The 71,901-nt window shown below is 43.7% G+C and overlaps 1 protein-coding gene, 1 long non-coding RNA gene and 1 pseudogene across 4 annotated transcripts in view; 2 read left to right on the top strand and 1 right to left on the bottom strand.

The window, feature by feature from the left end:
• Positions 1-15,362: 15,362 nt before the first annotated feature.
• LOC106027635 (large ribosomal subunit protein eL21-like) lies at positions 15,363-15,956 on the top strand (annotated as a pseudogene).
• Positions 15,957-32,395: 16,439 nt separating this feature from the next.
• Lyrm9 (LYR motif containing 9) lies at positions 32,396-44,311 on the bottom strand. Of its 2 annotated transcripts, none has more exons than XM_003469743.5 (4): positions 44,192-44,311; positions 35,512-35,653; positions 34,401-34,493; positions 32,396-33,560 (listed from the first exon to the last, which is right to left on the bottom strand). In XM_003469743.5, the coding sequence occupies exons 2-4, from the start codon at positions 35,635-35,637 to the stop codon at positions 33,543-33,545; spliced, it is 237 nt and encodes a 78-aa protein (XP_003469791.1). In that variant the 5' UTR covers positions 35,638-35,653; positions 44,192-44,311; the 3' UTR covers positions 32,396-33,542. The 2 variants fall into 2 exon arrangements, with proteins under 2 accessions (XP_003469791.1, XP_063107257.1); XM_063251187.1 differs by lacking the exon at positions 44,192-44,311 and adding an exon at positions 37,903-38,116.
• Positions 44,312-67,849: 23,538 nt separating this feature from the next.
• Positions 67,850-71,901, top strand: part of LOC134476511 (uncharacterized) — a 14,077-nt gene continuing 10,025 nt past the window's right edge. The window contains exons 1-4 of one of the 2 annotated variants that reach the window (XR_010048227.1): positions 67,853-68,123; positions 68,232-68,400; positions 69,742-69,793; positions 70,248-71,901. The exon at positions 70,248-71,901 is cut by the window's right edge and continues 3,433 nt beyond it. This is a non-coding gene — a long non-coding RNA (uncharacterized LOC134476511). Of the gene's footprint in view, positions 68,124-68,231; positions 68,401-69,741; positions 69,794-70,247 lie in introns of both variants that reach the window. The other variant, XR_010048228.1, reaches the window with a different exon arrangement.

Below are 71,901 nucleotides of genomic sequence, written 5' to 3'. Positions count from 1 at the left end.
CAGGAAGGAATAATTTGCCATCAACTAATTGTAACCATCCAGATGGAAGGAATTGGCATCCATGGGAGAGAGCCTACTTGATTTCTATATTCTCAAGGCATCTCTTGAGTTCACTAGGCACCAGGGATGGTGAGTGACAAGAAGATAAAATTGGATTGAACTTATTCACCCCTTTACCAGCATGAGATCCTATCTTTCCTGGGAACTCAAATTTTACTCCAGTAGGTGTTTTCAAAAACTTAAATTACAATTGATATCAGGTGTAACAGCCATATTTAAGGAAGGAAGCATTGCTATCAAGCCATTAATCAAGAGATATAAACTTTTGCTTTCTAACTTTTTTAGAGAAATCAAGGCAAATAGAGCAAAAGCAACACTTTTCATCCTGCGAAAGACGTCACAGAAGAAACAGACTCAGAGGAATGTCAACTGAGAAGACGCCTCCAAGGTATTTATGTTATCTAATCATTTAGATAACCTTCTGTAGTTGCAATAAAAGGCTATACATTGTTCAAAGTCCATTATAAATCTTTTAAGTATCTGAAGCTCACAAGTTAATTTTATATTCATTGCCTAGCATAAAACACACTTACAACTCTCCATGTGTGCAGAAGAGCAAGGCTGGCTGAAACCCCTTATCTTGGTTATTTTTCTCTCATTGCTGGGGCAAAATATCCAACACCCAAAATGAAGGAGCAAAGGTTATTTAGCTCACTGTGGAGGTTTCAATCCATAATCAGCTGGGTCAAAGGCAGGCTGGCATGGCACAAGGGCAACATTTCAAGGCAGCAACCTGCAAAAGCAGCCAGAGGAAAATGGGGTGCACAGAATAAGCCTCTTTTCCTCCCTTATATTGTAAGCACCTACCCAAAGCAGGTGTAGCACTTACACCACCTCTGTGCCATCCTCTTGCACAGGCTGAAGATATTTACAAAGTAAGGATCCTGGCTCCCTGCTGAGACTCTTAGTTAAATTTCTAAACTTCTCAAGTTGACACTATGTATCAACCATAATGTTACAGGCTACTGAGTTAGACAGAAATATTGTAGGCAGTTAGACAGAGAGAGCTAGGCCCTTGAAGGAGCTAGTGCAGAAGACCAGATACCTTGTAACCTTGTAAGGCTAGAATCAAGACAAAAGATGGAACAAATACGCTCCCCATCCTAAGGATAAACACCAGGGATTGATATTGTAAATAGATCTCTATCACCCTGAGGAAGCCAGGAGTCACCATCCTAACTCTCTGCAGGAAGAATCACTGCTCTTTAAGTATGCCCACTTGCTACATGATTCCCTTTCTCATTTGTCCCTGTTTAATCAACTTTAGCTAAACAATTAATCTTATTGGTTGACCATAGTTTTGTCCTACCTCATGCCCACATTGCCACTTCCCATGTTTTCCACACCTTAGACCTGCCTCGCTTTGTAGTCATCTCATCTTTATCCTGAGACTTGGTCTGTGACCTGCCACAGTTGAGATGAAGGCCCAGCCCTTTCTGACTGTCCGTAATATTCTGCCTAGCTTATTGTATATAATACTGATGCTGAAGAATGGACAGTGGAGGTTAAGAGCAGGAAAATTTTAGTGAGAGAAAACTCCTGAGAGACAAGAGGGGCTCTCAAAGTGCATGACCACTGAAGAGCTTCGTCCAAGGCTATTTTATACAGCAAAAATACAACTTGCGTAACTATGAGCCAAACTAAAATCAACCAGAGGAATTGCTACCAACATTTTAGAGGTGCTGTATCTCATAGCACCCGAAGTTTTGCTTTGCAGTTTCTTCCTGAAGGAAGAACTGGGTGAGCCAAGCTCAAAAGGTAGTAAGGTTCTAGATTTATTAAAAGTGGGAAAAGAAGCACGCTCTTCAGAGTGCGGAGTGACCCATAGTAGAGAGAACACAGTGGCCATGATGGCTCTGTCTTTCAGCTGCTGTCTTCTGTATCCCCTACTCCTCAAACTGACATCAGATCTAGGCTGAACTATCAAAAACCTGCTTGATACCACATCAGAAGAACTGAAGTAAGCATTTTCTGGTTGGTATCATTTACAGGGTTTGGGAACTGTTTTTTGGCATATGAGTCCTGGATTTCTGTTACTGAGGTCATGCTCACTTGCCGGCCTTCTGCCACACCCTAATCTTCTGCTTCAGGATTACAAGTATAGTCACTTGGCTAATGTTAATCCAATAGAGAACCGAGGCACACAGCAAGGATATATTGACAAGCGTTATTTTTTTATTTTATTTTAAAGAGGATAAAACAATAAAATCAATCAAAACAAACCAGTTTAAGAGATTCAGGACTTCAAAACATTATGAAATCAACAATAGTTACCATAATGTCTCTTGATGTCCTCTGAACAGCTCCACATAACTTCAAACATAGTAAAAATCAAACAGAACACAACAGAATAGAAACAATAAAATCAAAACAATGAATGCAATAAAGGACTTCAAAACAAGCCAATAGTAAATCCAAAATTACTACCATAATATATATTGCTGTCTTTGAAATAGCTGCTCCTGCCATCAGATTTGACATCATCAAACAAAACAAAAGAAAACTCAACCCAACAAAACAAAGGAAGCAATAAAAGACTTCCAAAACAAGACCATAGGAAATCACCAATGGCTACAGCCCTCAGAGGGAGATTTCCGCACTAGGTACCACACTGCGTACTGCTATCCTCTGAACCTATGATCAGACCACTGGCCCTAGACCTGCAATGTTAGTGAAACACCAAAGCGCTACAGGCATCCAATTGCACTTCACTTCCATAGCTATGATTACAGCCTGTGTTTCTCCAGATAAGCCAGTGACTTATGGCACAGATTGTAGCAGGGGTGAATTGGTACTTCTTGTTTGCCAGCCCACATGCTGGAAGGCAATGAAGTCTAGCTGTTTTAGTCCTGCAGTGGCTCGTGCATGGTGCTGGTGCACAGACTGGGCTTGCTTCCTGGCATGGCCTTCTTCTCCCTACCCCCAGTCTACAAATGACACTGACTCATGGGGAAAGGCTAGGATCTAGCTGTTCCAGTCTGCTAATAGCCCACACATGGTGCTGGTTCCCAGCCTGACAAGTATTATTAACCTTTGCTTACCTATAACTTCTAACATTGAAAGAACAAAAGCATTCCTAGAAAGGAATGGGAGTATGGGTCAGGGTGTTTGGGTCACCCACCTATGTGTATGAAGCATTATGTAGGCTCACTGGTTCAGGGGGTGCTAATTACATTATAATCTCAAGCTGCCGTTTATCTTTAGGGAGTACTGTAGGCCTGGCCATCACATTTCTATCTTAAGGCATGGCTCTCTTCAGTTTGTCTCCAGCCACAATTTTGATGTGTCTCATCATCTGTAATAACCCCCTCCAGGGCCCAATCCCTTTCTGATCGCCTATTAATTTCTATCTAATTTAACTATGATACTTACATATGTTATGGGGATCTAGTCACATGTGTATCTGTCCACTGTCATCCACTCACAGAGTAGCAACTCAGTAACCCTTTAGGGACTGGAAGGACACTACTACTTTCTTAAGAATTAACTCCAATCCTCTTAGTCACATAGGGAGCAGAAAAATTCAATGCTTTTTTTCTTGGCAGAAAAACATTGTACCATATTGTTTATGGAAGAGACTGCTGATTTATTGCTCTTTCTGATTTAATACATTCACAAAGAGCCCACAATTCATATGTCTCACAGCTGGGTGACTTACTTGAACCACTGGTGGTACATGTCTGGCTGTCCCATACATGACTGTACCACTTGTATCACCAGATGTAAACGATGCCCAATGGGACAGCCATACATGGACCTCCAGTGGTTCAAGCCAGTGGAAACACGTCAACTGACCTTGGCACACTTGTCAGCCACTACACTCGCTGCCAATACCATAGCTTCACTCCCCACTCCTAATTCATCTACTTCCACCCAAGTGAACTTTTCCCAGCTAGCCATTGCCTGCATTTGGCCATAGAGACTCTCCCTGAACCTTCTGCTTCAGGGCTGTGCCTATCCTGGTCATACAGCATCATCTAACACCCACCTGAGATGACTGAGAGGAAAAACTGATGAATGAGTTTCCATGGCCTTTCCCAAAGGTTCCCTACCTAGAAATCTAAAATCAGCCAAGGACTTCGCAAATACAAATACATCAAAGATGGGGAGCAAAGAGCCCATCAATGTCTCAAAAGTTACTACTGTTACCCAGAAGCCTAATATAAGAACTACAGATGCTAAAAATAAATGCTCCTTCCATCTGTGAGACACCAAAATACCTGACTCTCCAGGTTCATCTTGACCTGAACCAATCCTCATTCTGTTGGGCCTGGATGGATAGGACAGACTGAACACTATCAGATTGGGCCCCCTAGAGTCCATGGTCATTGCACAAGTTGAGGGCAAACCAGTGATTTACCTGGTAGACAATGGAACAGAACTCTCTGTCTTCAGAAGTCCCCTCTGTCAAAAAGTTGCCATGATTAGGGCAACTGGGGCTCTTGATTCTCACTCCTTCTGGCATAAACATGCAGCCTTGGAGGACATTTCACCAAACATGAATTTTTGTATAAATCAGTCCCTTTATCACTTCTGGGAAGAGTTCTCCTCTTCAAGTTAGATCATCTCCTTTGCACCAAGCCAGTTTGACTGTCAGCCACTGGGAGTGCCCAGTGGCCTCCCTATGCAAATTCCTGCATTTGGTCACTGAGGGCTGCCTCTTCACCTTTGCCTCTGTGCTCTAACAGTCACTGTCCTAACCAAGAGAGCTGCCAAAATCACCTTAGTCTGAGACCTAACTGTTCAAGTGCCACATGTTGTACTAGGCCTCCTGAATAACTGTGGATGACTCACCTCAAACCTGCCCACCCAAATGGGCCCAACAGACCATGACTGAAAAAGAAACCTCCTGATAGATGCTGAGTACAACCTGTCTACAAATGAAAGCAGCTCTGTGAGGAATGCCATTTGACCAATGGAAACCTCCCATGCATACAAAATAATTCAACTGAGAAGCCTAAGCCCCCTCTAGGGATGCAATTGATGGAGACATCAACCTCAGCCAAGAAAACTTTACCCAGTGCTCCCAGAAGATTCATCTTAATCAGAGCCAGACCTGACCCCACCACATATTCTGCAAGCTCAAGTCACAGTGCTGGTTACTATCAGCCAGCTCAGGTTTCAGCATCTGAGTCACTAGACTTGAACTTCCTCACCCCCCATTTAAAGATACACAGATAGACTTAGTACTCTTCTACACCTACTTGGGCTGGCCTGAGGCATTCCCTCCCCAAGCTGAGAGGACAATAAAAGTTTGTTGGGTCCTGCTGTAAAAAAATCATCCCTAGATACGGTCTACCTTTGAACATTGACAGCAACAATGGACCTGCATTTGTAGTAGAGATAATTAAATAAAAACTATGTACAACACACAGGCCACAAGCTAAAAAGTTGAGAAAATAAAACATAACCCTACAAAAAACAGCTTGTAACTAGCTCCAGGTCATATTAACTATCTCTAAAATTTTCAGAAATCCAGCTTTAGATCCACCATTCCAGAGCTCTGGAGAACCTACCTAACTAGACAACTCCTCCAGGACTCCTCTGAAGAGACAGTGTACTCAAAGCCCTGCTCTGTCCACTCCAGATCTGACCAGCCCACGCACAGCTGAAGCCTAAGGACACCATTCATAGGATTGCTGCATACCTCAACACATTTCCCTTGATTTTTGTACCTTTTCAGGTTGATTACCCCGGTCTTTGCTTTGCCTTAGCTCTATTAATGATTGCCCCAAGAGAACAAAAAGTAACCAATAAGGCCCTTGCAAATAACAATGATTTAATGAGCATTCAGGGCACACTGGACACTCTCTGAGATCAGATTAACTTCTTCACTTCCTTGTCAGAGTCAATTTAAGAAACCCTATAATAATAAAAAAAAAAAAAAAAAAAAAAACACAAGTTCCTGGTGGGAATTTTCAGTCTTGGGGACTTTGCCTGGGGCCCATCCTAGAATCACTGACAACCCTAATGTTACTGCTTCTAGCTGGACTTTGTCTCAGGAGATCACATGTAATATGCTCAGCAAAGATTTGCTGGGAAAACTAAAAGAGGGAGGAAATGCAGCAGAAGGTGCTTCCCCAACCAATATACTTCAGTTTGTTAGTTGCCCAAATAGTTCTGGTTACAGTTCCTGTTACTTTTGCTTCTTAGAAACAGCTGGTCACTGTGATGCTCAGCTGGTCATTATGGTGAATATTGTAAGTACCAATCTCCACTCAACAAGTCATTCTTCCTCTGTCCTTCCTGTCTGCTTATCCTGTCTAAGCCCTACACCACCAGAGATCAGGGCCTGATAGTTTGAGAATAATCCTGATCAGTGCCCATTGATGTAAACAAGTCTGCCTCCAAATCCTGGGTGTGATTTTGGTGTTTCTGTTTACCATTGCATCACAGGCCAGACTGGGAAAATAAACATGTGCCATTCTAGTAGAACTCATGGTCTAAAAGAAAGGCAGACACACCTACAGCTGTTACAGTCACAGGAAAGCACTGCAGCTGAGACTATTTGAATGCCAGTCGTGGCCTGATGGTGGAGTCAGGAAGGCCTCCTAGAGGTGGAGGTTCTCCATAGGAGCCTAAAAGTATGGTAGCAAAATTGCAACTGTGGAGACAAACTAGGCAGGTTCAAGCCCACTTCTGTAACTTTTTGGTTCCACGACATTGGGTGAAGGTTTAGCCTAAATTTCCAGTCCTCAGTCTATAAACTAATAACAATGCTCGGCTCACAGCACTGCCAAAAATGGAATTACAGAATCTACTAAGGCCCTTAGCAAAGATCTCAGCACAGTAAAAACTTGCTAAATGTCAGGGAGTCATGCATTTGGCAAATATTTATTCTTCACTAGGTGCCAGGCACTGTATTAGTGTCACAGGAAAAAACTCTTAATGTGTTTGATATCAGATGTACCAAGTTCATGACTCCCAATACCAAAGAATGGACTCAAAGGCAAAAGAGGTTGAGAGTATGGAATGTTTGTTGGAAAAAAAAGCGTTGGATAGACAGGAAAGGTCCTGTCAAGGAGTTGCTACTAAGGCTCCTTGCCAAGGATATTTTGCACAATAAAATCACAACTTGAGTAGTTACATGTTAAACTACAATCAACCTATAGGATTAAAAGTCTAGTCACTGTACTAATTCAGATACAATAGGTAATCAAGGCATATAGTAAGGGTATAATAGAGAGCAGATAAGACCTTTGGGTATGGTTTTGTTTCCCTCTCTCTAAAATCTATGGCCAAAAAGTATTTTTTTTTCTTTTTCTGTCTCTCTATCCCTTATGCAGTTCCAATCTCCTTCTCATTCCTTCTCTTCAAGGATGGGTTTTCAGCTTTTGGAGGGCTAAAATCCATTTTGGTTATCAAAGAGAGGGAAATAGAATTGGGTAGAAAAATAAATGGAAGCTAGAGAAGTAAAGGTGTTTTTTCCATGGCTTCAGGAATAGTTTCCTAGTGTGTCCCACCATGTGGGATGGGGAAGGGGAAACAAACAGTCTCTGTGTTTTGTTTCCAGCCAGTATGAGGAGAACAGGTTGGCTGCTAGTTTCTCTCCCCTTGTGTTTCTTCTCTTTTTGTATTTTTGGCACTCACTGGGGATACAAGCCAGTAAAGAACTTCCAGAGGAACTGTTATTAACCTGGACCCAGAACAGATTGATCAGGTTCCACACATGTGCCCTGGAGCTTAGTATGTCTTTTACCTCATGTTCCTGTACACTACACTTTGCTCAGCTTTCTCACTCTTTGGGGAAGAAACAGCTATGGCTTACTTGGTCTTTTCCCATCCACACTTTACCCTCAGATGGTCTTTTATTGCTGAGTATTCTTAGTGAGTCAAATTTTTCAGTGCCTTGTTTCATCCCAGTCTACATTTCTGCCATACTTGGTGGCCATTTTGGCTTGTCTTGTGAGTTAGTCACCTGCATCAGCCATGTTTGTCATGTGGGTTGGTCACAGAGTTCCGTCATGTTTGTTTGCCATTTAATTTTTCTTTTCTTTTCCTCCAACTGGCCTCGTGGTCATTAGGCAATCTCGGCCTTGTAGATAAAAGCCAAGTCTCCAATTTTAGAGATCAAATGAGACCTCCCTTCTCTTCTGAATTAGATTATATCTCTTCCTGTTTATTTTCTCTAACAAAAATTAAGGTAATTTAGAAATAAATGCCTGTCAGCCTGAGCAAAACAGAGGAACATTACTAATTACTAATTAAATGTTAACTCAGTGGCTGTCAATATGCAAAAGTAGAGCCATCTTTATACTTCAAACTTTTTAAGATTTTTTAAAAGTTTTTTGAGGATTCTATTTCTACTGCCCTAGGTCATTTCTGGGTAAAACATAGAAGGTGGAGTGAAATCACTTATGTTCAGGATCTTGTGACCTTTTATTGCTGGAAAAACAGAAACAATGGTAATCAGAGTGGCCCCTACAGAAGTGCGTATCTTTGATAATTTTGTCTTTGAAGCCTCACTTGTCTCTCAGGGGCATATGGGTCTCTGCTATCTGTTTAATGGAGACAACCACACTGGGAGGTTTCCTTGACCTCCTCCTTATAATCTTCAAACCAGTAAATCAGTCCTCTCTGCTTCAACTGACTCACAAACTCCACAGAGCCTAGCACCCAGAGGATTTCAGTGTTCCTCAGCCCTCTCACCATGCTCCTCAGACAACCTTAACCTCTGAAAGATGTGTTCTTAGCAGCACTTTGCCCACCTTTAACTCAAAAACTCAACCTGTGCCTGAGAGAGGCTCTAGGGGCAAAGGGAACTATTTTAGTCTAGGTCCGTTTTTCAGTTGCAAATATCCAACAATATCTAGGCTGACTTTCAGAGGATCCTAATATATTTGCAGATGAGTTTAAATTTTGACCCTACATTTGACCCACCACTTTCAGTACCGCAGATGAAAAACAAAGAATCCCAGAAAAGTCTAAAGGCTATGCAGGTATAGTATACACTGTAAAAAGGGAAGGTTGATATCCTGCCAACAGAACCATACTGGGACTATAGTACTAGTGATGGGCTAAAACTGATGTCTGACATGATAGCTGCTCTCATCATGGGAGTTAAAAGGTGCATTTAGAAATCTATTAATTATGTTAAGATGAGAGAGGCTATATAGCATACAGAGAAAAGTTCATCTGCCTGCCATAGCCAATTAGTGGGAACCTTTCATAAATGTACAAACCTAGATCCATCTTCCAGGGAAGGACAGGCATTGATGAGACATCATTTCGTTTGTCAATCAGCCCCAGGTCTTTGGCACAAATTACGAAGCCTCAGCAGAATCCCCAGAGACCAATGGTCCAAATGTTGGACTTGGCCTTTTCTGTGTTTCACCCAGATGAAAGTGAAAGAGGAGCTACAATTACAGCCATTGAACTTGGCAATGCTTTAAACACACTCAAGTCATCTATCGGACACCCAAGGATAATTGGGGAAAGAGTTTCTGTTTTAAATGCGAGGCTGGACACTAGACATGTGGGTCTACAAAGCCACTGCCCAGACCCTGTTCTGGGAGGACAGTGGCTAATGTGCCTGGCTCATGGCATTGGAGGATGGACTGCTCCTACTCCCAGAGGTGGGTAGGCCAGCCAAAGCTCTCATCTCCCACTCTGAAGAAGTCTAAAGGAGTCCGGGACAACCTGATGCACTCTATCCATGGATATCACCATCTCTTGTGAGCCATGCCTAGATGTTATAGGCCAGGGACTGGTAGAGACAGAGAAGCTCATTCCATTTTAACTTCCTTCTCAGAAATCCTCCTCTAGATCTGTAGTCCTAATTGGGGTTGAGTCAGAGATTTTTTATTCTACTTGACATGTCATTCAAAGGTCAAATATTCAGCCATGAGTTTTTAATTTTCCCAGTGTCCTACTCCCTTACTAGGAAGGAATTTGCTAGAAAAATTAGGGGCAAATTCTGGGAAACACCAAAATAGATTTTACCTGTTAGAACATCAGCCCTCCCTGTCCTAATCTGCCAACATGTGAATCTTGCTGCATGGTATGATAGAATATCTATTAAGGCAAATTCAGCAATGCCAGTAGTTATAAAATTAAAAGACCTCAATTAATTTACTCTCTGAACCCAGTAACCAATCAAATAAGAGGCCCATAAGGGCTTCTATTCTTTCACAGAGAAGTCATCCAAGTATTGTAATCCTCTTTCTAGTTTTCCTCACAATCCAAAAGGTTATATTTGTAATCCCATTGATATGTCATTGGGGGGGCTGGGGATTTAGCTCAGCGGCATAAGTACCTGCCTTGCAAGCAGGCAGTCGTGAGTTCGATCCCCAGTACCGATAAAAAGGAAAAAGACAAAAAAAGACTCGATATGTCATCGGAATCCTAGCAAGATAATTCCAATCTACCACCACCAATGCAACCCATGGTGAGAGTAAAAACACCAAGACATATCCCATGTTAAGGGCAGCCAAAGGGCCCTAAATCCAATCCTTGTGAGGACATGCGGACAAAGGCCTTGATCTTAGGCCTATCCCAGCATTTATTATCTTGTGAAGAAGGGGGAATGGCTCAGGGAATTACATAAGTTTCTTGAGCTGGCTGGCCAGGTGCCAGATTGGTATCTCTGTAAATTGCAGAGATACAGATATACAAAAGGATCAATGTTTACATAATCCAATTAAGGTAACAGTGGAATTGTTTTGGGAGGTTATAGAGAGAAGAAAATACTCTAGCCAGCTTTTTACACATCAGTATAAGGAAATGAGTCTCCAAATAAACAAAGTCACAAAGTAATCAAAGTAATTGTTTTGGATTCAAAGGGAGTCACTGTAGTTGTCTCCCACAAATCTTGCTGCATAGTATAATAGAATATCTGGTAAGGCAAATTCAGCAATGCCAGTAGTTATAAAATTAAAAGACCCTAATTAATTTACTAACTGAAACCAGTAACCAGTCAAGTAAGAGGCCTACAAGGGCTTCTATTCTCTCACAGAGAAGTTTCTTGAACAAGGCCTTCTGTGGCCTTGCCAGCTCCCTTCCATGCTCACATCCTCCCCCACAGAAAAGCCTCGAGAGAGCAGAGGATGGTAGAAGGGCTCTGTCTCATTAACAAGGCTGTAATCCCAATCCACTCACTGTTGGAAGACTCATAAACAATTCTCTCCCAAATTCCAGGAAACATAAATTGGTTCTTAGTCTTGGACCTCAGAGATGCTTTCTTTTCTATTCCCTTCCATCCAGCATTCCAGTTACTGTTTGTCTTTGAATAGGAAAGTCTCATTTTAAGGGGAAAGCAGCATGATACTTGGACAGTTCTCCCACAAGGCTGTAGCAATAGCCCTCATCTTTTTGCTCAGGCACTAGAAGAGGATGTAAGAGACCTAGAATTTAAACAAGGAACCATCCTACAAAATGTAGGTGATATTCCAATCTGCAACCTTATTTGGAGGTAATGCAACCACAATACTACTCAAGTCCTCAACTTTCTGGCAAAGAAGGGAAATAAAGTCTCAAAGGAAAAGTCTCCACTAGCCTCCAGAAAGTATAGTGTTTGGGAAAGAGTGTTACATCCAGGAAATGACAGCTTCCAGGCTGTCATTAGAGACCACTTCCAGGCTACTTGAGATCTTAGGCCTCCTGCCACTAAGTAACAACTTCATTCTCCCCTGGGAATGGCTGGCTTCTGCAGGATGTGGATACCTAATTTTGGAATAATGGCAAAAAACCTCTATATGTAGTTGACAGAGGTCATGAGTCTGTGCCCCTAGAATGGACAAAAGTGACTGGCAATGGCTTTCAAGAAATAAAGCATAGCCATATTCACTCTCCAGCACTGAATAAAATCTTTTTTTCTACTAGGACAAGAACATGAACCAAAGGCTAGGACAAGAATTCAACTCGATGAGGGCCAGTGATTTGACTTAGTGACACAGGGCTTGCCTTGCAAGTGTGAGGCCCTAAATTCAACCCCAGGACCAAAAAAAAAAAAAGACTTCAACTCAGTGGCATATTTTTTGAAAAAGTTTAGGCAGAGTCGCTGCTGGGTAGCCACCCTGCCTGAAGGTAGTAGCAGCTATAGCTATGCTAATAAAATAAGCTGTGAAACTCTGAGGTAAAAACTAGAAGTCCTGACTCTCTATCAGATCAGAGCTATTCTTGAGATGAAAGATTATTTGTAATTAACAGAGGAGCAGCTTATTAAGTATTAGGCCATTCTGTTAGACACCCCTGAGGTTACTATAAAGATTTGCATTATTACAGGGGATTTAGCTCAGTGGTATAAGTGCCTGCTTGGCAAATGTGAAGACCTAAGTTCAATTCCAGGTACCACAAAAAAAATAAAATAAAATAAAAGATTTGCACTACACTTTTTTTTGTACCAGCTATCAAATTCATGGCTCTATTCTTAATCTTGCCTCGTTGATACCTACAGGCTCTTAAGGAACATGTGACTTCTCAGACCTATGTAGGCAATGACCTGCACCTCCAAGACCTGTGGTTCACTAATGGAAGTAGCCTTGTCCAAGAAAGACATCAAAAGATAGAATATGCAGTTATCATTTTGCAATAGGTCATTAAGACCAAACCCTCCCCCCTCCAAGGATATCTGCTTAAAAAAGCAGAGCTTATACCTCTTGTCAAGCATTGATTAAGAAAAGTCAAAAAGATAAATATCTACACAGAATCCAAAGATACTTTTCTGGTGCTACATGCTCATGCAGCAATTTGGAAAGAAAGGGACTTGCTAACTAACAAGCACTCATCTATAATGCAAAATTAAGAAGGTTTACAACTCCCAGAGGCAACCTCTCTTCCTGCACAACTCACTTTCTTTCATTGCACTATCATTCACACCAAAGAGGCATGTCTAAGGTCTCCAGGAAATCAAAAGGCTTGTAGGGAAACAAAAAGGGCAGCCTTATAGCCCCTAAAGATCCTAGCTTTATTCCCAGTTTCTGAGGAACTTTTAAAACCAGTTTTTATTCCCACCCCAGGAGACAAATTGGCCTTAGGACAAAAGAGAATTAAAATAAGACTCTGGCGTTATTTAGAAAACAAACTGGTCCTTCTTGAAGGTACACAGGGGAAGGTTATAAAACCCTTTCATGATTCTTTCCTTATGGAAAGAGATGCTACACTAGAAATGGTCACTCAGATTCCCACAGGACTAGGACTAGCAGCAAGTACCTGATACATCTACAAAGCTAGCTCACTCTGTGTCTCGAACAACACTGGCAAGCTCAAATCACCTCCTTCCTTGGAAATTATGTGGAGAAGCACACACCCTGGGGAAGACTGGCAATTAGACTTTACCCACGTGCCACCATTGCGGGATTTAAACAAATACTGATCCTCATTGACACCACTACAGGCTGGAATGAGGTCTTCCCTATCCACTCAGTAAAGGCTACTCAGGTAGTTAAGGTGCTCTAAGAGGTTATTCTCCAGTGTGTACTACTCCAGTGCCTTTAGAGTGTTAATGGATGTTCAAGTAACTCAGAAAGTGAAAAAGACTTCAAAGTACCATCTCCATTTTATATGAAGACTTCAGTCTTCCAGAAAGTCTAAGAGAGCCAACCAGACCCTGAAGCAAACTCATGAAATTTTTCCAAAAAACTTCTTTTTGGGATTGAACTCATGACCTTGTGCTTGCCAGGCTTGTGCCACTGGGCTAAATCCCCAGCCCTACAAGAGACTTCTGAGATTTGGATCTAATTATTGCCCGTAGTCCTATGAGGGTTCAAAGCATCCTACTCTTATTACAAGAACCAAGTATACAGTGAAAGCGTGGGGAACACCAACATGCCTCTGAGGGTGTCACCTTCATATCCTATACTGGGAGAAAATCTCCTAAACCACTCCCACAGTCTCAGAAACATAATATTCATGGCCCAGCAGAAAATTACTAACCCCTAGCCTACCCCAGCTAAGTCACACAAGCTGTTCCCATCCTGCTATTGATAGACCAGTCCGATCTTCTCCATCAGAGCTGAGTCACTTGGCTTTTTTTCTTCAAGTTGAAGCATTTTCTTTTCCTTTTTAGTTAAAGTTTTACCTGTAAATTCTTGCTGTTTTCTCAGCTTAATTTCCATTGTCACTTAAGTCCCCACTCACATCCTGTATCACTGACAGTAGTATGCTGGTAACCTAATTTGTTAAAAGAGGATGTGCCCAGAATTGTAGTGTTTGCTGGTTTCCATGGTGAAATACCTTTACTATGGCTTACAACCTAATTGCAAAACAAAAGAAGAAGTAGTATAGATTATCTTGGGGCTGAGGATTTAGCTCAGTGGCATAAGCACTTGCCTTGCAAGGGCTTAGTCATGAGTTCAATCCCAGGTACCCAAAACAAAACAAAACAAAGTAATAACAGCTGATTGCAAAATTCCTGAGTATTTAACAATGGGTCCTGGAAGAACTACGTGTTCCCTAAACACCACTGTGAATCTTCTCTGGTAGGTGTGATTTTTGACTGGCAAGTAGCATAGTATTTTATGTTTAGTGCGTGTAAGTATCTTCCCAATGTTCTATGGTAAATCTTGGGAAGAGTAATCACACTGAAGATGACTTTATGACTCTTGCCCAACTCATGGGAGACCAATCTGCACCTTGAATTCTTTGTTGTTGTGGAGTTTGTTACAGTACTTAAGAACTGTATCCAGGGCCTCACATACGGTAGGCAAACACTCTACCACTGAGCTGAAAGTCCAATCCTGCACATTTTCAAAACAGTTGTTTTAACTCAAATCTCCTCTCACTGCCCCTTTTTTGACTGACATGCATAAAAATAGAATCACCAAATTACACTGAGTTTTATAGTGAATTGAATAGGATGTTTTGACAATAAAGTTCTCATTATTAATAATCTCTTCAGAAACAGTTCTGTGATAACTACAAATGTACATATTGACCTTAAGTAAATCTAAAGTAAATAAACAATATTTTTCATCATCATTTTAAACGATTAAATATTCAGGAGATTTTAATTATACTGATATGTCTATTTATTCTATTTATTGCTGAAAAGAAGTGGTTGTTTCCTCGTTCATTTTGTTTTGTTAGTCTACAATAACTTAGGTGAGATGAATCATAGTATTTTGAAGTGAAATGGTTACCTCCATTTACAAATACAGTGCAATTGGCACTGCAAAATAGAACTTAAAATATTAGATTTTTTCATTGTAAAGATATGCAATTTCTCTGAACTCCCTTCTCACCCCTGCCAAGCACATACCCAACAGTTCTTCCCCTCAGCCTAAAAGAAGCCGTAGGATATGCAGATGGGGCCCTGGGGGTTGGAGCCCAGGTTACTTTCCACAAAGGAAGAAAATGAACCGAAGATGCCTGGAAATGGCAGAGCAAGTGTGGAATTCAGTACTGTCTCTCTGTGCTCCTCCTCCCATTTGTTCCTTATAAAATCCTTCCAGCTGGAACTGCCACCTTCCAGTAATTTGTCAAAAAACGGACACAAAGGGAAAGAGGAGGGGAACCCGGTATATGTTCTCTAGTTCTCTTAGAAAACATGAGGTTGTTCCTTTGGCCACGTACATATGAAACCTACAAGATGGGTGATGCTGTAGACTACAAGGGGATGGGTACTGTACAAAGAGGAATGCCACACAAATGCCACCATGGCAATTCAGGAAGCATCTCCAGTGTCACCCAGCAGGCTGCTGGTATTGTTGTAAACAAACAAGTTTAGGGCAAGAGACTTGCCAAGAGGATTAATGTACGTATTGAGCATATTAAACACTTAAGGAGTTATGATAGCCTCCTGAAATGTGTCAAGGAAAATGATCAGAAAAAGAAGGAAGCCGAAGAGACAGGTGTCTGGGTTCAACTAGTCTGTTCTTTCCAGAGAAGCATGCTTTGTGAAAACCAATGGGAAGGAGCCTTAGTTGTGGGAACCTGTTCCCTATGAATTCAAGGCATAAGCTGGGGATGGAGCTCTGTTATGCAGTATCCAATTGGTGGCTAAGTATTCTAAAAACAAAAAATCACCTTGTATTGTAAGGATTATTTTAATTGACTAGGTGTGTGGTGCCTTTGCATCAGCAACAAATTTTGGAGCAAATTTTCACTCTATCTAGTTAATTATGTCAAGTCTTTACTCTTCAGTGTTTTTCTTGCTGAAAGATACTACTGAGGTATTATGTAGGAATATACCCAAATGGCTAAATATTTAAGAAATATTTATATTGAAGACTCTGTAAATCACCATGGAGAAAAGATGTATCAAAATATAATGTAAGCCACTTCAGTTAAATAAATGGAATCCATTTCAATTAAATAAATTGTTTAAAGGAAAAAATAAACAAAAGATCTTTGCTGAGCAAGGTGGTGCACGCCTATAATCCCAGCACTCCAGAGGCAGAGGCAGGAGGTTCACTCTGAGTTTGAGGTCAGTTTGAGCTACAAAGTGAGTTCAAATTCATCCTGAGCTACATAGCAGGATTCTAACTTTAAAAAAACAAAACAAAATGAAACAAAAGGGGTCATGCTAAAGCTTAGCAGCATAAGGGCCTGCTTGGCAAATGTGAGGTTGTGAGCTCGATCTCCAATACCAAAAAGAAAAGAAAAGACCCTTGGCCATTTGTGCACAAAAAAATGGTGATTTGAGGCAAACATGTCACCCTCTCTGTCTCCTCAGGGATAACTTTTTATAAATTCTTTCTTTCTTTCTTTCTTAACCAAAATGTATGGCCTCCTCTGATTTGGTCAGTGGCAGACAAACAAACCTAAACATATGAACCTGAGGGGCTGGGAACATGAGACACTGAGGAAAAGGATCATATTTTCAATTTTTTGCCTATAGTCTCAGGATAAAATACTTTCACTGCTGCTGGGGACGTGGCACATGCCTGTAATATTGCTATATGAGAAATCTAACTCTAGACATGTTAGATGTCCCACCACCAACTTCATGGTCCCACCTCAAGGAGTGAAGTCTCAAACCAAAGGAAAAAGTTAGGAGAGTTTTGTTGGGCACAATGAGAGAAAAATAACTCCTGGATTTTCAGGAAGGGCCCCCAGTGGGTGGCCCCCAAGGCCCTTTGTCAGGGATATCTATACAGCAAAGTCATCACAAGAGTACAACATGGGTCAAACTACAGTCATCCTATAGTATTACAAGTGTAGCCCTTAGCAAATACTGCTCCACTAGGTAAATGAGTCACACAACAAGGATACACGGTAAGAGCAAAGGCCTTTTTGGAAGGGGCAAGTCCAGATGCCTTGTTAAGTCACCAGGGCGTCTGATGTCCTGGAGGTGCATCTGGAGACCAGGCCTCATAACAAAGATGCAGGGGTCAGGCCTACAAGCTTCCCTAAGGCCTGCGAGTTTTGTTTTGTTTTGCTTTGTTTTTTGTCTTTTTGAGACAGGGTCTTGCTGTGCAGTTCAGGCTGGTCGTGGGCTCACTTTGTAGCCCAGGCTGGTCTCAAACTCACAACAATCCTCCTGTCTCAGCCTCCCAAGTGCTGGGATTACAGGCGTGAGCCACCACGCCTGGCTGCCTACAAATTATTGTACAGGGCTCAAGATACAATGGAGAGAAAACCGGATGTGCAGCCTGTCTTCATGGGTCACACACTAGCAAGAAAGCCAAAGACAGCTAAGACACTCCAGAAAGAAGTAACTCTGAGCCTACAAGGAGACGTGCAAGGGGTGAGGGAGGTTACATCCTATGGGAATACACACAGAGGGGAGGGGAGGGCTTCGGAGGAAATGATTGGACAGAGAGGTAAAAGGTTAGAGATGTGAGGAGAGAGGAGCACGAAAGGCCTTCCAGACATGTGTACATTACATACAAACATCTGACGCAGGCAGAGAGCTCAGCACGTTTTAAGAACGGGAGGGGGGAGGGGGGGTGTTAGCTCAGCGGCATAAGCGCCTGCCTTGGAAGCAGGCAGTCATGAGTTCGATCCCCGGTACCGATAAAAAGACAAAAAAAAAAAAAAAAAGAACTGGGGTGGGGGTCTTAAGGGTAAACACTTAGGCAAGGGCAGTGACACTTGGTGAGGCTGGGGCACCAGCAGGGAGCCCAAGAGTCATGCAAGGTGCCACGAGCCAAGCAGGGGCTGTTGTTAGCCTGAAGAGCAAAGGGAAATCACCGACAGGTCTGCCTTTTTAACCAGCCAGTGAGGGGGACAATAAACACTCAATGAAACTCTTGCCCAATGAGACATCTTCTGAGGTGTCACTGGGGTAACCCACGCTTTAAAGTAGAATTTAAAAGTCAGATCTATTTTTTCCTCGTAAGGAGCAACAGTTCCTCCACGTTACCTCCCTCCCTCTGCCACAGCACATAACCAATACTTCTTCCCCCAGCCTACAAGCAGTGACGGGTATGCAGGTGTGAGGCTCGGGAGACTGGAGCCCAGGTGACCTCCCACAAAGAAAGAGGCATGAACCAAAGGTGACAGAGAGCTATATGCCCCCTCTACCCTCTGCTCCTTACTACGGAGACCCTGACCCACGTGTACATGAAGAGATGGGGATCGGAGGCCCCTCCATCTTCTCAGAGCTGGGTTTGAATAAATTATTTTCTCTTTTGAGAAAATACAGCCTCTTTTGATTTGGTCAGGGCAAACAAACAAAACTCAGTGCATGAACCTGACTGGCTGGTAACACTGGTCGATTAAACTAGTCCAACTTCTAACCAAAGTATCTTCAGTACATCTTTCAAAACGACAGACATGTATGCCTTTTCACCCAGTGATTCCTCTTATAGGAAATTATTCTATGGGTATTTGTACACATGTCACCTTACATTTGTACAGGGTTAGTTACTACTGTGTTGCTTATAATAGTGGAAGAATGTAAAGAAACCATCACTTCCTCAGTAGGACATTACTCAACAATTTGGGGTATCACCCTGCAGAGGACTCATGTGGACCATAGGGAAGGAATTATGAAGTCTTATATACACTGTTTGGAAAAGAACTCCGAGATACACTATTAAGCTAAAAAAAAAAAAAAAAAAAAAAAAAAAAAAAAAAAAAAAGGTTGTAGGACAGAGTTTATAATCACCTACTATTTGTATGAGTTTTTTAAAGCACCAAAAAAAATGTGCATTGTTTCTGTGTATAGCACATCTCTGAAAGGAGACGTAAGAGCCTGGGACCACTGCTTTCCTCTGAGGAGGTACACAGGTTAGGACTAGGTTGGAAGGAGATTATTTTTTTGTACCAGGGATCGAACTCAAGACGTAGCACTTGCCAGACAGGTGCTTATGCACTAAATCCCCAGCTCGAAATCGATTTATTTTTACCAAATTTTGAATCATGCGGCTATCTCATGCAATCTGTTACTTAGAATTTACATAAGAATTTAATGATGGGGGCTGGGGATTTAGCTCAGTGGCATAAGCGCCTGCCTTGCGAGCAGGCAGTCGTGAGTTCGATCCCCGGTACCAATAAAAAGGAAAAAGACCAAAAAAAAAAAAAAAAAAAAAAAAAAAGAATCTAATGATGAAATAGAAAATAAAATAATAGAAAGTAAAATCATTAAAAAGGTGGTTTCCAGCTGGGCATGACTATGCACAGCTATAATTCCATCCAGCACATGGGAGGCACATGATCACCACGAGTTCAAGGCCAGCCTGGTTTATGTAACAAGCTCAAGACCAGTCCAAACTACATAGGGAGAGTCTGTTGGTAGAGAGAGAGAGAAAGGGGAGGGGAGGGAGACAGAGACAGTGAGAGAGAGAGACAGAGACAGAGACAGAGACAGAGAAGCAAAGCAGAGCAAAGAGAAATGCTAGGGATGTAGCTCAGAGGTAGAATTTGCCTAGCCCTGGACTTATCCCCAACACAGAGAAAGAGGAAAGAAGAAAGGAAGGGAAGGGAAGGGAAGGGAAGGGAAGGGAAGGGAAGGGGAGGGGAGGGGAGGGGAGGGGAGGGGAGGGGAGGGGAGGGGAGGGGAGGGGAGGGGAGGGGAGGGGAGGAAGAAAAAAGCAAGAAAGCAAAGGAAAGAGAAGGAAAGGTTTCTTAGGAAAAGGACTTCTGAAGTCCAGACCTTTTCCCTCCTCTCAGGCTCCTGAGCAAGCCCTCAAAGGGGTTCCAACAACAGAGAAGCCTTGGGGTCTTTCAAAAGGGAGCCTGGATGGAAATATTTATTTTAGTCAATTAGCAGCATTTCCAGCTGGGGCTTGTTTAACTCAAACCAGTCTTGTCTCAGGACATCACAGAAATGGGGCTGGGAATTTAATGAGCTTGTTTAATTAGGGCTCTTGCTGAAAAGTCTTTGAAGACCTGCTAGATTGTACAGTATGATACTACCTGGGGCTCGGGGCCACTCCCCTTCTACTCACGGGAACATGGGTCATGGCCCAGGGTTAACCCCCTCACTCAGCACCCTGTCAATCTTGCTCTGAAAGACCCAGTAGGAGGCACCCTATGCCTGTGCACATTTCAACCCTTAAGCACCTTAAGTGCTCCCAATTCCTGCGTATGGGAATTGAACCTCAGCATGAACCCATTGGCTCTAAACCTACCTCCTCCTTTAAACTTTATTAAATTTAGTGGCTTTTTCCATAGCGTTGTGTTCAGCGTGCAATGCTTTGTTCAGTTCATCGCAAGAACCTAGAAACCAGTCCAGGACTCTGTCTCCCACAGTAACTGTGCCATTGGTCTCTAAGTGACCCCAAAAGGACCCTCTCCGTGGGGAACACTCTTTAAAACTAATAGCCAGTGTTTTGTGACACAAAAACAAGCATCCAAAAGTCTCTGTGACATCAGGAAAAAGCAGAAAGCAGGGAAAGCTGGAACAGCTTGAGCTCTTCAACTCTGGTCTGAATTGTAATTAAATTCCAGTGGTGGTTGACAGCAAAGGCCTCCTGTTTCATCACCCTGACTTGATAAGGAGGATGAAAAGGACAGAGAGGACTTTCTCTCTCCAGGAGTCCCCTGTTCCTTCAGGCAGGGAGACAGCTCCAGGTACTCCTGAAAGAAAACATCTGTGCCCTGGAGTCCCTTCTGGGACAGCTAAGACCTGGACTGGGCAGGAGTGTCCTGGAGAGTCCTGGATCAAAGGAAAAAGCAATGGAGAAGAAGGCAAACAAGGCAATGAATGGGAGCTTCAGGTTCTGTGTGAGCTATAATGTGACTGTCACAACTCTATAGGGAAAGCATTACCATCCCCTTCCATCCCATCCCATTGCTCTGATGAGGAAACCGAGGCTCAGAAAAGTATACCAAGCTGCCCAAGATCTCACAGCTCACAGGTGGCCAGATCAAAGTATAAGCCCAGTTCTCTTGAAAGCCAGAGCCCATTCTATTGCTTTCAGGACAACTGAATATAATCAGAAGCATCCATCCATGTTTCAGTCAGTAGTATACATTCTCTTAACTCTACACCTTCCCCCTGCTGTGTTCTGCAGTAAAATGCTTTTTATTTCCTCTCCCTGTCACCCCCTCATTCTCCTACCCACCAAAACACTCATCCTGCAAATCTCAGCTAGAATCTTACTTGCCCCAAGAGGTCTTCCTGGTGACCATTTCCTGCCCCATCTGTCAAGATTAGGTTGGGTCTTCCTGTCTCACTTTCCTTTGGCATCACTTGGTAATAGACATGTAACTACTTCTTTGATGTCTGCTATCCTATTAGAGTGAGGCCTGTAAGGCCTGTGAGAACAGGAATAACATTTGAATGTTCACTGCTGTATCCTCAATGCCTCCCACAGTGCTTGGATTGAGTAGGTGCTCAAAGACTTTTTAAATTACATTGGCAGCATCCAAATGGATTGAAAAATGGTGATGGCCTGAATGCCAATGAAATGCATGACCCTTCAGCTTAATGTGCTGTCATTTATTTATTATATTAGCCAAGGTCTACTCCAAAACCAGAACCTAGAATTCAATCAATAATAAAAGCATGGAGAAGCCAACCTCTTCTTGTGAGCCCGAGGCATCCACAAAGGCCAGAAGAACTAAGAAGCCAAACTCCTCCTGTGAGCCAGCAGCAGCCATGAGATTTGGGAGGAGAACCAAGAAGCCAGCTCCTTCCCATGTGCCAGGTGGTACACAGGCAGGGAGACAAAAAGAGCTGGCCCAGCTGGCCCCCACTGTAGCAACCAGCTGATTTGGAGGAACGCAGGCTGAGATGATAGCAACTGAAGTAAAAAGCAACTTAATGCTTGTATTGTTTGATTGATTTTGCAGGCCTAAAACCAGGAGTCTGAGCATTTATTTAGAGGACAACAATATGAAACATAGCAACTGTGGGAGATTTCCTTCTGTCTTGCTTTTGAAATGCAATATTATTCTATTTTGTTCAGTTCTGTTTTATTGTGTGTTTTATTCTGTTTAAAATACATAAGTAAATAATAATAAAAGGAGGAAATATATAATAAAGTCAATACATCTTTGTGGAGCAGCATCTGTACCTATAGTTAATGCTACCTTGAAATGAGGCATTAATTGAAAGCAAAAGGGAGGATAAGGTCACAGGTATCAGGGGTCAAATGTTAATAAGCAAGTTATACAACCCCCAATCAGCCAAGCCAGGGGGTATTGAACTCTGGCCCTGGGCAGAAGATATTACTGACATTGTCAGGGGTCTCATTCGAGGAGTGTGGAGAATGCACTGCCATCTTCAATAGCAGAGCCACCACCTGGCTGAGGAATTCATTTCAAACCAGCAATACTTGTCTGAGCAGCAGTCACACAGCCCCTGCATCCATCCTGACTCTGCCACTTACCATCTGTGAGATGGGCCCATCCTTCACTTCTCTGAACCCCAGTCCTCACCAGAAAATGGAAACAACAAAGCTGTTCCCATTATTGCTGCCAGAATTCACAACATGAGCTCCATATCAAGGTCAATGTCCGCTAGATATTTGTAGAATGGGTGAGTGTATTCAATGAATTAAGTTGCAAGAGACTTTCTAGAGATGTTAAGATTCTAGAGGTGAGATTAGTGGACCCAGTGGACAGAGGTCAAGAACAGTTTTCCAAGCAGAGTCTGGAAACTGAGCAGCACATCAGGTAGGTGAGCATGAGCAAAGGCTGGAACCTGAGCCTTAAGCAGCTGATGCTTTTGGACAGGGAACAGCATTTACCTGGCGCAGTGTGGGAGGAGGCAAGGGAAAGAAGACAGGAGGAGGCTGGATGGCTAGGGCCTTGCAGAGTCATTGATGAGTTGTAGGGGATGTAGTTTGCATCACAATGCAGCCAGATTCTTACAGCAAAGGCCATGTCAGGATGAATTAATTATAATAGCAATTGAAAATGCATGAAACATTCAATATTATATATACAAGTCCAACAGCTTAAAGGCTCCTTGAGCTTTGGAGACCTTTTCAACATCTCGGAAGAAGTTTCTTAATCTGGGAAAATGGTGGCCCTGAAAGGATACGGAGGCTCGTTTAAAGGAACTGAGTCATTTAGATGCATCCTCTCCTATTGATGGATAAAATTGCTGTGAGCCCAGTCCCATCTTGTGCTTAAGGCTTGCTGGCCAGGCCTCAAAATAAAGTTACAAGTGCTAAGAGAAAGCTTTGAGGATTTTCTCCACTCACCTTCTTTTGCGGTCTTACCGCACATAGGGCCTTGCTTCCAACCTGCGGGGCACAGAGATGAACATGCAGCCAGCCTCTGTCCCATAAGAGCTCACAGTGTTGCTGGGAGAGGGGCAGTGTCACGGGTGAGACCTGAGTGCCCAGATCAGGTTACTGCCCATGGCAAGTACTCAGAGATGCACAGAGACTGGAACAAGCTGGTCAGGGGAGGCTGCGCAGGGCTCTGGAAAACCAAAAGAGGGTACCCACACTCTTGGAGGAGGCTGTGCCCAGGGAGCCTCTTCCTCCTCTCCACCAGCAAGATGCATGAGGGATTTTCCTTGCTCCTGTGTAGACTCAGGCTTCACATTAAACCTTGCTGGGATGTCGTTCTTCGAAAGACATATTTTAAGCTTTTCTTCATTAAAGAAAATTTGGCAAATTCAGAAAATTGCATGAACAATAAGTTCTCCATAATTTCTGCACCATTGTTCACATTTTAGTGGATCTCTTTTAAGTTTCCTTTGCTCTGCGTAGGCTAAGTTTGTTTGGTAGTTTTTGTGAAATAATAGAGCTATGGTTTTCTGTACTACTTCTCCTAAGGAGCATATTCATGACATTTGGCCTCATGGTATATCCAAGGCAATGTGCCATGTTCCTTTGGTGCACTGTGGGTTGTGTAGTGTCCTGCAGTAGACACAGGCCTCTGAGTCAGGCAGAATCAAATGTTAGCCAAATCCCATTCTGACACCTAACTCTACAACTTCAGCCAAGATACTTAATCTGTCTTAGCCTCGGGCTTGTGATTTGAAAAATGTAGATAATTATAATTACCTTGTGTATTTTTTGAGTTTCAGAACTAAAATTGTAAAGCAACTAAATAAAGCAAGTTAGAGTCCTGGAAGTGAATAAGGTCAGTCTTCAATTGGAAGAGCCCAGAGAGTCACACTAGGGAGGTCAGAGAAAAGAAAATTGTGAATGGAATGGGATGCCCAGCTGGGAAGGCCCTCAGGATAATCTTCCCCAAGCCAAGCCCCAGTCAATATGCAATGGGTAAGAGAGGTCAGCCCACCAACACCAAGAAAGACACTCCAGAGACACTTGTCATGGTCCCAAGTCCATTTTCTCAGTTTTCAAGTACAGTCTTATACAAGAAATAAGCCCCTAAAGAGGTCTGTCTCTCACTGTTTTGCTCTCTGTCCCTCTCTGTTTCTGTCTCTCCCCCTACCTTAATTCTGTTCAGAAACTCCATTCCCTGTTTTCAAGAGTTTTGCCTATTTTATCTTGCAGCAGAGTGTTTCTGTCTCAAAGTTTAGATCTTTAATCCATTTTGATTTTAGCTTAATATATCATGAGAGAAATGCACTATTTCTTAAAGAGGCTGTCTTTCCTCCAGCAAATGTTTTTGCACCCTTTGTCAAAGATAGCTGAATGTGCCTGATTGGTTTTGTTTACCCTCTTCTGTTCCACTGATCCACGTGTCTGTTTTGGGCCAGCACCATGCTATTTTTGTCCCTGTAGCTTTGTAATTTATCTTGATTGTGGGATTGTGATCCTTCCTGATTTGCTGTTGTTGTTCAGAGGCCCTTTGCCATCTTTGATTTCTTCTGGTCTGTATGAATTTTAGGATTGTTTTCTCTAGTTCTGTGTGGAATGCTATTGTTATTTTGGTTGGGATTACACTACATCTGCACATGAATTTCTGAAGTATGGTCATTTTGACAGTATTGGTTCTGCCTATCCAGGAACAGGAGCTAGCTTTTGTTTTTCTGATGTCCTCTTCAGTGTCCTTTATCAGAGTACTGCAGTTTTTTGCAGAGGTCACTCACTTCGGCATTGTTTCTCTAATTTCTTCCTCAGTTAGTTCCTTATTGTCTACAGGAACACTACTGATGTGTGTGTGTGTGTGTGTGTGTGTGTGTGTGTGTGTGTGTGTGTGTGTGTGTGTTTATCCTGCTACAGTATTGAGGTTGATTATTAATTCTAAGGAGCTTTAGTGGCAATGTTTTATATCTTCCATGGAGAGGATCATGTTGTCTGCAAATGATAATATGACTTCATCCTTTTCTACATATGTTCCTTTTATTTGTTTTTCTTGCCTGATTGCACTGGCTTATATTTAAGAACTACATTGAACAAGAATGATAACAGTGAGCATTCTCGTCTTGCTCCTGATTTTAGAGGGAAAGCTTTTAGTTTTCCCCCCATGATGTTGGGGAAACCTATGTTCATCATAAATGGCGTTTATCAGGGTGAGATAATGTCTTTCTATATTTTCTTCAGGGTTTTTATCATGAATGAATTCTGGGAATTGGTCAAAGGTTTTTTTTGCATCCTTTGAGATGATCATGTGATTTTTGTCCTTGTCTCTGTTTGGGTGTTGATTTACATTTATTGATTTGTATATGTTGAACCATCTTTGTCATCCTGGATGACACTTACTTGATCGTAATGTATGACACTTTTGATGATTTATTGCACTCCGTTTGCCAGTATCTCATTGAGGATTTTTGCACCTATATCCATTTAAGAGACTGGCCTATAGTTCTAGCCTTGTCTAGTTCTTGATTGGCTCCTTGTCTGTTTTTGGAGTGAGGATAATGCTAGTTTTCAGGAATGACTTTGAGAGTACTCCTTCTCTCTCTATTTTATCAAGGAGTTTGAGGAGTATTGTATTACATCCACCCTGAAATTCTTACAGAATTCAGTGGAGAATCCATTAGATCCTGAGCTATTTGTAGGTGGTAGACTTTTTGTAACTGCTTCAATTTCATTGTCTGCTATTAGATTATTTAGTTTTTATATCTTCTTGGTTCAGTTTTCATAATTCATATAATCTAGGGATCTATTTCTTCTGAGCTTTCCAATTTATTAGAGTACAGGTTTTGATGTAGTTACTAATAATCTTCTAAATTTCAATGGTGTCACAATTTCAACTATTTCATTTCTAATTTGACTTGTGTCTTTTCTTGTGTAAGATTGGATAATGTTTTGTCTATTTTATTTATTCTTTTGAAGAAACAAATCTTCCTTGATTCTTTGTATGTTTTAGTCAATTTCATTAATTTCTTAAATCAGACAAATATGTATACATCATATTGTCTCACTAGTGTGAGAAGCTGAAACAAACAACATATGTATATGTATGTATACATATATATAAATAGTTAAGATAGTTATACTACTGATTTCTCTGAGTTCACTAAAGAGAAAGATTTGTGCTAGTATTGTTCAGACAATTGAATGCAGATGTCTCACACTCTTGATCAATGATTTGGGGATGACAATGCGCAATGTATGTACCATTGTTGCCCCCTGATTGACATGTTTTGAATTTTTCTTTTTTCTCTCTTTTTGAAATAAAATGAATTTGAAAAAGACTTCATTAATTTCTATCGTAATTTTTTCCCCAGTACCAGAGATTGAACGCACGACCTCACCTTTGCCAGGCAAATATTTGTGCCACTGAGCTAAATCCCTGGGGCTTCTGCTCTAATCCTTATAATTTCCTTCGTACTAGCTTTGGATTTGAATTGCTCTTGTTTTTCTATGACAGTGCGGTGCACTATTAAGGTTATTTATTTGGACTCACTGTTTCTGATATGGCATTCACAGCTATAAACCTCCCTTTTATGACTAATTTCATGGTACTCCATAGATTCTGGTATGTTAAGGGCTGGGGATATAACTTAGTGGCACAGTGTCTGCCTGGCAAGCACAAGTTCCTGAGTTCAATTACTGATGTCAAAAGAGAAAAAAAAAAAAAAAAGAGTGTCTTGGTTTCCAGGCGTGGTGGCACATGCCGGTAATCCTAGCACTCAGGAAGCTAAAGCAGAAGGATTACTGTAAATTCAAGGCCAGCCAGGCTATAAAGTGAGTTGAAGTCCAGCCTGAACTACATAGCAATAAATAAATATCGGCATGTTGAACTGGCATTTTCATTTGATTTTATGAGCAAAGTTCTTCTTTGATTGTTTCTGTGATCCACTGATTATTCAAGAAGGTATCATTTTAGGGGCCAGGGATCTATCACAGCAGCATAAGTGTCTGCTTGGCAACGGCAAGGTTGTGAATTCAATCCCAGGTACCAAAAAAAAAAAAAAAAAAACAAGAGTTTATCATTTAACTTCTATGTTTATGCATGATTTTTTGGTTTCTTTTGGCATTAATTTCTAGTTTCATTCATCTTTAATATGCATGAGCTGACTTTGATTCTTTTGCATTTACCATAGCATGCTTTATAGGCTAGTACTGTGGTCCATTTCGCAGAAAGCCCTGTGTGCAGCTGAGAAGAATGTGTATTCTTTCGTTGTTGGGTAGAATACTCTGTAGATATCTATCATGTCTATTGTTTGAAAGTCTTGTTCAAACTCCGTATTTCTTTGTTGATGTTTTCTTCAATTAATCTATTTGTGACAGTGAGATATTAAGGTCACCCACTATAATTATATTGATGATGAGCTGATCTTTTATGTTCAGTAGTATCAATTTTTCAACATTGGGTATGGCCAGGTTCAGTGCATATGAATAACTGTTATCTTTTCCCATTCAGTTATTCCCTAAAACAATATATACTGACCATCTTGCCTCTTTGCTAATGGACATTTTGGCTTGAGGTTTATTTTGTCTGAAAATAGCCTAGTTATTATTCCTTCTTGTTTTCAAGTTTCTGTTGCATGGAACATTTCTTTCTGTCCTTTGATTTGTCTATAATTTCTTTCTGGATGAAATGTGTTTCTTGTACACAACTCATCATTGGAATTTTGTTTCTTGATCCATTCTGTCAAGTCATGTTTTTGATTGGGTAATTGAAACCACTCACATTGAGACCATTCACATTGATCATTATTACTAAAAGGTATTGACTTATGCCTGTCACTGCATTATTTTCTTATTGCTGATTCCCTTTATTTCCCTTCGCTTAACTGCTCACCTTCACCCAGGAGCAGTCTGCAAGCCTGACCTGGCCCCAGATCACCAGTGCTGGGAGACCAGGTGCAACTAACAGATACAGCAGCTGTTATTGGGCTGTGTGCTGGTGCAAGCAACGTCTCATTGGATCCTCACAAAATACCCTGGGAGACACCTATTATTATTATTTCTATTACACAGCTGAGCTTACCTGAGTTAAATCATTTTTCCAAAATCCCATGGATATAGCCCATCATTTCTCTGCCTTTTGGCTAAAACCAAGATCAAGTGAGGTGTTGTAGCAATAGGTCCATCTCTTCGAAACGCCACAGCTCCTTTGCTAGGTTGTAGTGACCACCTCAGTTCCATGCCTTCAGCCACAGAAGACACCAGAGAGACATCACTCTTTCAACCCAGTACCTTCTAACCTGCTTCACACCTTGGTACACAAAAAGGCACACTTTGTGGATAATGGGTCAAGATTGTTTCAGGTAGAAATGACAAGCCTAGAATACTCCAGCTGGAAAATTCGGGTTAGCTATTTATAGTCCAGTCACATCATCATTCCAAATCCTTTTAGATCTCTAGGACTTCTAAGAGAAGATTAAAAAGAAAAATTTGAAAGTATAACTTAATGGAGATGAGTTATTTTCTCTGAGCACCCATGGAAGAGCAGCCTTCAGCTTCCACAAAGGGCCCACGTAGGGCCTGGGATATATCTCAGTGGCACAGTGCCTGCCTGAAAATGTGAGGTCACGAGTTTGATCCCCAGTACCAAAAAAAGGAGAAGAGGAAGAAGGGGGAAGGAGAGGGAGAGGGAGAAGGAAAGGAGAAGGAGAAGGTGTTACAGTGCTCAGTGTTACAGGTGACTGTGGATGGGTGTGTGCAAATGTAAGCTGATGTCTATAAATAGAAACAGCCTTCAGGGGAAGAAATTTTTTAATTTGAGGCAGAAAGAGACATCTAGTTTCCTGTGGATAATCAGAGCTGCCTGCAGCAGAATCTTTCCACAGATTTCCAGAAACTATACAGACTAACAACAAGAGCACACTAAGCCACAATCTGGATGGAGATACAGATAGAATTCTAGGTTCTGAAGAAGTCCTCAATGTTGAATGAATCAATCAATCAATCAACCAATGGCACAGCCACACAGGAGATAACGTTACTAAGGACAATGTACTTAACAGATGACAGTCCTGCATGCCGAACAATCCTTACATGCTGGCCTCATGCGCCAACATCAGGAGGACAACACATAATCAGGATCCAAATAAAGGCCCTAAATTTAGGGTCAGACAATTCAGCGTTTAAATTTTTAAACAAAAATTTAAAAATCAGACAAACCATGCTGTAGGACAACAATTTTCAGGGATTTTAGTCTTAGGTAACTTTACTTCTTTTTTCATTACTTTTGTTTTTATTTTATTTTGTTTGTTTTCTGAGACAGGTTCTCACTAAGTAGCCCAAGATGACATTGAATTTATATTCTTCCTGCTTCAGCCTCCCCAGTTACTAGGAAGAAAACTCAATTTTTGTCGTTGGTAGGGATGTTTTCCTTAAAACGACAGGTTTATCTCATTTTTGAACAGATCTCTGATACATAACTAAGTCTGAATAACCAGGCTGTTAGTCACTGTCTCAATAAAAAGTGCCCCATGAGCGAAGCAGCTAATTTAACTAAGGGTCAGATAATCGCACGAGCCAGTGCTTCTCCAGATGGCTCTCACACTTGTGCAACACCAGTGATTCCTGTTAACAAGGCTCCTCCCACATATCAAGCCAGCTAAATTTCTCCTTACACTGTGCTCTGAGTGTTCCTGCCAACCATCAACCCCTAGGGAGAGAAGTCAAAGACCAAACACCTAACAGACAGGTGGACAGGTTCGTATCAGGCCCTGAGAGGAAATTCCAGTTTCAGCTCTTTGCAACCTCTGCTTTGGAGCAAATCTTCTCCGCATCAGGCGGAACTTCCCTTCCTGGGAAGGTCTGTGAGCGGCACCAGGGCCTGCCTATTACCAGGTTCTGAGAGGAGGACCAGGAAGGGCATGTGCCCCTGCTCTAAAGCACACAACCAACAAATCGCTTCTCATCATTAGGAAGCAGTGCAAACCGAAACATAAACATATTCTTTTGTTCAAGAAATGCTTGAGTTCACCCCACAGGCAGCAGGCACACAGCAGGCCCAGAGGACACTGCAATGCCCGAGACAGGGTTCCTGAATCTGGGGAGACCCAGATTCTTCAGCAAGTCTTGCAAGAATCTACAGGCTCTGGTCCTTGCCTCTGTCTCTGTTTCTTCTCCACCGAGACAGCATGTAGATCCCTGAGCAAGTGCCCCTCCATCCCAGCCCCACGGGCAGCGGCAGGGTTCCCATCTCACCCAGGGCGGGACATTTCACTTCATGAATTGAGAATGTTTTATGATTTAAAAGTAACCATAGCTTTGGGTTTGACCTCAGGTTTGGGTTTGACCTCAGGTTGGCCAGAAAGTATGGCAGTGTTCTGCTTTCATGCAGGGATGGGGAGAACCAAAACCACCTAAAATATATAAAGAAAGGGTGGCAGAAAAAGTAAATCTGCATGGTAACATCCTATGAACCCTGTCTGCTCAACCTCTGTAGTATCCACAGTGTCCTCCCTTCGACTGCCATTCTTTCCTGCCCGGACGAGGACTGTGGAGGGCACGTACTCAGCCAAGATGGGGTGGCACAGGGGGAGGCGATGAAGCTCTTGGGCAGGGAGGCTTGGGTCTGCAAGCATATTCTGGGACAAGACCAAGGGCCCAGAGTTACCCCTGGAATCAGCCCCACATGTAGCAGGATCTCTCAAGGGGGCCTGAGAATCCTTCAAAGGAAATTGTCCGAATGCAGAAACTTCCTCATACAAATGCACCCCAGGAAGGCAAGGTGATTGCAAAAAAGAATCAGCCGAGGTGAAGACACCAGGTATCAGATCCTTTCCTGCCAGCACCGTGCTGGCACAGCTGGCATCAGGGACCCATTTAAAATGGAGAGTTGTAAACCAAAGACAAGAGAAAGAGGTCACATGGCTACCTGACCATCACGTGTACTACCTTAATCTCACTGCCCCCAGGGCCATGCAACCTGATGTAATATGAAACGTAAGGATGACAGGTTAGCAAACACACCCCAAATCACATCATTACTAAGTGACAGAGCTGGGACTTCAATTTGAATGTGGCTCCAGAGCCCTCTTAGCAGGCCACCCTGCCTAACTCTGAGACAGAAGACTCATCTTCTATTTGCTGGCAGGCAACTGTTAGGTCTTCCACTTTTTGCATTTAAAAGCTGTGGCTGAGGGCCATGTCGGACAGCATATGGGCTCCATGCAGGGCAGGTGGCAGGGAAGGCCATGTCTCTGCCCTGTACCCTGCCCTCCAGCTGGGGCCGCCACCTGCACTTCCCGGGGACATGACCCGTGAGCAGGCTCACTGTCCACTCCAGCTGGCAAACAGCAGACAGAACTGGTAACCAACAGCTCTTGTGGTGCCCTCACTGACCAGTCTTGTGCCAGAGCTGGGCACACCGTCTGACACCTCAGGAGTCAGCACACAGATCACACAGGCACCAGTGAAGAAGAAGCCATGGAGCCAGCGCAGGGCCGGTCAAGAGCAAAGGACATCAGCTCTCTCCACAGCCCTGGTCCCTCTCACTCTATCTCTTCTCCTGGTGAGAGGCCTGGGGTTGGATCATCCCACTCCTGTGAAATTAATGCATCTCTGCCAACTGCTGATACAGTTCCCCGGCTGGGGCGTTACCTCCCCCTCAGCTTGTCTCCTGAGGACCTCCCTGATCCCCCTCTGTGCTTCAGGGACAGCTCTGAAAAATGACCTCTCTGTGTCACTCACACCTGACTTGCCTGAGTTCTCAGCACTCATTATGACAGCACACAGTAGGGCAACAACCTGTGTCCAGGGAATATCAATTGAGAAGAGACGGGAACTTTCACAAATCACTACATTTACTTCACTGTTTGTTAACCAGCAGTATGTGTTAATCAGCACATTGGATAACACTGTAACTTACATGATTGTAAGGACACCAAAACACGGTAGCACATGCCTCTGTCTGAACGCCCCTGGGGAATACTCAGGCCCGCAGGTGGCTTCTCTGCATGTTCTGGCTGCTCCGCCAGCTCTCACCACCCTCCTGGGGCCCATCCTGTTCCTCCCTGCCATCTACCCTGCTGTGACAGTGGTAAAGCAGGGAAGGGCCAGCACAGGCTCATCACAGGCTCCCCGAAGCCTGGACACACCAGTGTCCGCCACAGCTGCTTGGATACTCTTCCTAGTTTCAGGTAATATTCACTTCATGCCTCAAAGACCCTGGCAACTCCTGGAAGGCAAGGATCAGGGCTTCTACTTCCGGAGCGAGGGACACAGCTCAGGAGGAGCAGTTCCCTAGCAGACTGCTGGGCACGGCACAGCGGCGAGCGATCTGGGATTCCAAGCTGGGACAGGACGAGCTCACAAGCAAATCACAGAGACTGACACCACATGCTGCAGCAGAGATGCACAGGGCACTGTGGGAGAGGGAGGCGGCCACGCAGGACGGCTTCCACAGAGGGATGCTGACTGGTGTGTACACATCCTGTGAGAGGCACTTCGTCTTCACCGTACTTCATCCCCAGTGAGGAGGACACTAAGCTCAAAGGCAATGCCCTGGAAAAACCGTAAAGCTGGGACTCAAATCCAGAGCTGCCGAGATTTAAAGCCCATTCTCTTCCCTCTGTACGGGTGACCACCTATGGGGACATGGTCTCTGGGGCTCAAAGACTGGTAAAGAGACCTCCAGAATAAGTGGATCAGTTTCAGCGCAATGTAGAAAAACAAAAACACGAAAATGAAAAACACAGAGAAGAAACAAAAAAACACCACGTTGTCCCCAACTTGTACATCATAACTGGCAGGCAAGGCAAACAGAAAGGCTGCTGGGAACATGGCTGCGGCAAGAGAAGCCGCGGAACACATGCAGCTTCTCCTGCTTCAGTTGTCCAGCTCTCAGCCGACAAGGCCAAAGAGTATTCCGAAATGCTGCCGCTGCTGCTTAGCTCCAGAAGAAGCCCCGACTTTCCTTTGGGCTCTGAGCTCTCAATGTTGTTTTCTATACTGCAAGACAGAAAGATGAGAAGTAGGTGAGGGAAGCCAGTGGAGAGAAAGAGCTCAGGAAATCTGGAACCCCAGTCCCTGGGCCTCCACCACCTCCTTCAGGGGCTCCTCAGAGGCGGTGACACAGTCAGGAGTCACTAGATGGTCAGATCTCTAGTTGCCATCTGGACTCTCTCTCTTCCTTAGAGGAAGGAGGAAGAAACTGAAGGAAGATGGAGGGAGGCTTCTCTGGCTTCTGGAGAATAAAAATCAGGCAGAGGAGGACCCTTAGAAACCAGAGAAGAACCCTCAGCTAACTGCTGCGTTAATTAAAAAGTAGATCTTTAAAAAAAAAAAAAAAAAAAAAAGTAGATCTTGAACCCCACATTTGGAGATTCGGATTTAGAAAAATGGGATCTGTTGCAGGTCTCTAGGTCACTCTGATACCAAACTCCCCCCCAACCCCCGTTCCATCCAAGCAGCCCCTTACCTGTTTCCCAGGTGGATCAGCCTCAGTGAAAATTCCCCAGAGACAGGGAGCTCTCCCCGCACCCCACCCCCAAGAAGTCCCCATCTTAAAAGCATCACAATGCTGCCACCAGCTCTGGCACTTGGCTTCTAAGAAGACTTCCTTTCCCTTCTTCCTGTGCCCATCTTACCTTACTCAGCACTGTTGGGCAGAAATCTGTTCTTAAGAGTGTCCCTTATACATCCCACAACCAGAAGGGACCACCCTCAGCTTGGGGACCTCAGTACCGTCTCTTCTCAAATGTGGGGCAGGGGCGACCCCTGGTGGCCACAGAGCGTACCGCCATCATTTTCATTTCTCTCCCCCCATCCCCTGACCGGTGACAGACTTACTTTGTTCATGACCCAGTCGGCATCTTCAATGGCTCTTTTAATAATCTGCTGGATTCTCTCAGGGTTGTCCTCATCTGCATGAACCCGGAAACTCTGTAAGTTTCAACATAAGGCTGACTAGATAAAATCCAGAGTTGGCAGTCCCAGGCCAGATACAGTACTAGGCACTTTCTACTCCGCTCCTCTGAATTCTCCAAGGCTATGATGATCCCATTTAGGGCTGAGGAAACAGGCTGAGAAATCCTAACTTGCTGCTAAGCAATAGCTTTGAATCCTAGTCTATCTGACCTCAAAGCTGGCAACCCTGCCAGCAGAGCAGATGAAAAGGAGGACTGGTCCCTGGGCCCAGAGGTTATCAGGCAAGTTATCAGGGCACAGGGGACACTTCCATGTCTCCGTTTCATTTGCTCCTTGGGGGTGGGGATATACCTCAGTCGCACAGTGCCTGCCTGGCACACATGAGATCACCAGTTCGATGCCTGGTACCAAAAATAATTTTTTTTTTTTTTTTGCTGCTTTCATAAGGAATTCTCTTATAGAACCATAATAACCAAACTCAGAAAATATAATATTGATACAGCACTGTTATCCACAGCCCATGCTCCAGCTCCATTCCCTGATGACCCCTAGAGCAAGTATTTTTTTTCTGGCCCAGGATCCAATCTGGGTAATGCATTACATTTACTTGTCACATGTCTCTAGTACCCTTCATCCAAAGTATCTCTGCCTTCTCGTGTGTCTCATGAAGCTGACATCTGTGATGGGTACAGGACAGGATGTTAACTGGAGGAGGGTCCCCCAGTTTGGGTTTACCTGATGTTTTAGAGCAATTAAATTCAGGCCGAGCACTCTTGGCACAAAGATGCGCATGTCCTATTGTCTGTCTTAATTATCCTCGAGCTGCCTTGTTCGGTGCTGGCATGCTCAATGATACTCCTGCACAGAAGCCAGAGGGAGGAGCTGGGCTCCCAGCACCAACTCCTGGTGCCTCGATCCAAACTGCTACCCTCTGCTCCATCCAAAAGACTACCCTTTACCTGGCCTCTGACATCCATCCCCTCTAGGACCCAAGAAAAGGTTAACCCCCCCGAACCCATGTACCCTCTCCCACCTGCCTGACAGCATGTTTGTAGTGCTCCTGGATACCCTGGGTCGGCAGCTGCCGGCAACAGCACAGTAAATATCTATAGAGCTGCAGCGGCCTTTGGACCAGCTCTGCCCCCGGCAGTGGGGCCATCGGCGAGACCTCTGTCCTGGAAAACACAGAGCATCACATCTCAGGCATCGATCCAAGTCCTACCCTCAGTCCTCCCTGCCAGTTCCCAGCCCTCTGTGGGATAGGGTAGATGACACACAGTGGTTAGGACCTCCTGCTGGCCACCCCCATGGGGTCCATGTCCTGGGTCAGGCTGTGTGCTCAGTGTGGTGATGCGCTCACCCCAGAGCAGCCCTGCAGAGACCAAAAGTGAGTAAGAGAGGAGGTACGCAATGTCAGCGCTGCCCAGGAGCATCCCAGAAATGCACAGTCTCAGGTCCCAACCTGACCTCCTAGACCAAATTAATCGAATGCCCAGCAGATACACATGCATGTTAAAGTCTGAGAAACAGGATTCTTGGGGCTCTGCATAAAGAAGCAGTTAACACATGGAGTCACCATGGTGAAGCCGTATCTTGTGCCCATGATTCCATTTTATTGTGCTATTAACAATAATTAGCACTTATTTGATGTACTCACTTTCCATGTAATTATTGCACACGTAAGAAAACTAAGCACAGAAAGCTCAGGTAACTTGCCCAAGATCATACAGCTGATAAACGTAGAGCTGAGATTTGAACCTCTAGCTCCAGTACCCACTTGAAAAAAAAATCAGTTTTACTACGTGTCAATATGCAACTGCACATATTTTGAAGCAAATTATGAAGTATGGATGTTTTCAAGTGATAGGTTCTGGGGAAGGAGGACTTGCTAAATTTTCATTATGTGCCCCCCCCCCAGCTCATAACAGTGCCTCCCTCTGTGCCCACCATCCCAAAGGCTCCTGCTCTGAGAGAGCATCCAGCCTGCTGCGCCCCCCTGCCCCCACCAATCATGCCACACTGACACTGAACTTGGGAACCAGTGTCATGGTACCTCCATCAGCTACAGATTCCAGGACTTCTCCCAGAACCCCCAAACCATCAAGAATGTCACCTCTCAGAACTCCTGCCCCATCTCCTCCATATGAGGAACCTCGTTCACCCTTCCAGGTCCAGCTCAGTCCAGGACTCAGCTGACTGTCCCTCCCCAGGGACAGAGGGGATCACTGTCCTCTGCAGGACTGAAGCCCCCTGTTCATGAGCCACATACTTCCTGCTGCCAGGGACTGGGCTGCTACCATGCTGCTGGCTCCCTCAAGGCCAAGAGCCCAGGCCCCAGCACAGAGCCTGGCCCACAGCAGTCTTCACACACTCTAGTTAAAGTGAATAGCAGGAGGTCAGGCGTGGTGGCACATGCCTGTATTCCCAGCACTTGAGAGGCTGAGGCAGGAGGACTGCTACGAGTTTGAGGCCAGCCTGGGCTACATGTCGAAACCCTGTCTCAAAAAAATAAAATAAAATAAAAACACCATGAATCTACCATCTCTATGCAAATTTCCCCTATATGAGAGAGAGGCTCCCTACCTTTAGATGAAGCTAAAAGAGATTAAACGACTAGCAAAGTTTTAATGCAATATTAAAAAAGGGAAAGGCAACCTTCATTTCACACACACACACACACACACACACACACACACACCCCAAGAGAAAACCAGATACCAAATCTATCAGAAGTGTTTGCACTAAGGAAGAAAACTTATTAAGAGGCTGGGTTCGGAGGCCTTAGCTCTATTTCTAAGTTTGCCTTCCCAGCAACATAATTGTCTTCACAGCTAAGCCTGCTTCTCTGGGCTTTGGCTCTGACAGTGGAGCACACAGGTGGTCCCAACCCCACCCACCCTCTCACTGTGTTAAGGGCCCCTCTGTTCCACTTGGGTTGCACTCCGCCCCTTGGCTCAGCTTGCCAGACCAATCAGAACCCTGGATTCATATGAACCCAGGGATTGGTCCACAGGTATGCACATGCCACAGGCTAGTCCAATCAGAGTAAATCTCAACACCTCTGCAGGAGGAACTGAAGAACTCCAGCTCTTTCCCACTAGACTATATGCCCAGGAAGACTTACTCCCTCAGGGAAGCCGACTTGCCTCCTCTGGAACCAGGGTCACAGCAAAAGGGAAAGCCGAGAACTGAGAGACCAAATCTCATTTGTGCTGAAAATATCCACCTAAAGGAAGCCCTAGCCTTAGCCCTCTCAATGATCTGAGCCATGACACCCCCATTAGTCAAAGCAGATTGGGTTTGCTATTTTAGCAGAGTCCTAATAATAGAAAAATCCAGGCCTCCCTCCTCTGGTGCTTCTCAGGAAGGGTCTAAGCATAGCAAGAGGCTTCAAGTTCCTTCTAACACGAATCCATTAACTCACCAGTCCGATTTGCCGTTAGCCCAGCAGAGGTGATAATAGACAAATCCAGGCCTCCTTGCTCTGGTGCTTCTCAGGAAGGGTCTAAGCATAGCAAGACGCTTCAAGTTCCTCCTAACACGAATCCATTAACTCACCAGTCCGATTTGCCTTTAGCCCAGCAGAGGTGAACCCCATACAGTGTTGCCAAGACCTGCGAGGGCAACCACAGAGGACACACCCCCACAGTCCCCAGTGTGCTGGACAGTCTCCCCTGGCAGGCTTCCCCAGACTATATAAAGTGCTAATCAAATATTGTAAAATGCTAGTCAGATAACAGATGGTTACCATCTGCAGCCTTCAAAATTAACATTTGGAAAGAATACAACTTTGTTTCATTACTTAAAAGCCCAAGCAAAACTTAGTAACCAACCCAGCAAGTATGGGTGGTAGATTATTTTCAGCTCAATTATAATACTTAGTCATTCCCAGTAATAACTAGTAGAAAATACATGTGTGGGTCCACTTAAAAAAGCTGAACTAAAAATGTTTTAATTTAATTTAATTTAATTTAAAGTGTGGGTTTGCGATTATTTAAGGGCCAATGAACTTCACAGTATCAATGCTAAAGCGACAGTCATGCCCTGTGGCCCTGGAAATGCTTGCTTTCCTTACCCTGCTGTGTGGACTTGACATTAGCCTCCTACTCCGCTCACTGCTTCCTGATGACACCTCTGTCTCCCAGGCAACCAAGCTAAAATCATCAGCATCAAACTCAAGAAGTCCTTCTCCCTCAAGCCCCAAGCTTCTGGTTTCCAAGTTCTATCAAATTTGACCTCTAGCTCTCCTCAAATTTGCTCCCACCTTGATTCAAACTCTTACCCTATCTCAATTCCAATGGTCTCTAAATTGGTTGTCTGGTCTTCCAATCCATTTCCTTCTGATCTAGTCCCCACCCAACAGCCAGACTGCCTTTGAAACTTAAATCCTTTTCCCTTCCTAAAACCCTAATACCCACCTCACTCCTGAGTATTCATGGCAACTTTTCCAAAAATATGGGACAAACACCTGAAAATACTTTAAGCAATTGTAAGAAAATGCTCTAATACTTCATAGATATTACAACTTAAAACAATTTTTGAAAAGGAGCATAAAATTGATTTTTTAAAATGTACTAAGCAAATAACCAAGCAGTTGAAATGTGGATATGACAGAAATTGTGACAGTGGCACTGAAGTTTAGAAAGCACTAGTCTACAGAATAAATCCAGCCTCTTCTCAGCCTCCAGGGCCCTTTTGTCCTGGCCTTCGCTCACCCTTCATCTGCACCTCTCATGGCTCAAGCCAAGTCCAGGCAGCCTAAACTGCAAGGGCACACGTGCTGACAGCCCAGGTTGTTTTTGTGCATGATCTCAGCACTGTGACAGACTATGCGTGCGTGCGTGTGTGCATGTGTGCGCGTGTGTGCGCATGTGTGATTTATTACAAGGAACTAGCTCACATAATCATGGAAGCTGGCAAGACCAAAATCTGCTGAGCCAATGTCTGGGTTCTAACACAATGCCTGGAAGCCACTGTGCCCCAGTTCAAAGGCAAGAGAATTGTCTGTCTGTCTGTCTGTCTGTCTCTTTCTCTCTCTCTTTCTCTCTCTCTCTCTCTCTCTCTCTCTCTCTCTCTCTCTCTCTCAGGAAAGGCTCCAGCTTCTTTCCAGCAAGGCCTTCAATGGCCTGAATGAAGCCCACTCATTTTAAGGAGGGCAGTCTGCTTGACTCAGTCTACTAGCTTAAATCCAAAAAGAGCCTCACAGAAATACCCTGAATCTTTGACCAAATACCTGGGTACCATACAGCCCAGTGAACTTGACACATAAAATTAAGCCTCCTGATAGAAACTCAGTGTCTATCTGTTGAAGGAATTCTCCCACATCTGTCTAGGATACCCCTCTCTGCTTCCAGCAAATCATCTGACGCATCCTTCTCTTAAGGCCCTCACTGGCCCAGTTCTCCATTCCATGCTCAGTGGGAAGCCCATAGTGTCCTCAGAACAGCCCTCATTACCCACATCAGCCTAGCCCAGGCTCCCTGTGCAGGCTCTGGTATCTTCCAAACTGTACATTAAATGATACCGTGAATGACTGTTCATCCTTAGTTTTCTTGGAAATAATATGTTGTAGTTCTGTGAGAAATGTCCTTTTTTTTTTTTTTTTTTGGTGCTGGAGATTGAACTCACACCCTCACGTTTGCCAAGCAGGTACTTACGCTAATGAGCTAAATCCCTAGCCCTATGTCCTGATTCTTAGACATGCAAGCAGAAGCTGTTTCGTTTTGTTTTTGAGATGGGGTCTCACTATGCAGTTCAGGCTGGCCTTGAACTCACTATGTAGCCCAGGGTGGCCTGGAACTCACAGCGATCCTCCTGCTTCAGCTTTCTGAGTGCTAGGATTACAGCCGTGCACCACCACACCTGGCAAGGGGAAGTATTGAAAGCAGATTGTCATTAAGTCTGCAATTTATTTTCCAATAGTCCAGTAAATGCAGAGGGAAGGGAGGAAGCAGAAAGAGAGGAAAGAGAAAGAGTATGAAAGATAAATGGCAAAATGTCAGGGCTGTTTCATTGTAGGTAGTGGACACCGTGCTGTTACTTTGACTTCTGTATACTGTATTTTGAAATTTTCCATGTGAAAATGTTAGTACAGTAACATTCCTAGCAGGAAGTCATCCCTCAGCGGAGCGCCCCCTAGCAGCAGGGAACTCACTGGCACTCAGTACACTTTCACTCACGCTGCTGGGAAGTCCCTCTGGTTCTGCACTAAAATCTGCTGCTGTAAAATTCTATACATTAAAAAAGAACAAAACTTCTATTCATTGGTCTAAGCTCTGCCCTTTGGGGCTAAAATCTTCCCTCATCTGGCCCCCAAGTCCAGGTTCTTGTTATCCAAAGTTGACTAGCGTAGCCCAGTTCCAACCGAGTCCTCCAAAAGGTGACAACTTGTGCCATAGAATCCCATCCCAGCTGCTGCTCTCCGCTGGACATACTCCCGTTAGAAACATCACTCTTAAACACACGGCCAGCAGTGTGGCTGTGTTTGACCTGGGAATTCAAGGAATGCGGCTCAGACTGCATTCTCCTGGGGTTCCGGGGAGGCTCACATGGCCCTGACATCCATTCAAAGGCACCTTCTTTCCCCCCATGAACTGTAAGTCTCTTTCTCCACCCTGTACTTACTTCATTCAGTCTAGAGTCAAAATCCATCACTGATGGCACCAGACTCTGTATTCTTAAGCTCTCCATAACAAAAAGACAGAAACATCTTCAGAAGACAGTTCAAAAGCAGAGAAAGAGAGCAACATTAGCTGCTGCTATGCATCCCTCACGCAAGCAACACCATTCAGAGCAGCAGTGTGTGCAGCCAGACATAGCCCCAAGACCAGAGGTGTACATCTGATACACCTTGCTCTCCACTCGAGCCGTCTGCAAAGCTAAAGGAATATCGTAGTACCTACCATTCAGGGAGCAATTATTCCTATGTGAGGCGTAGGAAAGCTTTTCCTGTTATCCCACTCAATCCTCGCATTATCACTGGTTAGACATCATGAACCTCACTCTACAAATGAGGAAGCTGAGGCTCTGAGAAGTTAAGTAACTTTGCCTGAGGCCACACAGTTTATGGTAAAGTGAGGAATTAAACTCTGAGCTCTCACTTGCGTCTTGCTACTGTTATAGACAGCTAAGTTAGGTAGAAATATTATAGGCTATCAGACAGGGCTAGGCCCTCAGGGAGTCAGTGCAGAAGAGGATAACACATTACAACTGTGGCTGGAGGAGCCAGACCTCAAGACAGACAGAATGATCAGACCTACCCACCGCCCCAGGAGAGTTGGTATGACCTGGTCCAATAAAGTCTAGATAAACATCAGTCACCCAAGTGAGTGACCAGGACCCCAATCCATTCCTTACTAAAAAGGTCTTTGTTCTCCCATGTACACTTGCTATGGGCCCTGCTTCCTCATTGGATCAGTATTACCTAAGCACTACGCTTGTCATCTTATTGGTTGATTATAGTTTTGACCCACATTATATCCACATTATATCCACCTCATGATTTTGCTCTGTAAAACTTCCTGTCTCAGGGCTGGGGATTTAGCTCAGCGGCATAAGCGCCTACCTTGCAAGTAGGCAGTCGTGAGTTCGATCCCCAGTACCAATAAAAAAGAAAAAAAAAAAAAAACTTCCTATCTCTCAGGAGCTATCTCTGTCAATAAATTTTTCTTACTTTTAATCTCTATTGTTCCTCAAAATTCATTCTTCAGTTTGGGGGAACATAAACTCATTATATCTGACATCTGGCAGGTTGGGGGTTGTATCATCTTGTTTGTATCAATACTACCTTCTATGTCTATATCTGAACCATCCATATAAGTGCTGAGCAGACTGGGCTGCGGACTCCCACCAAGAACTCTCCCAGAGCTCATGAAGGTCCAGGCTGCTGCATTTTGAAAAGCAGTCACCTGGTGACTGCTCTCTCTCAACTGGCACCTCTCAACCTTCAACACAAAGCCTGGCCTCACACTTTTCAGAAACACAAGGATACCATCCACTATCCCCCTGCGCAGAGACAGATAAAAAAGCTGATTGATGTCAATCACACAGATAAAGAAAACAGGAACTAAAGAAATGCTAAAACAAAGACTTAGAAAATCCCAAGGAGTACATGACAAAATAGTAGAACAGTAAAAAGGAGGAGGAAGAAGAGTGAGAAGAGGAAGAACAAAGACCAACCACAGAAGGAAATTTCTGGAGCCCAATGCTATGACTTAGAATAAAGGCCCACAGTCCATGTGACCCCACTGCCTTTTGTCTAACCTGTGTCCCAATACAAGGTACCTAAAAATAAGTAGGAAAAAAGCCATATATTAAAAAGAGAAAGGAAGACTGGAACTGCAGAAAATAACCAGAAATTATGTCCTATTGAGCACTGATAAAAAGCTAAATTAAGCCTGCACAAGCCATTTTTTAAAATACGCAATTATTCTTCTTGATGGGAAAGTTGAAAAATAGCAACGGCTTTGCTCCCTGCTTTCACCAACCGTAGGGCCCCATCCTACCAGTGTACATTCCCCAATCTGGCAATGGGGAGCAATCCTGCTCCTCCAGTCCTCCTCCCATGGGTCAAGGCCTCAAGGCTGCCCACCAGACCCCCGACCCACCCCATCACCTCCACAGGACGCTACCTTCCCGTTCCAGCTTGTTCCCACCCCTGCTTGAACTATCTGCACCTGTCCTAGCCAGCCTCGCTTGCTTTCTGCAGTCCAGTCCCCTCATCCCACCCAAGGACATTTCCTAAAACACTCTATCACTCCTTCTTCAAAACCTCTGCAGAGGTCTCTATCCAGGCCTCAAATCCAGAACTCTGGCATAAACCAGTCTTAAGGGCCATCACCTGAAGAACAGATAAAATGTGACACATTCATATCATGGACTATTATTCTACCAAAAAAAAAAAAAAACAACGAAGTACTGATACATGCTAGGTCTAGGTGAACCTTGAAAACATGCTTCCTAAAGTAAGGCAGGCACAAGGCGCTCTATAATGTATGACCCCGCACGATCCCTCTTATGAAAGAGCTGTTCAGAACAGGCATGTGCATACAGACAGAAAGCAGAGCAGTGGCTGCCAAGGGCTTGGAGGAATGGGAAGATGAGGTGAGGAGCTAAAGGTGGTGTTTCTTTCGGGGCAATGAAAACGTTTAAAACTGATTATGGTGCAGACGCACAACTCCACGCACATTCTAAACATCACTAAACGGATGGACTTTAAATGGGTGAACTGTACACTACATAATTGACATTTTTTAACCCTGTATTAGAAGCGATGATAAAGAAGAATACATCGAAGAGGAAAAGGGTTTCAGACGCCGAGCTTCAGAGAAACCCGCTCTGTGACGCAGACGCATTCAATCAAAATGTTCAGACTGCGGCAGGAAACACAGTGCCCCGCAGAGCGGCGGGGCTGGGGGTGTCCCTTTTACAGCAGGCAGCTGAGGCTGAGCCAGCAGTCAGCCCTGGAGCGGAGACCCGGCCCCGAGCCCTCTCCGCTAGCCCCGCTGCCCCGATCGCGCAGGCCGCCCCGGGCGAGGCCTGCGGCAAGTGCACCCGGATCTCCGGGGAGCCGGAGCAGGATGGCAGGGAAAAAGGTACACGGGGGTCGCCCCGAGGGCTTGCACAGGTCGGAGGAGGCCGGCAGCCTCCACGTCCCCAGCTCGAGCCCGCCGCTGCCCCGCACCCCCGCCCTCGGCCTGCGCCGCGCGGCTCACCCGCCTCCGCTAGGGACGCCAACCCCGGACGCCGCAACCGCGGCGGCGGCGACGAGTGCGCCTGCGCCGCAGGAGCCTGCGCGGCACCGCCCCCACCTGGTCACCGCGCGCCGTGCGCCCCCTGCCGGCTGCGCGCGGAACTGGGGTCCTATCAGGTTGGCTCTCACTGATCGACCCCACCCAAGAACAGCTTAGTGTGTTTACCTGCTCTGGCTGTTGCTGTTCAGGCGTGAACCCAAAGACAAGCTCTCCCTCTTATTTCCGAGTAGCGATATTGTTAAAACAGTAGGGCGTGCAAGATCTTGCTAGATCTTACTGAAGAACTTCTCCTAACCCTCTGGTTTTGATGACAGGAATTGTGTTTGGATGGGAATCTGCGTTTTGAGTCATTTCATCGAATTACAGTTCCATAACACCTGTCAAAAGAATAAATATGACAGTAATAGGCATGCTTACTTTCAGATCCGTCTATAATTATAACCGAGGACAAGAATACAGAATTTAAACTCAGAGCTACTGCCAGTATCATTCTTTGAAAATATAATAATACCGCTTCATTAAATAGGCTTTCCCTACTCAGTGATGTTTAAAGCCGAAGTGCTTCTCTGAATGGATTTAAATACGAGTTTTATATCCTGAAAGAAAGAAAGATGAGTCTTTATCATGAGACAAACGTCCCATTCAATGATGCTGCTGAGTTTCCCTGGGCTCATGTCTGAAGAGAAGTTAGGTTGTTAGTGGATAATATTGCTTCTGTTCACATCTCTGTTCTCTAGCGCTTTTTAAACCTATTGGTAATGAAAAGGCTAATTCCTTACACAGACTCTACACGTACTTACGTTAACAGGACAATTTCATATAATATTGTCTTTTTTCATCTTTTGTTTTTTTAACGAAAAAATTTCTTCCTGGACGCACCTGGGACTCTATATTTTTGTTCGGATAAAAGAGGCAAGGCATATTTCTCAACAGAACTATATTGTAGACTTACTCTTCCCTCTTTGCCTTTCTAAATTTCTAAAGAAATTTTCTTTCTTCTTCTTCTTCCTGCTCCTTTTTTTCTCCTTCTTCTTCCTCTTCCTCTTCATTCTCTGCTTCTTTTATTTCCTCTTCCCCTAACATAATACACACGGGCCTCTTAAGTCAGGATGTGTTGGGATGCAGGGGTCCCTACCCTGAAATATTCAGATAATTGCTTCCATTTATTTTCAATATGTAGACATGGAGCCCATATATCTGAAAGATCCGATTGTACCCTCGTAAATCAGCCCTCTTATTTACACATGCACAATCAGGGGCACATCATTAGTGCAGATCCAATCAATAAATCATTACGCTTTTAGAGCCCTTATTATGAGCAATCTGCAGTAACATCACCTACTCCTATATTCAGCCTCAGGATCACTTAGTATTTTTAAGTAATTTTGCAATCTGTTCTCTAGCCCTGTCTCCCTTTTGTTCCTAGATCACTATGTTCCTGCTTCAGAAACATCATTCTAATACCTTGATCTTATAAAATATTCAGGACCAAGCTGTTCTCTTTACCACCAAAAGGTTCCACCGTCAGAGTGATTTGTGCATCTTCTCTTCTTATAAACACATGAGATTTTATCTTTCCCCAAAATTCCTTATGAACAGCTAAACCACGAAAAACTTAAAAGCCCGAGCTGAGAATTGTAGACCACATTCTCCAATTTTTTTCCAAGCCCCAGTGGAAATTTGTATTGAAAAGCAATTTAATCATGTGGGTCACTTTTAACTTGACAGAGACCTTAAGTTCTCACAGCTTCAGTAGTAAAACTAAAGAATTCTTCCCAGTGCAAACGTTCACTAAAATTACACTGGTCCTTACTGTAATGAAAACCAATCATTCTTATCATGTTCTTTTTCTTTAGCAGATAAATACCCCTGCGACAGCCATTGGGTAACATGTACAGATAAACAGAACTTTTAAGACTTTTTTCTTTGTCATCCAAAAATTGACTGTCCAGAATACATGTTTCCACAGGGAAGTAAATGAACTTCCTTAAGAAGTACTCCCCCACATTCTCTTGGTTTCTGACATCATGTCACTTGGCTTGACAAGGGCAGGTTTGTAATCAGTGTTTGTAGAGACTGATACAAGAATGCCTTCAGCTTATTCCTGTTTTTAGATTTCAAAGAGACATGATACATTTGCATGCTCTGATTAAATCAGGTTATTGTCTCAAAAGTTGACCATGTAAATAATTCAAATCAATTCATCAGGATACAATAGATTTAATAAGCATAATAAACACATTAAAGAAAACATTTAGGACCTTCGTTCTGCCCTTGCTCTCGCTCACTATTATCTCAGATTTCCCTGAGAACAGACTGAGTGGTGCCACGTTGTTCTCTTCTATTCAAAATATGCAAAGCTGCTATTTACCAGTTTGCCATTTGCATGTCTCAAATCCTGCCAGAACCCAGGGTGGGGGGCATAGGGTGACCGGTGAATATGCCAAGGGAGGACACCAGGGCAAAAATGGAAAGCCCGATGAACAGCTCTTTGCCACCCTGGGTGCTGCAAAATGTAACCCTGAGTGACTCCTCAAGATTTGTCTGTTAAGACAATGAAAATATTAGGCATAAAGGTGACATGAAATCTCAGTGCCTTTTCTTCTTTAATTGCTGGTTGGAAGAAGGAGATGAGCAAACAAAGATTGCAAGATTTTTATAGAAAGAAAGAGGGGAAAGGGTACAATTGTGACTATTTACAACACTCCTGGAGAATAATTTACAGGCTGGATTTTAGCCTTGCTGATATCTTGCATTACTTTCTACTGTGACATAAATCTAACCTTGCAGACTGATGTATGTCATAATTTATTGACTGTGTCCATACGTGAGACCACATTGATGATCAGGTTTTTGTCACTTCCGAATGCAGGTTTCCACTTTTCCATCGCTAGCAAATATCTTCGATGCCTCGTGATTTAAGATGTAAATTGTATCACACCCATACCCACAATTTTCTGTGTGTAAATTACCTTTGGGATGGAATTTTCCCCATAAAATGAATAACTGTGTGTTGGATGTTTGTATGGCACTATGACCAAAGGGGTCAACAGGCTTGGGAACATGTTTCTTTTTTTGCATTTTGATGGTGTTTGACTAAAGATCTACTTTTACATTATCTTGCTCACAAAGTGTAATTCTATTTCCACTGGTGACATCCGCAGTCTTAAGATAGCCACAGATAAGAATTAAATGTCACTATTAATAGACATGGAGACTGTAGAAAGGACATAATCAATTTTACTAAATAGGATTATTTGGAGGAAGAGGAGAGAGGAGGTTAGAAGGTGAGGAGGAGGAAAGAAGGGAAAGGAACAGAAAGAGGGGAAGAGGCGGAGAAAAAAGGGAGAATAAGAGAAAGAAAGAAGAAGGGGACTGTGGAAAAGAGAATGGAATTCCCCTGTTGATGCTACCTCAGAGAGAAAGGGCTGATAACCTTAAGTAAAGCAGAGGTGAGGAACAACATTAATGAAGGGAAACTACTACTTACCTTGCCCAGGAAATGGGTTGTTCTGGCCAATCAAATATGTAGTTACAGTTACTTCCGCTCCTCCACAGGCAAAGTTCCATTCAAGGATCTGGGTCATGACAAAAGGCTGCACAGCCCCATCCCTCCCCCCGTGGGTTCTCTGTCCTTTGCTTGCTGTTAGGGTCAGGTCTAATCCTGGCATTGTCCTGCAGTAGACACTTCATGGTTTTTCAGCATTTGCTGAATACATCATGCCAACCTCCTCCCAGCATCCTACAAACCAAGCGGGGTCTGGCCACTTAAGCTTCGCTGCATGCTCCTGGTCTTCTGCTGCAGCTATAGTGGCCCTTCAGACCCTCAAATGCACCATGGCCCTTCCACCCGGTTCCTCTGTTACATCTCAACTCACAGATCTCCTCAATTTCCCTGACCCCTCCCCCACTGCCACACCACACTGGGACAGAGAGCCACCCCTAAATAAGAGCATGTAGTTTTATCCACAGATGCATCACAATGTATAAACAGATATACCCGCTCCTATTTGGGTTCCCACAGAAAAGCATAAAATAAGGATTTGAAAGCAAGCAGTTTATTTGGAAGCAGAGCCTAGAAACACCCAGCAAGGGAGTGGAAAGGTGAGCCCAGGTCACCTCTTGTGCACTTCCTGTGCATCGTGTTGGAAAGCCCGGGGGAAACATACATCAGGTATATCCCACCAGTTCCTGTTACTTACTGGTGGAACCCTGCTCTCAGGTGCTAACCCCTGATACTTCTCTCAGGCAAAAAGATGCAGCTTCCAGCACTGGAAATCGGCCAGGAAGAGAACAAGGATCAGGCAGTGCACGCATGGGTGTGCACAGGTACATAGATATGCATTCATGTGACTATATCAGACCTATCTGTCTCTCCCGCACAGAAGCCCCAGAGAGCACAGGTGCAGAGCAGTGTCTTCCCAGTTCCTGTGACACACAAATTTCACTCTCTCACCAAAACTGTCTGTTATGGTTGATACATTTTGTCAACTTGAGCAGTTTAGAAGTTTTAACTGAGAAACTCAGCAGGGAGCCAGGATTCTTACTTAGTAAATATCCTCATTCTGTGCAAAGCAGGGCAAGTAGATTTTGTGAGTGCTACACCTGCCCTGGGAAGTGGGGGGTGGGGGTAGGGAGCCCTACATATAATAAAGGAGAGGAGGCTTGCTCTGGCTCCTTTTGCTTTGGCTACTTTGGCGATGGCGGCTGCCTTGAAGTGTTGCCCCAGTGCCAGGCCACCCTGCCTTGGAGCCAGCTGATTATGGACCAAAGCCTCCACAAACTGTAAGCTAAATAAACTTTTCCTTCCTTCATTTTGGGTGCTGGGTGTTTTGTTCCAGCAAGGAGAGAAAAGTAATGGAGACACCCTCATATTCACTGTGTCTGGTTGAATCTATCATCTGACTCCAACCTGCACCTAAGTGGATTAATATTGAGAAAATTACACAGCAGAACTGATGGAAATTACTCTAAATGCATGGTCCAAACCTCAAAGGTATGCTGGACACTCTATGGGAAGCAAATGACTATTTCTCAGAACTTCCCAACCCCTGCTGATGACCTCACTGAAAAGCTAAACACCAGGAGATGACTTCCTCTTCTCTCCCATTCTCCCTCTAAGACTAAGGGAAATTTTCTTCTGCCTTTGAAAAATTCATTCCCCTGTTTCCTTTGATTCTGTCCCCTTTATGTTCCTTAAGTCCTTCTCTTACGGTAATCCCCTCTCTCCTCCTCCACTAATCTCTACTTTACTACCTGTTCATTCTAAGTAATATTCAGCACCAGAGGGGCTGGATTATGGCGGCACATACCTGTAATTCCAGCACTTGAGAGACAGAAGCAGGAGGATTGCTGTGAGTTCCAGGCCAGCCTTGGCTACAAAGTGAGTTCAAGGAGAGCCTCAATTGCATAGTGAAACTGTCTCCAAAAAGAAAAGAAAAAAAAACATTCAGCACCAGCATGGCCTAGGGCTTTCCTACACAAAATATGATTCATGGACCAGCAACTTGAGCCTCATCTGAGAGCTGTCAGAAATGCAGAAACTCCCACCTGGACTGCCGAATCAGAATCTACATTTTGACAAGATCAGCAAGACAGTTCCTAGGTATATTAAAGTTTGACCAGCACTGGACAAGTAAATGAACAAAACAAAACAAAAAGCAAATACCCCATCTTTGTTCCATGTTGCCTACCAGATGGACTTCTTTCTCTACTCTTTATTATACCCGTAGTTTTATCTATGCGTCCAACAAGTATTTATAGAACAGAAGTTTTCTAGGTTGAGTAGATGGAAAACATAAAACATATATGATCATTGTCCAGGGCCAGTGTCCCAGAAGACACAAAGAAAGAGAGACTGAGACAGAGAAGGAGGGAGACGGAGGAAAACAAAGAGCAGGAGAGAGAGGGAAAAAAGGAAGGAAAGAAGGAGAGGGGGAAAAGGAAGGAAGGGAAAAAGGAGAAAAACAGACAAGATCAGGTCAAAAATAAATACTTTTCAGAAAAAACAAAATATGATCATGTGATCATTATTAACGGCTGCTCTAAAGAGACGTTTACACTGAGACCTCAGTGACCATCTACACAGGCCAGCTCACTCGCTTACCATCCCCCATTTACCCTTCAGCCGAGACAGTTAGTTGGTTTCCATCCTCACTGCTGTCAACAAGGTTTTAGTGGCTTCCACGTTGTCATAGGTGATGGCTCCCTTTCTGTCCTCAGCTTCCCTGGCTTCACAGCAGAACTGGATCGCCTGCTTGCATGTTTCTTCTGGAAACACCGTGTGGGAAGTCAGCCACCTAAGGACCCTTTTCCTGCCTACTCACTGTTTAATGTTAGTGCTCATGAAAACAACAATGAAAAAATTGAACTTTCCTAGATCAAAGGAGAGAAGCCAGAGAAGATAAAGAAGGGCATTAATGAAATAAATTTTATTTGAGTATAAATATACCATTCCAAAACTGTTTAAAATATCTTTTATTTGATATTTTTAAAAACCCTTTGTTATGTCAGAAATGTCTGGAATTGAGAAAGATGAATTGCTCTGATTTAGCTCACAAGGGGAAAGCTGGTTTAACGCTTGAGCTGCAGGTCAGCTGGCCTTCCTGACCCCTGCATTAACTCCAGGAGGGAGAGCTGGGGTCACTGAGCTAGCAGGCTTCCCACCAATTCACCAGCCCACCAGTCCTAGCCCACTCCCATTCCACCCCCACCCAAGGCCAGGTAGTGTGCAGAGGATGAAAATTCCTGCTGGAAACTAAAGAACCATATCCAGGAGATGGATGGAGGTTATTTTTAACTTGCTGGTGTTCAAAAATAGCTAACTCAGCCCAGGGAAGATGGTTTTAGGGTGTTAGCATCCAGTGTATCCAAGAGTGGGCTTTGCCAAAGAAGACAGTGGGCCATATTCACCCCACATGTGGGCCAAAACTTGTGACCTGGGTATTTCTGTTTAATTACTAAATACTAGTAGACTGTCAGCACCCTTTAGCCTGCTGCTGCGTGCTAACGGTTGGCCCTGGGCCCCCCTCTCAGCAATAGAACCACAGCCGTTGAGGCACCAACTATGTGGTTTTCTGGATCCATACTTGGTCAGCACTTAGCTGTCTATGGTCATAGGGAAATGAACAAAGGCAAAGAAAACTCAAAAGACAGGAGATGGTTACAGTGTCCTGCCTCTGCCTACTTTAACAGCAAAAGATGGAATGTTGCAGGACATACAAAAGTGGTACGAACCAGACATCTGCCCATTCCTGTGAGTCGGTGCCATATGCAAGCTACAGAGAGAACATCCAGGTGTCAGTCCCTTCCAGCACGCAAGATGGGGGACAAGAAGAGCAAAGGTTCTCCCCAGGACCCCCTCCCATGAGCGACTGGCTGATCCAGAGAAACATAGGCTGAGAACACAGCTACTGAAGTAAAATACTACTTAATGGTTGTAGTGTTTAGTGTTTCATTGACTTTGCAGGCTTAAAGCAGGTAATCTGATCATCTATTTAGATGACAACAATACACAGTATAGCACCTAGGGGATCTCCTTCTGAAGGTGGTAGTCATTGTTCATTCCCTATTATCTTGTTTTAAAGTCTCGTATCATTTTCATTGTTTTGTTTGGTTTGGTTTTATTCTGTTTTGTCTTGCTTGATTTTATTGTATCTGTTGGCATGAGTAGCTCTTCAAAGATAACAAGACATATTATGGTAGCTATTTTGGATTTACTATTATCTTACTCTGAAGTCCTATACTGCATTCATTGTTTTGTTTTTATTGATTCTATTCTGCTCTGTTTTGCTTGGTTTTCCTATGTCTGATGGTATGAGCAGCTATTTTGAAGACAACAAGAGGCCTTATGGTAGCCATTGTTGATTTCCTATTACCCTGTTTTAGAATCGTGTATCACTTACACTGTTTTGTTTTGATTGGCTTTATTCTGTTTTATTTTACTTGGTTTTATTCTGTTTAAAATGACAAAATTTTATAAAAAAATTAAGTGATATGAAATTCACATATGTATCCATAAATAAGCTTTCTGACGTGGTTGCTTTGGTTTATGACAAGATCCTGCTAAGTAGCCCAAGCTGGCTTCAAACTCACAATCCTCCTACCTGAGTGAGAGTGATGGAACCCTGATTGGACTTCACAGCCTTCCCTGCAGTATTTCCCTCGCTGCCCATCCTCACCTAGTGGTAAAAGTCTTCTGCTTCATTACTTTCTTGCTGTCCCGCCTCTGTGTTTTGTTTCTGCTCCTCTCATCTGAAAACTTCACTGGCTACTCTTACTTTGCTTTCATGCCAATTTTCCCCAACTTCAAGCAGGCCCTCCCACATCTTTCAACTATAACTTATTTCATTGCCTTTTTTTTTTTTGGCCATAATTCTTTGGGTACTGTCTCATGACACACATTTCCTACTTTGCATTATAATTATTTATGCACATGTTTTATTCCTCCTCTGCGCCATAAACCCCTTGAAGAATGCATTGGCTCATTACAGAATTAGCATTCTGAGAACCCTTATTTGCATCACACATAAGATCTCTTGTCTTCAGCAAAAAGGAGTATACTTATGACACATGTAATTGGCACTTATCACACAAATCAATGAGAGTGGTGAATAAGGGCAAGATGGTTAATTAAGTTCCACAGCAAATGCCTGCAAAATTCATTTTTTGTCTTCTGTATCATTTTACCAGTGAAATACGCACTGGTTTATGCTAAATTCCCTTTCCTTCCTTTTCCCTTTTCCCCCACACTTTATAGCTGTGTAACTGCATTGACCGTCATGCAGCTAGTGGGAGCAAAAAAGACAGGAAGTGAATAATCCACCAACTGAAATCATCAGGACTCTGGCAAGGGAAAGATTTGGGGACATTCTTTCCAGTGGGGGTGCAAGCCTCTGAAATTCCCACCCCCAGGGAAGATTTGTGTGTGTGCTATTTGGAAGGTTAGACAAAAGACAACAATCTTTTAGCATGGCCTGACTACTCTAAATCATAAGTAAATTTAAAGTTTAAAAAAAAAAAAAAAAAAAGTTCCCTGCACACACGTCTGACTCGGTAGGCCTAGTATTCTATGGCGAACATTAATTCACCAAGAAATGATAAGGAAATAAAATATATCTGAAGAACAACCCTGTTTGCCAAAGCAGCATATGCGTTTGGGATGATTCTTTGCACCCATGACGAGTGTACACAAATATTGTGTTAAAGCTCTCCTCTTAATAGCCTCATTTCTCACATGCTCTGCAGAGGAAAAAATGTGATGCTAATTTAAGATGACTTGTCCTGCTAAGCACACAAATAAAAAATAGTTCAGAATCCAGAACATGCCAGAACTCCCCTTTCACGTCTAATTAAGTACTTTTAATTGGCAATTCAGTTGGCAGACTGTATATTTTGGGGCCAGCAAAACAAAGGCAGAGAGGACCCCTAGTAAGATACAAAACTGGGGATGTGGAACCCCTACAATTGCTTTATCATAGGTGTTACAGACATGTGATATTAGTCATAGAAAAAAAGGCAACTATCTGTACATCTGGGAAGGAATCAGTGGTGAACAGGGTAAATGCTAGAGGGTCTGATCATGATTATAAAATGTCATTTAGAGAGATATTTACATTGTTAATTAGGCAATGGAGCTGATAACTGCTACTCTGTAAATTGTGCTAATTACCCCAGTGCCTTGGAAGACTTTCTAATCAGCCAGATCAATAAGCTCCTGGTTTTTGCTAATAATGCAGTGTCATCCCCCTCATGAAGTACTTTGCTTACAGAAAGCAGTCTGAACCCTGTTCAGCTCCTGCCTACTGTCTTGAGCCAGCATTCATCTGTCTGCCCACATCACAGTGCCGAGGCTGATGCCCGCTCACCCTCAGACCCCAGCCAGAGACCTAGAATCTCGCCGTGGGCTGGGCTTCCATCAATTGTTTGAGGGGAAAGTCAGAGCCTTTATGCTCCCTGAGATTCTCATGTAATCATAGCTCCGTTGCTTTTGACAATTAGAAAGATCGTATGGTCCTGAAGGATAAGGGCTATGAGGAAGGCCCGGATTCAAGTCTGTCCTCTGCCATTGACTTTGACTTTGGACCGAAAGCACCGATTATTTTGATGGGTAATTGATGGGAGGGGTGTTTTGTTTTCAATTAATTAATTGATCGTTAGTATGCACAGACTAGTTTTTCAGCCCAAAGAACCAAATTGGGTTTGTCTCCCCACACATTGGCAGCCTCTCTGGGCCCCAACGTAACAATAAGGGATCTGAAATATGTAATAAAAGGCAAAGATGGTGTGATGTAGGATGCTCCCGTGTATTCGGTCACCTCCTGGTTTTTATAAGGAATGAGAAAGAGTGTGTATGAGAGACTCAGAAATAATTCATTCACCTCATTGCAACCTGTAATTGGTGTCTCCCCATCAAACCTCAAATAAAAAAAATCATCAGATGGTAGCCAAGGTAACAGGCTTGATAATTAACTTGTTTGCTTTTCTGTCTCTTTCTTTAGTAGATGTCCTAATGAACAGTCAAAATCCCACTTGGAAGGTAAAGGGGTAAAAAGAGGATTAGTAAAGAGCTTGGATAACACATGGGTTGTACAATCGAGTCCGCAAATAATTGAGGGGCGACAATACCAACTCTAGGCAGGAGCCAAGGGAGGATTTCGAGGAAGAAAGCCAAGGTGAGAAAGACGCAGGGGCACAATTAGGGCTGGAAACAGCTGGGATCCACTTCTTCACTTGGGAAACAGAACTCCCTCAGTGGGCCTCGGCATGGGGCTCCTGAGCTTTCATCTCTAGCTGCCCAGCCCCAGCAGGCAGATCCTCTAAGTTCAAGGCCAGCTCCTGTGCTGGGCTTTGGGATGGGGCCAATTTGTTGAGTTGTTTCAGTGCTTTGATGTGTAAACTAATCATCCATCATTGTGCTCTAATTAAACCTAAGTGGTGCAATGGATTTGCTGTCATAGAGGCCAGGGCCCCTCCTGGCTCAGTGGAGGGAGGGGCAGCATCTGCTGAAAGCAGCCCAGCCCCAGGAGAGCAGAGAGCCAGGAAATGCCAGGTGTGGATATGAAAGGCACTAGAAACCCTGGCTGGATCCAGAAGGCTGGAGAAAGCAGGACACACAAGCAACCTCTTATTGCCAGGGTGCCATCACCCTCAGCATGAGCATCCAGACATAACAAGCTTGGGTCAAGCGGGTAACCACAAGGTGACCTTACTGTTTGCCATGGTAACACATCTCTCAGGCCAGTTGTGGCCTGGCATCATCAATATGTAACCCAGTTTCATGAGCTGAATGGACAATTTCTACCTCTACACCCAAAGCAAATAATGGAAATGTGCAGGATGGGGAGAATTTGTGCAGCTTAAAAACATTGATCTTCAAAATTGTTTTCTCCCCATCCCTAGATACCTGCATCCTTGATAGAAGTGAGTCTAGGGTTGTAAAGAAGAGAATGTACCTCCCTACAAAAGACAATCAGAAGAGAGATGGGGAAGACAGTGGTGGTGCAGTGTGTGTCACCTGGACCCACCTGGCTCTATACATCACCAAGCAGAGAGAGGAGGATGTCTTTGTTTTGGGCTGCACCAACTTTCTGTGGGCCTTAACTTGGAAAATGCTGATTAATTTATGCTTTTGCCTCAATATAATCAACAAATCCCACCCCATATAGACAAGGCAATGGCACAATGAAAATGAAAAAGCTTTTTTTTTCTTTCCTACCTGTGTATTCATCCAATAACTGCTGATTGAACATCTAGATACAGAGCACACTCCTAGATCAGAGTTGTGCAAGACGTAGCTTCTGCCAACAGAAAACTCATAGTCTCAGAGGAAAAATAAGATAACCACATGTGATTTGACAGGTGTAAGTACAGTAACACCTTGCTACCCTGCATGGATACTAAAATTTACAAATGCTTCAGCTCTTTATATAAAATAGTGCATGACATATACATAACCTCAGTATATTTTAAATCATCTCCAGATTATTGATAACACATAACACAATGCAAATAGTATGTAAGTAGTCATTGTACTACATTGTTTGGGGAATAATGACAAGAAAAAAGAGTGGCTGGGTGTAATGGCACATGCCTGTAATCCCAGCACTCAGGTGGCTGAGGCAGGAGGATTGTTGCAAGTTTGAGACCAGCCTGGACTACAAAGTGAACTGAAGGCCAATCTGAACTATATATAGTGAGACCCTAACTCAAAAAGACAAAAAAGGAGAAGCTGGGAAGATGGCCGATCAAGAAGTAACAAGATAAAGAGCCTCTCTGAGAAAAACAGCTCAGACGCTAAAATTTAACACCATGGAGAAGGAGAGGGATTCTCACAATGCAGGAAGAAACTAAGGAAAAAGAAAAAGAAAAGAAAAAACGTGGATGGAAGGCTGGAGCCATATGCGATCTCACTGGAACCAATCCTATGATGTGCTAGGTGCCCCTGCTGGAGTCCGACGACTCACAGTCACACTGACGTTGGGGGATGGCAAGCCCGAGGACCTCAGTGGGAGGACACATCACAATGGAGTCTGGAGCCAGCATGGAGATCTGCACTGGCCCATGGTGAGTGCTCAAAATTTAGTCCTCCCACAGGAGGGGGGTGACCAGCTGGGAGACATTTTGGAATCAGGCAGGACAAGCCTGAACCCAAAACTGTAATGGCTTCAGTTGGCCTCTCCTGGTGCAGAGCAGATTGGTGGGAACTGTTTGGGCTGGGTTCTGTCCCTGGGTGGGACTCAATAACCAGGGACGAAGCTGCCCCTTAAGCTGTCCTGAATCAGTTCCATCCAAACGGCACATACTAATGTGGTGAAGACCCCCGTGGGCGACTGGCTCAGAAGGGAAGACCAGCCTGCACCTTCCCTGCTTGTACCTCAGTGACCAACAGCAAACTAGAGAGGGCAGCAATCCCTAGCCAGTGCTCAGTGTAACCATAACCAATACAGAAAGGGCCTGGGACCTCCACTATACAGCTGTCTGGAAGATCTCCAGCTGCCAACCCAGGGAATATGGGTCCAGAAGAGGTAAACATAGAAGAGATCAAGGACAGCAAATCTGCAGTATCAGAAGCAGCATCAGCTGACAAAGAAATATCTTCATGACATTATAGAACTCAAAACAGAAATACTAGTACAAGTAAAACAAGATATCAGACGATAGATTTAAAAAATGATAAGCACCTCTCAAGACACAAATGGAAGAAGGGAAGAACACAGAAAAAGAAAGGAAACCTTCAATGAAGAACATAAAAAAAAAATCTATAATACATGAAATAGATTCAAAGAGATTACCAGGAAATTAAAAACTCCATTGAAAGCTGGCAAAACTGCTTGAAAGAAACTAAAGATAGACTATCAAACCTTGAAGACAGGTTTGCAATGTGTGATTGCAAAAGGAAAGATCTCTTAAATATAACAAGGAAACAGGAAGTAACAATACAAAGGCTAAAAGACAACAAGAGGATCTATAATTTAAGAATAAAAAATGTGAGTGAAGAAGCAAGGATAAACACGAATGAAATACAAAGACTATTCACAGAAATAATTAAGGAAAACTTCCCAAGCATAGGAAAAGGAAATGATATTCAGATACATGAGGCATACAGAACTCCAGCCGGCTACAACCAAAACAGATCTACACCCAGACATATAATAATCAAGATCCCAGAAATTCAACACAAGAACAGAATATTAAAAGTGTCAAAGAAAAGAAACAGATAACCTATAAAGGAAAACCCATCAAAATCACGGCAGACTTCTCAACACAAATCATTAACTCAAGAAGAGCAAAGTATTCCAAGCCCTGAAAGAAAATAACCTCCAACCCAAATTGATGTACCCTGAAAAACTATCTCTCAAAATTAATGGAGAAACAAGATCCTTCCATGACAAAGAGGAACTGGGAGAGTTTGTGACCACCAATCCAACCCTACAGAAAATACTAAAGCACATTCTAGAGAGAGAGGAGAAAAACACCAGGGTTTCAGGAACAGTGCCAGAGAGGCCTCAGTGAACAGGGCAAACAGTGGAATGAAAAGCAAAAGCAGACAACCAATGGTGGAAAAATACCTTAGCAGAGATGAAGCAGAGAAGGTTGGCTATAATCTCTAATATTGGTGGCCTTGATACACTAACAAAAAGAAACACAGGGAAAGTAGATCAGGAGATAGGGTCCATCAAGATGCTCTGAATAGGAAATATAATCTACCTGAAAGAAAGTTTATGAACTGAAAGTCAAAGATTAGAAAATAATGCTCTATGTGACAGGGAACCAGAGAGAAATAGGGGTAGCTCCTCCAGCAGCTGCAGATCAGTTGGAAAGACATGACACTTTTGTGCAGTGGAGAACTAGTCAGCTATAAAGAAGGAGAACCTGGTGGCTTTTGTAGGTAAATGGGTACAACTTGAGATCATGCTCAGGGGTAAAAACGTTCAAAATCACTTAGATGAATAGTGGGCTGCCTCCCTAATCTAAAAACTAAAGGAGTTAGTGGGATCCAAAATATGTACTTTCCCTTTGAAAGTGAAAGGGGAGGAATTGTCTAAAAAGGGAAGGCAGAGGACATTGTCAATAGTGTATCATGATTTAAAACCCACATTGTTCTCATCTCTCTGCTTAGTTTGATTATATTCTATTCCAGTCTGTCTACTTGTACTAGATTTGAGTGCACAGATAGCTATCCCAAAAATAGCAGGATATACTATGGTAATCATCCTTAATTTCCTATTAATCTGAAGCGCTGTATTACTTACACTATCTTATTGCAACTGATCTTGAATTTGATTTGTTAGATCGCTGTCTTGTCTTGACTGATTTTATTCAAATCTGTTACGTTTGATAGTATCAAGTCTGAGAGTACAGGCAACTACTCTGAAGATGACAAGATTCACTATGATACCTATGCTGATTTGACTATTATCTTCTTTTGAAGTCCTATAATGTCTCCTATGTTTTGTTTTTATTGATAGTGTTCTGTGCTGCTATGTTCAATTTTACTATGCCTGATTAGATAGACAATTCTGTTGAAGATAACAAGAGACATCATAGTAACTATTGTAGATCACCTTGTATTGTGGTTTTAATCATGTGCTATGTCCATCCTTTTGTTTTGAATGACTCCATTTTGTTTTCTTTCTCATTTGGTTTTGTTCTTTTCAAAATAAAATTTTTCTAAAAAGACAAAAATAAAAGAAAAATGTATGTTCATGTTTAGTACAGATATAATTTATTTCTGATTGTTTTTAATACAGTCAGCTGAATCCAAGGATATAGAACCTGGGGATATAGAGGACAACTGTAATTCAATAATAAATGTCCACTAGAAAGAAAAAATAGGTAAAAAAAAATCACATCAAACTGTCCAGGCATCTACAAAGGCAGCATAGGAAAAGACAAAAAGGACACATAATTATTGACAGTATTTTAAAATTCCAGTCACTGTGGTAGGTATTATCGCAAATGTCATCTCATTTGGTACTCACAACCAACCCATAAGGTGAATATTATTAGTATTCTTATTTTGTAAATGAGAAAGCTAAGTTAAAAGTATCCTTAACAAAGCCAGTCATGATTGCACATACCTATAATTCCAGCACGCAGGAGGCTGAGGCAGGAGGATCACTGTGAGTCTGAGGCCACCCTGGGTTACATAAATGAGTTCAAAGCCAGCCTGCACTACACAGTAAAACTCTACTACCAAAAAAAAAAAAAAAAAGTATTCTTAATAAGTACCATACAAACCCAGGTGTGGTAATGCATGCCTGTAATCCAGGCTGTTGAGGAGGCTGAAACAAGAAGATTGCAAGGCCAAGACCAGACTTGGCCATTTAGCAAGATCTTGTCTCAATTTATTTTAAATGGGGCTGGACTCAGGTATACCCTCAATTCCAGCACTTAAGAACTCAGGCAGTACGATCACAAGTTGGAGACCAGCCTAGGCCATATGGTGAGTTCCAGGGCAGCCTGGACTATTGTCTTAAAAAGAAAAAACCAAAAAGTCAGGTGATGGAGCTCGGCAGCACAGGTCTTGCTTGCCTAAAATGCACGAGGCTCTGGGTTTATTCTGCAGTACTACCATCCATCATCAATCAATCAATCAATCAGTGCCATGTAAAAGTGTGGCAGATACTATTTTGTCTCTTCCCCACCCACATTCTCACATGTGTGCTCTCTTCCTCTTACTAGAAATATTAGCCTTAGACTAGATAAAAATCTACCTTTTCTAGTCTCCCTTACAGTTTAACATGGGCATACAACTAGGTTTTGATAATGGGATGCTCATAGATGTGATAGAGCATCTTCCACATGTATCTTTAAAAGGGAGACCTGTCTTCCTTTTCCTCCTCCAGCTTCCTCCTGGATCCAACAGAGATGTGAGTGTGAGCCCCTTCAACTGAAGGCAGTTTACTATGGTTTGCTGCGCAGCTGGCTAGCAGGAACTTGACTTTCTCCTTATCACTTTGGGTTGCTTTTATTTACATTTATGTGGAAGAAGTACCGGCTTTTTCTTTTAAATACCTGATACATTGACTCTGTGTCAAGCATCTGTGTCAACCAGCATAGAGATAAGGGTACAAACCAACTAACTTCATAAACCAGAGAGTGCAGAGGAGAAGAGGAACCCTGCTTCCTCCCAGAGGTGTCACACATTTAACCCAGGTTTGGAAAACTCAGTTTGAATTGTAGTGGTGACCGTGGGAGATAGAAGAGAATGGAGCAAAGAAACCTTAGCAGGGGCTGGGGATTTAGCTCAGCGGCATAAGTACCTGCCTTGCAAGCAGGCAGTCATGAGTTCGATCCCTGGTACCGATAAAAAATGAAAAAGACAAAAAAAAAAAAAAAAGAAAGAAAGAAAAGAAACCTTAGCAGAGGCTGCCTCATTTCTTGACTTGCGTTAACCATATTACCTACACTGCACCCTGGAAGATTCTCTTTTCTCTCTGAGTCCAAACCCTGCTTGCATGCACAGCTTTAAGACTCGCTTTCTGTGGAGCCCTCTACAAAGACTCCTGACCATGACTCTAGAAGAATATCTGCAAAGACATGTACGTTAGCAGCACCCCAGCAGCGCTGAAGCCATGTAAGGTCACAGATCAAGTATATTTGCATAGTTGTCTTCCCTCTCCACTTAGGTTAAATCCTCAGGGGCCTGGAGTGATGTTTTATGAAATTCTGCATATCTTGCTTAGCATCTGGTACAGAGCCTGGACTGAGGAGCGCAGAGCAATGTAGAGAATTTGCACTTTGGGCTAAGGGTGCAGGGACTCAACCCTCAGCCTTCTGTTTGCTTACTCTCTGAGCCTAGTTTTCCTGTCTAAAAACAGAAATGGCCAAGCTGGTCCAGAAGGCTTGTTGCTATTACTGTTAAGAAAACATCGAAAAGTACCTAGCAGAGTGTTTGGCACAATGATCATTTCTTTTTCTTTATAAAATACGTATTTGTCCAAAACAATACCCATAACTGTGCACATTATATCGCTTATTAGAAACCATAATACATGAATGCACCACTCATTCACTGCCTGCTGAAGAGTTTGGAAGACTCCAGCAGACGCAGTTTAAAGTCTACTAACTTAAGTGTTATGATCATCACTGGTGCTAATCAAAGGAGATGCAGGTTGAATGTGTGAGAGACGGAAGGAGTTTGCTGGTCATTTCTGGACCTCATTTACAAAACTGGCTAAATCTTGCCAGACTGTAAATCTTTCCAGGTCGAGCTTATAGAGCAAAGATTGTTGCCAGTACCTCAAAGTGGGGAAATAGATCATCTGTGTCCAGATACCTCCTATAACATGTTTACATAGAAATAGGAGAAGGCACAGTGTTTGCGTGGCCTTCCATGAGTTTTTCACACACACACACACACACACACACACACACACACACACTCCTTTGGGAGTTGTCCCTTTGCCTGGCATTGTAAGTTATACTGAAAAGCTGCACCTAAAGGACTAAGTTGTTAACTGCTAAATAATCTTTCTTAGATTTATAGAACCCTAGGATGGTCGTGTCATTTTTGTTTTGTTTTAGGTATGATAGCTTTCCCTCACTTTGTCTCCTCAGGGTGCCACCCCTTAAATCAACCTGGTCTCCTTCCTACCAACTGTCTTGAGTATTGGCTTTTGAGTGGCAAGTAGACAAAGCTTGAGTCTTGTATGACCCCTTCCCCTCCAAATCTAAAGCTTGTTCCCGCCCTGGTCTCCCCTATGCCAACAAATGATGCACCATCTCCCAGTTATCCAAACCAGCAGCCCAAGATCTGTCCTTGATGCGCCTTTCACCTTATGTCCGAAGCTCTCTTTCAGTGAGGTGTGTCAGTTCTGTCCCCAAGCTGTCTCTGAATCCACCCTCTACTCTCTGTCCCACCACCAATGTAATCTAAGCTGCCTGTATCTGTCACTTACAACTTTGCTATCTAGAGTGAGCTGGATTTCGGTGGCATCTGCACCCCCTAGGAGCCTGTTAGAAATTTAGTCTCAGATCCTGTCCCAAACCTAGAAGTAGGGAATCCGAATCTGCATTATAACAAGACCCCCAAGTGATTCACAGATGCACGAAAGTTCCAGAATTTTGCCAGAGCCCCCTAACTAGTTTTCCTCCTAGTGCTGGATCATTCTAACCCATCTGTCTGGGATGGCTTTGCCTTCTTGGCTTGAAAATTCCACTGCACACAGCTCGGGATTTGTTTTTGCTTTGTTTTCGTGGTGGGGGGAGTGAGTACCAGGAATCAAACTTGTGCTTTCCAGGCAGGTACTGCACTGCTGAGCTACATCCCTGATCCCAGATTTGTTTTCCACAAGGCTTCCTGTTTCCTCCCAAGTTGGTAAGGGAAGTTATTCGAGGTTATTTCTTTTTGGAATATGAGACCTCTTTCAGTGCCTTGCATTTGTGAAATGATTGCCTAAGTCCAATTTCCAAGCTCCCTTGTTAAGTGAGCCTGGGTTTTGTCCCTACCCCCTGTACCAGCACAGGCATGATATTGTCAAAACTTATCCACAAAGTTTGCTCCTAGACCCTTCCTCCAATCCCACTCCCATCTCCAGGCAGCCATGGAATCCACTCATTTCTTGCTGTTTAATTTCCCTCTCAGTCTCCGGCCCAAGGCTATTTGCCTTTATTTCTATCAAACATATGTATATGTGTATGTGTATATGTATATGTACATGTATATGTATATGTATATGTATATGTATATATGCACACATTTTAGTTTTAATTGGGTTTTTTTTACCTTTTTAAGAATATTTATTTATTTTGCTTATTTTATAGTAGTGAGAATGGAACCCAGGGCCTTTGTAATGAGCCACATTCTTCAGTCTTTGTATTTTTTTATTTTTAGACTGCTTCTAAGTTACTAAAGTGCTCAGGTTAGACTTGAACTTGTGACTCTCCTGCCTCAGCCTCCTGAGTGCTGGGCTCATGCGTGTGCCACCATCCCTAGTGGCTTTTCTTCATGCTTAGGACAAAATGCAGCATCCAACAAGACACCTGGACCCTCAGCTGAGACATACAGTTCCCAGGCCAACTGCTCCCCGGCTTCAGGGGAAGTTCTGATCCTCTCTTCACTTGGCTGGTTCCTTTTGTCCTTGAAGTTCTGGCTCAAATGTCTCCTTCTCACACAGCACCCCTGCCCAGCCACTCTCTGTCACGTGATTTATTTTCTGTGTGGTTGCTCATCACCACTTAGAATGTTATCTTGTTTATTTGTTTGCTTGGTTGCTTGTTGTATGTTCCCTTCTCTGGAATATAAACTCCAGGAGGTCACAGACCCTGCAGGCATCTCACAAGTCCTCCTGCTTGAGGAATGAAGTCTCTGAAAGAGTTGCAGAGTCTAAAACTGTGGTCTCCAATATGATAGGCACTAACCCTGTGGGGCTTATGAGCGTGGAAAGAGATGAATTCAAAATGAGCTGTGCACTTACTATAGACAGCTAAGGCAGGTAGAAATATTATAGGCAGCCAGACAGGGCTAGACACTCAAAGAAGCTGGTGCAGAAGATGAGAAAACATTACAATGCTGGATGAAGACACATTCATGGAAGGCCAGGCCTTCCATCAGGACCAAAGCTTCTGGAGGAGAACCAATGTCTCAAACAGCAACTCCTAGAACCCACAATGCCTCAGTGCATTAACACCTTAACGCTTTAATGTCTTTCTTCTCCTCCACCTATTTATGCTGGCAACTTTCCTCAGGTGGAGCATCTTTGCTCAGCACCATGCTGATGTAATCCAGCTGGCATTAAGTTGACCACCAGTTCTTAATCCATTACAGAACTCATTTCCCATTTCCATTTGTTCGGGTGTATCAGGAGGCGTAGAAAAGAATAATGACTTGAATTCATTCAGCTCTGAGCGACAACCGAGCTCATTCCAGACTGTGTTGAGGGATGGGCGATCTCACCAGGGAAAAACAAACAGCCAGGGTCAGGCTTTGTTCTCAACGCTACTCCTCAGTGTTGACGACATCCCTGCTGGGTCCAGCCTCAAGGGAAACAGCGGGGCACTGATTGACAGCCATTAGGAAAAGGGAATGGAATATCTCTGATCAGACATCAAGGCAGAATCTGTACCAAGCAAGCCTCAGAGCTTGTGAGTTCTCCAGCTAGGAGGAAGCCTTGCTTTGAGGACATGTGCTGTTTGTGATTATCTGACAGGCTTCCGAGCTATTTAATACTACTCCGGAATTAGAATCTTAACAGGACGTTATTGTGTGCTACTTGCCATTTGTTGACCATGTGGGCAAATTAGTTAAGCTCCCTGTCCTTCTTTATATGAAAAATAATAATAATTGCACCTGCCTCACTGAGCTGTAAAGATGAGATCTAGCAAGTAATGGACCTAGAATGGCGTCCAGCACACAGTATTTGATGGAAATTCATGGTTATCATTATTGCTATTTGTATTTTACACAGAAACATTTCTATAAAAAGAGCCTTTCTATAGACAAAATTCTTAAATTGAGATATCACCTCCAAGCCATTTCCGGGTACTGGCGACAGATGTATGCTGAATTATTTTGCAAAAAGAGATCCAATCTAAGAAGCTTTCGCTGCTATCTACAGCACTTTTTCATTTTTGGCCACCCACTATCCATTTCCCTTCCTCAAAGTACCCCAATTTCCTTTTGGAAAATAAAGCACTCCTCCTTGTCTGTGGGCAGTAAGTTCTGGTACCCCTCCTCATAGTCTGGGTACAGACATAGGAAGCCCATGGGAGCACATCTTCCTGGGAGCTGCCTTGTTTTCGTGATATTTTCCAGATCTTTTCCTTTGTGCATAACTTGGGCTGTTTCTGTTGCTTGCAACTGAGACCTCTAATACAAGATTTTAGTCCTCCCTTTCCTGTCTTCCTTGCTCTCCACTCGTCTTCCCTGCAAATGCCACCAAAATATAGAGCAGCCCACATGGTCAGGGAGTCATACTTTGGCAGTTCTTTCTTGAAGATAAGAAAATATTATATACTCCATTAACAAGCTAAAATGCCAGGTCTCTTCGGCTGCAACTGGAACGTTATGATCAGAGAGATAAAATCGTTTATGGAAATTAAGCTTTTCAGGGAGAAGGATCTGGATTCAGATCCTGCCACATTCTGCTGCAAGACCTGTGTAATCCATCTGCTCATGTTTCCTCGTGTATACGTACACATGAGCACACACATATATATGCATCCACATGTATACTTTAAGACATTTATTTTAAAGAATTAACTCATACAATTGTAGAGGCCGGTAAGTCTGAAAACTTTCATTTAAAGGCAATTAATTGTAGATAGTTACTATATCTATAAAATGCTTTCACAATACCTACATGCATGTTTGATTAAATAACTAGGCACTACAGGCTTATTAGCTGACAAAACTAACCATCAGAGGGATCATAACATCACTTTGCATCCTTCAGAATTAAACACGATAAATGTGTCTGAGGTACTTAGCACATTGCCAGACATCTGGTAGGAACTCAGTAGATGGTAATTTTATTAGCTGAGGCCAAAAAAAAAAAAAAAAAAAAAAAAGGGTAAAATCATCCCTGCACCAGCATGCACCATGCTCTGTGCACCAGCCTCTCTTCTAAACGCTCTGCAAATATTGATAAAATCCTCCAACAATCCTAAAAAGTAGGTAATAATATTCAGATGAGGGAACCAGAGGTCCAGAGACATTACATAAGTTACTCAAGACACACAACAAGCACGTGGTCACCCAGAGTGCGCACTCAGCCCCTCCGAGTCAGACTGCAGCTGAGTGGTCTCCAGGGCATGCAAAGGCAGTAGGGTGCCTTATGAAGACCAACCACGGTTAAGCCCTTAAGATAAAGTGCATCCTGCCTTGCTGCTTTAAGGAAAATTCCACCCCGTCCCACAAACACAGCCAGATTTAACTGTCAGCATATTTTAGAAAAATATTTTAGGATAGAATATCACACTCCCATCACCCTCCACCCTCCACTCCCACTGTTTCCCCAGGATGATAAAAAGCCAACACCTCCCCATCTAAGAACACTTGGCGGAGGCCTCTCCCCACACAAACAGCGTGATTCCTCCTGCCCACTTCCACTGGCAGCAGCAGGCAGTCAGCAAACTTTCCAAACAAAGAAACATGGAATCAGAAGTAAAATCGCCTGTGAACGCGGTTTTCCGGGAGCGGATGACTATATAATACCCTAATCAAAAAGTTGGCATTCACATTTGCATTTAGATAAATGCTTGTTAGGGAAGAGATGGGAATAAAAGGAAGCCCTGAGACTCTAGGTGCTCTCCCAAGCCCAGTCGTCACTGTCACGTGCAACAGCCAAGCCGGAAGTTGCTGGACACTGGTCAAGCCCAGGACTCCCGGGGAGGTTCCCTGTGTGCACAAGCTCAAGGGCGTCCCAGCAGTTCCCTTACCAATTTGCAGTTAACTGAAATACCCTCTTACTGAGGTATCTTTTTCCTCTTCAAGAGTGTGCTTGGTCAAGATCAGCCTGGACAGCCCAGCAAGATCCTGTCTCGAAAAAACTTACAAACAAAAAAGTGAATGTACTTGAAATCAAGGACTCAAGTTCTAGCACAGCAAGCAGAAGCAAGGCCCTGGGTTGAGCCCCAGCGCTGACGCTGTCCCAGCCCCCCAGTAAAAAAAAGTATACCAGAAATTTAGCATTTAGTAAAATTAACCGCCATATAAGATGTTTAAAAATCAAAGGCCAAGGTGTTTGAACTGAGGCTTGTTTTATTTGAAGACAACTGTAACACATAAATGTCAGGTAGTATTCCCAGGTTCTTCTTGCCTGGCAGTCAGAAACCCTACACAAGCCAGGGGCCATGCCTGGGGAAAAAACCGTGAAGTCTAAAAACCTTCTCTTGCTGGTGCTTAACATTCTCTCTCTCTCTCTCTCTCTCTCTCTCTCTCTCTCTCTCTCTCTCTCTCTCTCTCCCCTTGCTCCTCTCCAATATTTCTGTTATTTTTCTCTCTCTCTTCCACAGAAAGCAGACTCTAGGAGCCCCTGGCCTAGATATTGTAGTTTTCTGTTTGGGCAAACAGCTCCTCTGCACAAAAATCTCAAAAGCTATTCTCCACTTCATATCAAGTGGGGATTCACATTGTAGACAGGCATGACCCTGGACCCAGAGGATTAGCTCACTGGTATTTGAATGATACCTACCGGTTATGCCCTGGGGTTTGGCTGTCTCCCTTGTCTTTATCTGTCAATGTCAGCATCAAATTAGGGAGAGAAACAAAATAGGACAAGCCAAGGGCAGCTTTTCTGGGAGTTATGCCAGGCTGGCAAGAGGAGGCAGACAGCACAGTGTGCCCGCAGGAGGTCACGACTGGGTCAGATGAGAGAGAAAGAGGGCGTGCAGAGCCCGAGATGTGCTTTTGAGTCCAAGGACCGAACTAAGGTCAGAGGTTGTGGAGGTAAATTGGACTCGCTGCTCAAGAATTTAAACTGGGCGGGAGGGGCGTGGTCTGAGCATGGGATACTCAAGAGAAAAACTGACTTGACAGGCAACTGTGTTTCCTCAGGGCTCTGGATGGAGAAAAGAATGGACCGTGTGACTTGTAACCCTGCACGTTTCTCCAGCTTCCTTCCCTGATGACCCCTTCAGTGCCACAGATGCCTGCAAGACACTCCGATCCCATCCCTCAGTCATTTCGAGGAATTGAGAGGAATTTTCAAGGGGAGGGCTCTCGGGTAAGTGCTACGGGGACAAGAGGCCTTGTTGTCCCTCTCCAGGTTCCTTTTGGCAGGATTACCTGTTGACACCTCATGCCTCACAAGCTTCTGCACCATCTGTCCCCCATGCACCCAGGCACGGGTCCCCATCCTGGACCATTGCAGTACCCTCTGTGGTGCTGGTCTCGGCTCCTGGGCCGTGCCACGGCAGCCACCTGTTTGCCACATCTCTGCCAAAGTGCTTTCTCTGGTGGTGCAGCCCAGCTCTGTCCACACAGCAAGGCACTGGAGAATGGATATCCCTCAGCATCCTTCAGCCAGTGACTGAAGGTGGAGGTATAGGTACCCTGCCTTCCTGCTCTGCAGGACAAGGTCATACTGGCTTCCAGAGTTTCCCCAGGAAAATTAGGCTGCAGTGGAACATAGAAGCTGTTACAGGCAGCTGAGTTAGATAAGAATATTACTGGCAGTCAGATAGGGCTGGACCCTCAAAGAAACCAGTGCAGAAGACCAGCTGTCGGGGAGACAAACATCTCCCGCTGTGAGCCAGGCCTCAAGACAAAAAGTCAAAGAACTGCACCCACATCCTAAGGATAAACACCAGGGATTGATAGTCTAAGTGGGTCTCTATCACCCTGAGGAAACCAAAATCACCAATCCACTTTGTGACCTGCCTCACTTTGTGGTTTTGCTCTATAAATACATTCTGCTCTTAACTTCCCTTATTCCTAAAATTCATTCTCCTGTTTTAGAAGACACAAACTCGTACCAGACAACTAGTAGGTTGGGAATTTCTTTCCCCTATATCAAGGTAACGCACTTGATAATGCATTTTGCATTGGTTGCTTTTCTACTGTCCGCCACTTTGCTACATCTCCATTGGTGCTTTCAATAAACTAGATGCAGTTGAAAGTTTGACTTCAACTATGCTTTGATTGATTGATTGATTGATTGACTGATTGAGTTTTGATCCAGGTCTCGATACATAGCTCAGGTTGGCCTTGGACTGTATAGCCCAGACTGGCCTTGAACCCACAGTGATCCTCTGCCTCATCCTCCCCAGTGCTGGAATGAGTGGTGATTTAAAACCCCTCCCAGCCTTTCTTCCTGCCATTCAATTGTTGGTTCTGTCTTCGAAGTCTGAGTGGCCTTTGATAAATTAATTAGAGCAGATCTCAACCCTGCTGAACTGTCCAGAGCTCCCATGACACACAGAGGGGGAACGCAAGCCTCTTACGATGGACTGCAGCCCTGTACAATCTACTGGAAGTGGCCCCTGCTCTCCTCCCTCCACTCACTCTGCTCCAGTACAGTGGCCACCTTGCCTGCCCAGAGACATCTGAGTTCCTGTCTTTTCAGGCCTCTGCTCCAGCTTCCCTGTACCTGAAGAGCTCCACACTGGAATCTCCAGGTGAGTCCCTTTTGTCACGGTTATTCACGAGCCAAATTAAAAACACACACACACACCTCCCCCAAGAAGTCTTCCATGGCCACCCAACTTCAAGCAACTTCATCCCTACCCACCATTCTTCAGTACTTATGGTGAACTAAGCTCTCACAGACCTGTTTTTGTTTGCTGATTTTATGCCTTCAATTCTGAACCCAGCATCTCGAACATTGTCCAATACACAGCAGGCACTTAGTAAATCTTTGTGGAATAAAGAATAGAGGAGAGGAAAAAAGAATTGAGTTAAAGTAATGCACTTTGGCAGAGATGTGGCAAACAGGTGGCTGCCGTGGCAAGGCCCAGGAGCCGAGACCAGCGCCACAGAGGGTACTGCAATGGTCCAGGAGAATGATCGGGGAAACATTTAGGGGAAAATTGATGCTTGCACTTGATTATTTTATTTTATTTTTCATGGCAGTGTGGGGGATCGAACCCAAGTCTCATACAGGCTATGCAAAAGCTGTACCCCTGAACTACATCGTCAGCCCTGGATGAGACGGAAGTGAGGGAAAGAGGGAGGCAAAGCTGATGTGAAACCTTGGAGTAGAGGCTGGGGGATGCCGTTTACCAGTACAGTGAGCACCACAAAGGGGCAGCGTGCTGGGAGAGGAACAAGCTAGTGTGGATGTGCTGGACAACAAGCCATGGACATTCAAAGGTGGATGTCCAGCAAAGGGTTAAAAACATCAGCATCAACGTAGGGAGGAGACCAAAGAATTAGACATGGAAACAATCAGTGAGGCACAGCTGAGACTGGGAGAAAACGCCATCCCTGGAGGGAAACAGTAGACGGGGAGTTGCAAGCTCAGGTACCATCCAGGGCAGGGAGATAATTCAGATGGACAAAGTAGCACAGACAAAATCATACGGTGGTGGCAACTGCAGTGAGCACTGAAGATGATGCACCACCTAAACAGAGAGCGGCAGATCTTCAGATCAAACATTAGCTAAACACTGTGGGACCAGAAAACCAGGTCGGTCTTGTGTTTTGAGACCACTAATGAAGGATGAGGAAATTAGTTTCCCTGTGCCTCAAGACCCTGAGGACACCAGCACTTCTGGGGCCGAATGAAGAAATGCCAGAAGACAGGGAGGAGGACACCCCGCAGAAAGTTAGGGTGCTGCACTCAGGAAAGTAGTCAGTGTCCTCAAACGCTGCAAGTAGGTCGTATGGAGAGGAATCCAAGGGGCTCTTAGGTTTGACCAGAGGAAGGTCACTGATGGGCTAAGCAGGAACCACTTCGGCAGCAAGGGCAGTCAGACCGCAGCCAAGAGAATTTCATGAGAAATCAAGGGCAAATGAGTATGTGGTAATGGTAAGAGGAAAAGCCACCCATCCAGAAAAAAGGATGATACAGAAAACCCAACACACCATGTAAGTTAGTGTTTACACACTCATTCCCAATCAGTAAAACACCAAAAGTTACCAACACCTGACTAGTATAACAGATAAAGAAATTATGACATATTTCTATGATGGAACATTAAACATCAATTAAAAAGAACACACAGCTGCTACATGCAACATATAGATGAATCCCACAGAGATAATGCTGAGTGGAAAAAGCCAGGCATGAAAACCTAGATAATTTGGTTATATAAAATTCAAGATCAGGCAAAACATTCAGAAGTCAAAATGATGGTTGCCTTCATAGAAAGAGAATTAACTGGGAAGGAAAAAGGAACTCAGAAAGTGGGAAACATCATCTATCTTGGTCTGGGTGGTGATTATAGGCACATACATATGCAAACGTTTCCTATGCTGGGCTGGGGATGTAGCAGAGTGGTAGAGCACTTGCATAGCATGTGCAAGCCTCTGAGTTCATTCTCCACAGACTCCCCCAAAAACCTTGTTAAACGTTTGTATATACATGAAATGTTTGCTAATTATACCTCGGACAAAATAATGGGAGGACCAGAGATGTGGCTTGGTGACAGAGCACTTGCCTGTGTGTGAGGCCCTGGACTCCATCCCCAGCACTCCCAAAACGAAAACAAAAATGGTGGTGGTCAGAAAGAGTAAACTGAAGAAACAGGAAATCTTTTAGAAACAGCAGAGTTCCCAACTTCCC

This window comes from Cavia porcellus, unplaced genomic scaffold (assembly GCF_034190915.1).
Source record: "Cavia porcellus strain 051 isolate PalLab524CR breed Dunkin Hartley unplaced genomic scaffold, mCavPor4.1 scaffold_6, whole genome shotgun sequence".
Taxonomy (NCBI): Eukaryota; Metazoa; Chordata; class Mammalia; order Rodentia; family Caviidae; genus Cavia; species Cavia porcellus.
This window is presented reverse-complemented; position numbering and strand designations above follow the sequence as displayed.

Excerpts from the sequence above, each read along its gene's own strand:
- Lyrm9 (XM_063251187.1), bottom strand. The coding sequence starts at position 37,991 with ATGCTTAGACCCTTCCTGAGAAGCACCAGAGCAAGGAGGCCTGGATTT. Across the intron at positions 35,654-37,902 it reads GCTAACGGCAAATCGGACTG|GACAGAGGTCTCGCCGATGG; the intron begins GTGAGTTAATGG and ends TGTGTTTTCCAG. Across the intron at positions 34,494-35,511 it reads ACAAACATGCTGTCAGGCAG|AGTTTCCGGGTTCATGCAGA; the intron begins GTGGGAGAGGGT and ends TGAAACTTACAG.